We start from the raw sequence: 62,917 nt of genomic DNA, 5'->3' as shown, positions 1-62,917 counted from the left end.
TACTACAACTGGCTGGAGAATTCAAGTGTGGAGATGTAGCCATACGATACTACAACTGGCTGGAGAATTCCAATGTGGTGATGTAGCCAGACTCTACTACTACTGGCTGGAGAATTCCAGTGTGGAGATGTAGCCATACGATACTACAACTGGCTGGAGAATTCCAATGTGGTGATGTAGCCAGACTCTACTACTACTGGCTGGAGAATTCCAGTGTGGAGATGTAGCCATAAACTACTACTACTGGCTGGAGACTTCCAGTTTGGAGATGTAGCTATATACTACTACTAATGGCTGGAGACTTCCAGTGTGGAGATGAAGCCATACTCTACTACTACTGGCTGGAGGCTTCCAGTGTGGAGATGTAGACATGCGCTACTACAACTGGCTGGAAACTTCCAATGTGGAGATGTAGCCATACGCTACTACTACTGGCTGGAGGCTTCCAGTGTGGAGATGTAGCCATATCCTACTAATACTGGCTGGAGTCTTCCAATGGCTGGAGACATCCAATGTTGAGATGTAGCCATACGCTACTACTACTGTTTGGAGAAATACATTCCCAAAAATGCAGACTTCTTCGATGTTTGATCACCAATCGACGAATGCTGATTTTTTGAGGAATGGTTTTTTTACACTTGTTTTTTTATTTTTTATTTTGTCCTTTTTGCTTTGTCTAGCACTGTTTCATGCAATCTTTATTCATATTTTTGATGTAGTGTTTTGCCACGTGGGTTCAATTTGGCCCTCTTTTGAAGTCGAATTGGCCACTTAGATCTTTGGTTATCTGGCAGCCGTGAACGTCATTTGATATACCCCATGCAGTCGTTGAACACTCGGGATAAAATCGTATTCAAATATTTGGCCAGGAAACTCAGCCTTCAAATATCGATCGGGTTAAATGACCCTCGTCTTGGCAAAATTCCCTCAAACCTGGTATATCAAGTAAGACTTTGCTGAAGTCCCAGGGTTGAGTTTTGATCTTTTGTCAAGTTGAAGTTCATTTAAATCGATCGATATTTGAAGGACAAGTTATCTGTCCCAAATTTTAATTACGTGCTTTCCCAGAGTACGTCATTTAACTGGTAAATGCTTGACTGAAATATCAGAAATTGTAACGACGTGGTCTAGGGGTATGACACTAGCCTTCGTTTCGGAAGGTCCTGGGTTCGATTCCCGTTCTGCTGATGGTTGGATAATTGAGTTCTTAGAAAAGGGTCTTCAGTCACATTTCCTCACCGTACACAGGTCAAAAATGAGTACCTGACCATAAATGCTTAACTGACATATCAGAAATTTGAGCTGCCTACATGAATTTGTTTAAAGTCGTCGTTTCCAAAGAAAATGTCACCTTAAATAGCTTTAGAAATAAGTAGTTGCTCTCAGCATTGTCCAAAGTCCTGAATATATTATGTTCTAAGAAGTTAACTTTTCCTTCTCAACAAGATTTATTGAGTCAAAGAGACCTGCGCAGCTCTGTAGCAGGAGCCAAAAATCGTATTTCTACGAATTTATCGTAGAACTAGGCAGGTCTGAGAAAGGGTGGCGAAGTGAAGTGCTCTAGTGGCCTTCGGATCAGAAGGTCCTGGGTTCGAGTCCCCTTTCTGGTGATAGTCGCATAACTGAGTCCTTGGAAAAAGGCTCTTTACTCACATTTTCTTTCCGTACTCTGATCTAAAATGAGTACCTCTAGGTCAACAATGTTATCTCTGTCGGAAAATATCTTAATGACAAGCTAAGAAAAAAAACAAAAAAACACACACACAAAAAATACAAGAAACAAAAACAAAAACAAAAAACAAAACAAAGAAAACGTAACTACACATCATTTGAGGCATTACCAGTTTATTCTTCACCATTGGAAAAAAAAAAAACCAGCGTGTTGACATCATCATAGTGTGTTGTTATACTCCATGCAATTCAGGTTTATTTTGTGCGATAACAACAACAACAATATGACAAGCCATAATATATATTATTATACCTCAGTGTGCTCGTCGGGATGCACACACACACATGACACATTGTAGTTGTATATTGGGTGTTTACACATTTGTGATTCATTCTTCTACTTATTCTTATTCTGATCGTAATAATAATAATAATAATAATAATAATAATAATAATAATAATAATAATAATAATAATAATAATAATAATAATAATAATAATAATAATAATAATAATACAAATAATAATAATAATAATAATAATAATAATAATAATAATAATAATAATAATAATAATAATAATAATAATAATAATAATAATAATAATAATAATAATAATAATAATAATAATAATAATAATGATAATTTACTTAATTCATCAAAAAAGGGAATTCTTTTGTACAGATGTATAAATTGCGACAATGATACATACATAAACATAATATACGTAAATAAGTGTTGTAAAGTTTAACTAGGTAACAGGTATATTGTAAGCTGTAAGAATAAATACACAGTATAAATGTCAAGGGACGAACAGATTACATTATTGTACAGATATCGGTGTGTAGTGTATATCATGTCAACATATCAGAAAAAAATTGTAAAAAGCTAAGAATTAGATACAGTATAATAATATTTAAATTGACTTAGAAATATTATATGGCATCTATAGATTAATTAGGTAATTGTAAAATTGTAGTAAGCTATTTTGTGAATTGATGTTTAAAAATTGTGGGTATGGAGTCATTTTAAAGAAAACAGATTCAAAGTTAAAACAGACGTGGACCAAAATTTTAAAAAAAATTCCTTATTAAAAATACTGCAACTGTAAGGTAAAAAGGATCGGAGGTGTCTTTCATGTTTTGTTCGTATAGACAACAATCGGTCACTTCTGTTCGACTTAGTGATCTGATGATTTAGAGGATGTGTTTGATTATCTAAAATATTGCCAATTTTTTATAAGCAGCATTTTGTATATAAATCTTTAAAAGACATGGATCCTGTGGTAAGTTTGTTAGGTCTTCTAATAGTCCTGTCAAGGTTAGCTTTGCTGAGTTAAGACAATTTCCCCCAGGCAGTAATACAAAAAAAAAACTTTCTATTACAGATCTATAAAATAACTTACAAAGTTTTTTCATCAAATTTGAGTTGGGACAATTTTCGTAAAAAGTACATTCTTTGATTAATTTTCCTATTGATATAACTGGAATGTACGTCCCACCGTAATTTGTTGTCCATGGTGACTCCTAGATATTTGTATTCTACTGCTTGCTCTACTTTTTTCATTTTTAATAGTGATATGGTTTTTGGTATTCTTATCTTTTCTAAAGTCTATAAGTAATTCTTTGGTCTTACTAGCATTCAATTCAAGGTGGTTATTGTCGCACCAGGAAAAAAATGTGTTTATTTCTTCCTTATAAGTTAATTCGTCATTGTTAGTGAATAATCCTTGTAGAGTAGTATCGTCTTCAAATTTTTAAAGGGGTATGTTTAGATCTGCGCTTTTAAAGTCGTTTATATAAAGTATAAAAAGCATGGGAGAGATTGCACAGCCCTGCAGAGCATACGTATTTATATTTATGTTATTGGAGACATCTCCTCTTACTTGTATATATTGTATTCTAATTGTAAGGAAGCCTAGCACCCAGGAGATGATATAAGGATTAATAAAAAAAAGTAGAAAGTTTATAAGCAAGGAGGTGGGGCTGAATTGTATTAAAGGCGGACGAAAAATCATGAAATAGAATTCTGCAGTAGCTTTCAGGCGTGTCTAAATGTTTGTAGATATTATTTGTAAAAACAAGGATTGCATCTTTTACACTTCGTTTACTTTGGTAGGCAAATTGATAAGGGTTCAAAAGAGGTCTAACATGGTTATTAATTCGTAACAAAATACGTTTTTCAAAACATTTCATGACAATTGATGTGAGAGCGACAAGTCTCAGATCATTCATTGATTTCACTTTCTCGTTTTTGGGGGACAGGAATGAGTTCTGAAGTTTTTCAAATACTAGGAAGAGCACGAAAAAGACATATTAAAAATAGGAGTATAAATATAGCATAATTGTTCTGCACAGGTTTTCATAATGTTACCATTTATAATGGTCCAGTCGCCTTCCTTTTCTACTACCACTAACATTACTACTACCTCTACTACTCCTACTACAATTACTACTACTACTACTACAACAACTACTACTAATACTACTACTACTACTACTACTACTACTACTACTACTACTACTACTACTACTATTACTACTACCACTACTACTACTACTACTACTACTACTACTACTACTACTACTACTACTACTACTACTACTACTATACTACTACTACTACTACTACTACTACTACTACTACTACTACTACTACTACTACCACCACTAATGCTTATACTAATACCGGCAACCCATAATGTTTAGTATTTATTTCCAATTCCATTAGATTTATTTTCCGACAATAGTCTACACGTTTTTATATTTCCCTTTTTAAACTGCATTACACAGTTCCTCTCTGCCTCCGCTCTTTTCACTTGATTAATTGCGTACCTTTTAGAAATATCCATTGTTTTATTTTAATTGATGCTTCCTTACAAAACTATTTCCTGTCCATCAATGTGTTTGCTTATTCATATTAACATCGCCACTACAGCATTAATTATTCATCTGTGGTGTTTCAATCATCCTGTCTTGTTGATAAAGGGGAAACCCGAAACGTCCATGTTATCTGTTTCGGTATATTAAATTGAAGCTTACATTCAATTTCACATTATTATTTATGCCTGGGGTGGGAATAACAAATCTGAAAAGTCGAAGATCGGCAGATTTTTGAAACACTGCCAGAAGATGCTAAAGTTTCCCTCAATTTTATAATTTGATCATTTTTATATGAAATCATGTAATGAAAAAATAAACAAAGTTATTAGAGATGAATCTCATCCACTACACAAAGAGTTTCAATTCAGCAAAAGAGGTGGTCGTCTTCTGCATTGTATCACAAAGAAACAAAGACATTTTAATTCTTTCCTCCCAACGTCCGTGAGAAATGATGCATTGACACTGACTTAGACTTAGCTATAGTCCCATCTTTGAAAAGATATTTAATGTTCACAGTCATTAATAATATTAACATAAGCATGTAGATAGTAATTAAAATAATATGACATTAACTTAAGTGTCCTCTCTTAAATTTAAAGTTCAAGTTATTTTAAAATTTTAAAACCAACATATTTATTCATTTATTTATCTATGTATGAAATAATGATAATGTTATAGAAATGTGATTCAATAATTATAGTGATAAAACATTTTACTGATTAGAAATAATAATATAACTCCTACCCATTCTCTTAGCTACAATCTTTACAGGCTCGTACATTACAATGGTCTGGACCAGTTTTGAGCTGGGTTTCACCTTCACTAAGACTCTTCTTTGACATCTATTATAAGTCTTGATCTTGATAAATTGCCAAAAGCGTTGCTCTACTTTAGATTAATCTTCCCAAATACTTCAATACTTATACATTTACGGGTGTTGTGAACAAATTAACCCGAGACATAGAGGACGCCATTTTGAAATGGGTTATTTCCTCCAATCAATATTCACTTCACTAGACAAATAATGTGTCCGGGTTCTCTTGGTTTTGCTTGATCCAGAAACAAACACGTAATAACAAAAACAATAATAACTGCTAAGGTCATGGCAAGCCAAAGGAAGTCGAGAAAATTTTATGGACGGAATACAAAAAGCCATTTTTAGGAACGATGAAATCTGCATTATCATGAACCGTCCCTGTGAATCCATCTCCGATTATATCACTGACATTTCTTTTGAGTTTTTCCATCATACATACAGTAGACATATCGGATAGTCCATAGTCAATATAAAATGAAATCAGATGTCTCTGCTAGCAGGTCAACAAACGATCGTCGAGCGTGAGGATGAGGAAGAGGAGGTAGAGGAAGCTGAGGATGAATAGGAGGAGGAGGAGAAGGAGGAGGAGGAGGGGGATCGAGAGGAGAGAAACGAGGAGTAAGAGGATACCGAGGAGGATGAGGAGGGGGAAGGAGAGGAGAGGGGCTGGAAGGAAGATGAGTAGGAAGCGGAGAAGGAGTAGCAGAGAGAAAGGAGGAAGACTCGGAGGAGGAGAGAGGAGGGAGAGGAGAAGGAAGGTGACTAAAAAGAAGAGGAATAGGAGGGGAAGGTGGAGGCGAGTGGGGAGGAGGAAGAGAAGGAGGAGGCGGAGGACGGAAAGTGGGAGGATGACGACGGGAAGGAGGAAGAATAGGAGGAAGAGAAGGACGAGGAGGGAGAGGAGGAGGAAGAGGATGCCGTGGAGGAAGAGGAGGAGGAGAGGGACTGGAAGGAAGAAGAGTAGGAAGAGGAGAAGGAGTAGGAGAGAGAAAGGAGGAAGACTCGCAGGAGGAGAGAGGAGGGAGAGGAGAAGGAAGGTGACTAAGAAGAAGAGGAATAGGAGGGGAAGGTGGAGGCGAGTGGGGAGGAGGAAGAGAAGGAGGAGGCGGAGGGCGGAAAGGGGGAGGATGACGACGGGAAGGAGGAAGAATAGGAGGAAGAGAAGGACGAGGAGGGAGAGGAGGAGGAAGAGGATGCCGTGGAGGAATAGGAGGAGGAGAGGGACTGGAAGGAAGAAGAACAGGAGCAGGATGGAGAGAGAAGGAAGAGTCGGAGGAGGAGAGAGGAGGGAGAGGAGGAGGAGAAGGAGGAGGAGGAGGAGGAGGACGGAAAGCGAGAGGATGATGATGGGAAGGAGGAAGAATAGGAGGAGGAGGAAAATTCTTAGTTGTAGGAGACTTGAAATACCTGTTCTCTTCTTCCACGGACAACACCACAGAATTTGTCCCATTTGTGACACAGTTTGAGGTATTTTGAACGCTGCTTTCTAGGATATCATTGGTATTTGGAACATTGTTCTCGAATCCGATAGACATTGCTGATGTTTCTGTTGTTGTTGTTGTTGTTGTTGTTGTTGTTATTGCTTCTATTGGTATTGGTGGTCTTATTGCTGCTTTGGGGGTGACAACACTCCTGATGCTTTCGCTATCCCTCGAGCTTATTGTTGAAAATGATTCTTCTGAGTCCGATGAGGAATTTTGAGTACTGTTTTCCGGGTTTACGTACATTGCTGATGTTATTGGTGTTCTTATTCTTGGTTTGGGGATGACAACATTCCTGATGCTTTCGCTATCCGTCGAGCGTATTGTTGAAAATGATGATTCTGAGTCCGATGAAGGATTTTGAATGCTGATTTCCACGTTCTCGTATCTGGTATACATTGTTGATGTTATTGGTGTTCTTCTTCTTGGTTTGGGGATGACAAAACCCCTGATGTTTTCGCTATCCGTCGAGCGTATTGTTGAAAATGATGCTTCTGAGACCGACGAAGGATTTTGAATGCTGATTTCCACGTTCTCGTATCTGGTATACGTTGATGTTATTGGTGTTCTTCTTCTTGGTTTGGGGATGACAAAACCCCTGATGCTTTCGCTATCCGTCGAGCGCATTGTTGAAAATGATTCTTCTGAGACCGATGAGGGATTCTGAGTGCTGCTTTCCAGGTTCACGTACATTGCTGATGGTATTGGTGGCCTTATTCTTGGTTTGGGGATGACAACATTCCTGATGCTTTCGCTATCCGTCGAGCGCATTGTTGAAAATGATGCTTCTGAGACCGATGAGGGATTTTGAGTGCTGCTTTCCAGGTTCACGTACCAGATAGACATTGCTGATTTTTCTGTTGTTGTTGTTGTTGACAATATAAATTATATACAGGAAAAATCTGCAATATGTTGATAGAGTTAATATGAATTTTGACTTTTTTAAAGGAATTCACAACGCATCATTAGGTCATATTAACGCCACTAAAAAGGAAGAAAACTGGATAGCAAGAAAAAAAAATTATGCTAGTCCGCCACGACATCACAAGATACCGTCGCCCACGCATTCAACGAAGGAATATACATAATCCATCAAACAAGATGTCTGATGTCAACAGAAATAACTCATGTTGTCACAGTGAGCGAATTGAGGTTTGATAATCTTGCCCAAGGAAAAAAACTGAAAGTGTCTGAAGCGGGGCTCGAACCAAGTACCCTCCTAGTCACATGAACTCGGCCACTTCGCATCGTGAGAGTAGTACAAAAGTTCTAGATTTTAAATTGAGGTCACTCGAGAACTATGGGACAAAGGGAAATGGGTTCAATTAGAGAACATATGTAAATTCCATGAACACACCATCAATGTATTTTGTTTGAGATCACCTAAATGTCTCATCCAGACACCAGTACAGAATCCCACTAAAAGGAATTCACCCAAATGTTTACATAATATATCCAAAACCTAACAATTAGTACATAACAGATTAACAAGGGAAAATATAACCTCCCAAAATTAACTCTACACATTTGACTGTTCCCATCGTAGCCCAGGACTCAGAGGCTTAGACATCAAGCAAATTTGAAAGGAGTTAAATAGGGGATAGAAGACACAGCAAGTGACCTCCTGCCCACCAATGAATGGAGGTCAAAAGACCCCATTTAGAGTGAGTTCTTTGTCAAAGCAGTAGCCATCATTAATAAATAGATTTTTTAAGTAGCGCAATATCCACTAACTGTATTCAAAGCGCTTTACAAGGAGTTACTGACCAATAGCAACATGCGGCATAAAGAACAAGACATGACGCCTGTTAGGCGTTAATACATTTTTTCCCAAAGAGATAACGCTGTTAACGGCCAGGTTCTCATTTTTCACCTGAGTACGATGAAAGAGTGTGAGCAAAAGGAGTCTTTCCCAAAGACTCAACTGGGCAGAGCGAGGCTCTATCTCAGGTTCCAATCCAAAAGCGAGTGTCATACCACAAGACCAGGTAGCCACATTACAGACTACAAACTCAAGAATATTACTTGAGTAGGTTCATATCTGACCTGAGTGGAAAAGCATCTCTTATTGTTTCCTTCTTCGTAAGACAATGCGCTGATGTTGAATGAAAGTCGCCTTCTGACCAGAAGGTCCACTGTTCGAGTCCTGTACTTAGAGGCGCAAACTTTCAGTCTTTAAAAAAGCCTCTTTACTCACTGTGCTCAGGTGTAAATAGATTACATGGTCCCTGACCGAAAAAAAAAGAAATATAGTATCGCCTAACAGCCGTCATGTCTCGCTCTACATTATATTACGTCCTGCTGCTAGCTAAGAACCCATTGTAAAGCGTCTTGATTACAATTAGTGGATTTTTTTCTCTTTCTCAAGGCTTAAGTTAAATATAATAAAATATTATAGGATAAGAAATATATATAATACAATCTTTAAAACATAGAATGAAATATGAAAACTTACTTTGTGTTTTGTAGAAATAATAAATCTATCTTCTATTATTACTGTGGTATAAATAAATCGCTGATGATATTGATCCTGTTCTGGACGTCAAACTGAGCAATGTTTCTCCGAACATTCAATTTTGATACCAGGCCCGTGTCATCGTTCCAGTAAACAAAAAACATTGTTGATTACGTAGAATTATTGGCTCTCTACCAAGATACATCATGATCCTACTCAGATATGTCACGCTTCCACAGGTTCGATGCGTCGGTTCGTTGTTTACAAGATTGAGTTGGACCATCATGACCTTCGGCCTTCGGGTTGATAATGCGCGGGGGATGGGGTGGGGGGTGGGGGGGGGGGGGGCGTCATCCTAGGATTTGTCCATACATTTCGTAAATTCACAATCTGTTCGAAGCTGGACACTGACCAAAAATTACGACGAAATCCAAGACGACGATCACCAGATATAGATGATGTGTTTCCTTGAGCACCACTCACGACAATTCACTTGGTGACGGGCACAAACATAAATATAGCGTCAAAAGACGAAGTTGAGCTTTTTATTTTTTTAAATAAGTTGAGCTTTTCTATAGCGCAATATCGACAAAACTTGCTCAAAGCGCTTTACAACAAAAACAATAACGTATAGAACAAGACATGTCGCCTGTTAGGCGATATTACATTTTTTTCCGACAGAGACAAGGCTATTAACGATCAGTTTCTCATTTTATACCTGAGTACGGTGAAAGAATGTGAGTAAAGAGCCTTTTCACAAGACTCAACTATGCGCCGAGCAACGATGGAACCAGGACCTTCTGATCCGAAAGCGAGCGTCATTCCACACGACCACATACCCGCACGAAGTCTTAATGCTAGGATAAAGGCGGGAAGCGTCTGGAGTTGCCATTGGGTTTGAATAGCAGACAGTGCATATCTATGTCAGGCAGTGTCAAATCGATAAAGATCACATACCTCATTATTTTTATTATATTGTAAATGCAACACCCATTTCATCCTTTATATATTTGACACAATCCCAGCAATGTGTTGTATTGTATTATCATTTGAAAAGGTTATTTATGGATTGTGTGATTTTGAATAAATGGTGTTTCTCTTTCATCATTTCCTCTGATGTCTCTCAATACACATTTGTGAAATGTTATATTAACCTTAAAATGTAAATGTTTCTGCTGTGTTGTTTCATTCATCCTTTTTTGTTGATAAAGGGGAGACCCGAAAAATTCATTTGATCTGTTTTTGTAATTAAATTGAAGCTTACATTCAATTTCACATTATTATTTATTAACCTTAAAAATAATTTGCTTTAATTTTTAATAATAACATTTTAATGAATTTTATAATAATTGGAAATGATTGCGCTTATTACAGCTATATTAAAGTCGATAACTGGAAAGAGTTTGAACTCATAGTTGTTTTACAGTATCAAGATTATGAATTTAAATCGATCGATATTTAAAGGACAAGTTATCTGGCTCAATCTTAAAAAATGGTTTCAAGAGTACGGCAGTACAATGTGCTTCTAGGGAAGACAGCAAACGGTTCTTTAGCCAGTTTTTAAGCACCTCTGCATGAACCGCAGAATGGTAGTGTCTACCTTCCAGATGACACAGAGAAGGAAAATAATGACATGACATCCTTCTAAATATTCAGCATCTTCACCACCTTCGAGAATAACATTGATCCTATGTCCAGAACCCAGAAGTCTTTTTCTACTCGAATTATCAGACGTCTATTCATTAATCGGATGTATGTATACGCTCACCTAGCTGTATACATTTTAGAATGATATCCATATCAAAGTTGTCTACGATACTTTTCATAAAACGTCGTTCTTAAATATTTCATATCGCACCGTATATGTTTTGACCACGTCTAAATGCTCTGTGAAACGTTCATGCACATATAAAGAAGTTCTTCTTCTTCAAGTACCAAGTCTGTGTCAGACATCGGTGATCATGGTAGGCCATTCATCTCTCTTTGACAGTCTCTGTATCCAAAAGAGGTCTAATTCTATAATTTTATAGAGATGAAGATGACAAATCTGAGCAACTTAATAACATGAGCGCCCATACACAATCGTGAATCTAAAAATGCACATATTTCCTGATATTTCCACCATTTACAATCTTAATTGGACTTTCAGAAATGCTCAATTATTCTATTTCTGTTCTTTTCCGGGATTATGGCATTTATGAGTGTTGTATACAAGGTTTATAAGAAGGGCCCCATAACAGAACCCTGAGGTACCCTAACTGCAGAACACTTATATCTGAAAGAGAATCCTCAATGGCAACACACTATGTGCGGTCGGAGAGATAAGATTCAAACCAGTCCAAAACATTATTTTGAGTATTAAAATCGGGTTGAAGTCTGTTTAATAGCAATTTCCGATCAATGGTATCGAATGGGCACTTAAATCAAGCAGTATGAGCACTGTCGTCGTCTTATCAGCAACATAATTAACAAGATTATTGTGCATTTTGATCAAAGCAGACTCAGTGCAGTGTCCCTTGCGATAAGCAGACTGCACAATTGATCGAAAGTTGCTCTCATCATTAACAAAAAAAAAATCAATTCAGAGCATACAATTTATTCTATTATTTTAGATAACGTACTTATATTAGACACAGGCCTGAAATTGTTATTTGTCTAATGAAGGCTTTTCAACAAAGGTTGCACAACTGCTTTCTTAAGGCTTGCTGGAACTGTCGAGGTGTGAAGACTAGATTGAACAATGTCGAGAATCACGGTCGCCAGCTCTTCTACACAATCCTTTAGAAGCCATGTGGGGATAGGGTCAAGCCGGCATGTCTTCTTTGGCAGTAGTTTGATTACATCTTTGATATCTTGAAGTGTGGTGACAGACCATTTATCCAAAATGTGGTTCTTTTCTTTATCTGCTGCTTTTGGATTTTTCAGACTCAGCAGATTTATGCTGGTTGAGTTGTTTTCTGATGTTAGCACTCTCGTCGTCAAAATAAGTATTAAAATTTTCAGCGGGCTCATTTGCATTTCTGGTACTTTTGGTGTTTCTAATTCAGGGGAGGTAAGCCTGTTTATTATTTTGTAAATCTCCTTTTTATTGTTTTTATTGTTTTCTATTTCGTCCTTTAGACTGTTTGTCTTTGCTGCTTTAATTTGATTGTTCAATTTTTTTCTTGCATTAACGTATTGTTCTTTGCTAACATTCTCCTCTTTCAGATCTTTTCAGCTCTTTCCTTGTTTCATTTTACGTTTCTTCATTTTTCTCCACCTTCTTTCCAGTTTTCTTACGATCCGCTTCTGAACACGGACTGCCTCCGTATATCAGGACCCATTAATAGGTCTAATGGTTCTCGTTTTTAATTTATCGGGGGCGTGTTTGTCAAATATATTTGTCAGTCTTCAATTGTAAGTTTCAACTATTTCTGAAACACATTTGATTTTGGAAATCGCATGTACAAGCTTTATCTTAATATCTCGTTTAAATTTATGTAAATCAATGTTTTTGGTTTTCTTGTTCACAATTGTCTTTTTCAAATGGCGTGGCTTGGAGTTCTCAGTTTCAATTGTTATAAGCTGGTGATCGGATAGGCCACAGCCAGTCTTTTGGATCTGTGTTATTGAATTGGCACTTTTGTTATTGATGACAACGTCAAGAATATGCCCTTTTTGATGTGTCGATTCTTTAACATGTTGTCTAAGATTAAAAGATTTCAATAAGTTTTTAAAAATTTTGAGTATTGCTGTCTTCTGTGTTATCAATATGAAAATTTAAATCACCTAAAATTAAAAGCTTTCCTCTTTCCGTTATTTTGTCCAAAAGATAGTTCTCGAATTAATCAAGGAACTCACTGTATTTTTGTTCTTTGTATTTGGTGGGGCTATATAGATTCCAATCACGCGGTAGCTGAAATTAGCAATGGTGACCATGAGCTCAATATGTTCAAAGTTTTTGAATTCAATTTCATTGTGTACCATATGAACGTTGAGACCTTTTTTATTCATAGCAAGTACACCACCACCAGACTGGCCTGACGAGCGCGATTTTGGGCTTGGGCACAGTAACCCTCAGGCACAATTTCATTTACTATGTTTCCTTCTTCGTTATGAAGCAAGTTTCCGTTCAAATCAATAAATAAATTTATTTCTCAACAATCATATCATTAATTAGAATCGTTTTGTTTCTTGTACATTCTGTGTTGCAAATTGTAGACGTGAATGTTTTGACTTCATTGTATGGACAGGTGTGTTGAATTCAATGGGGACAGTTGTGAGTGTGGAGGGGGGTCGTAGTGGTTGGGAATGGGGAGGCGGTAGGTGGCCGATGATGTTTTTGACCACTGATTATTTTCGTTTAACTCCACGCCGCCCCCGCCCGTACAAGTGGTATGAATGGAACCGGTAACCGTATGATTAGTTGTCGAGGTATCAAAACAACAAATGGACGGATTAGAAAATGGCGATGAACAGTTCTTCTTGTTTAAAATAGTAGTCATAAATATAAGAATATTGTAAAAAGTCACTGATTAAAATCCACAAAAATATCACATAAGATGCACCGTCATTTTAAAAATATGAACATGTAAAAATTCTAATTGAATGTAAATTCCTTTCAATTAAAAATGTCAAAAGAAACAGAGCAAACGACACAGCAGCCTGTCAGGCGCAACACACATAGAAAATGAAAACTGTTCACAGCTTTTGAAATATCTAACATCACGATTGGTCATTTTGTTCAGCTTGATACATTGTTATGTTTAGAACTTTCATAAACAAAGCAGCGTGTTTACATTTGTCAATAAATATCCAATATCGTTTGGACGGAAACATGAATAAAGATAACTCCCGGTCACAATACGCTTCAACAGTCGTAACGTTCCTTCCCTCGTAATGACCCATCGTAACTTAGTAACTGGCTCTAAACTATCGGAACAATGGCGGACGCCCTTATGAAATATTTCTCCCACGAACACAAAAGCGTATCCAGAGTAAAAAAAACAAAAACATTATAAATCTGATCATGTTTTGACTTTTACACATTCTGATCACAAGACATATGAAAAGTTCTAGCCAGCATGATGAATAAAAAGTTCTGATTTTCTTTGTTTAGAACCACGATGGCCGCCGTTGCTGGGCGACGTGACATCAGACTATTGAATCCAATTGCAAGTATCGAATTAAGCATGGATTTTAAAGTAATGCTTGTTGCTGTAGGTTTACTTCTATGTCATTGTATTTCCTATTTATTATTAATTTCCTTCATTAGTTTCAGAAATTCAGTAGTTTATAGCAATCATCATCATCATGTAGTTCCATATCTGAAGCAGACGTCGGAGGTCATCTTCCGCCAAGCTGATCTATCTCTTGCCAATTCTATTAAAGCAGCACCACCTTTCTCAGCTTCATCTGTCCAAGTTCTTATCCCTTTCAAATAAGTTATTCTTTGTCTTCCTCTTATTCTTTTTCCCTTCATCTTTCCAGTCAAGGCGAGTACTTCCAAACCAGGGTGGCGGATAATGTGTCCTAAAAATTCCATTTGGCGTTTGATGATTTTTGTTATCAGTGGTCTTTTTCTGTTTGCCATTTCTAAAATTTCTTCATTTCTTTTCCTTTCCACCCATGACACCCTCATCATTCTTCTGTAAAACCACATTTCCGCTGCCTCCAGTCTTTTAAACATGGTCTTGTTTATGGTCCAGCTCTCACAACCATATAGCAGCACAGACAGTACATAGCTATCCAGGACTTTGATTTTTTTTTCATGTTAATATTCCTGTTTTTCATAATTGTATGCAGCTGGTTGAATGCATTCTTCGCCATACCTATTCTTTTCTTTATTTCACAATCTGATTTTCCATTGGAAGTTACATTGAAGCCTAAATATTTGAAACATTCAACTTGTTGTATTGTTTGTCCTCTGCTTGTTATTACACAGGCTGGTGGGTCATTATTTTTAGATACCGTCATACATTCTGTTTTAGATATATTCAGTTCCGGGTCCCATATTTTCACTACTCCTGACTACAACATCCAGTAATTCTTGTAGTTCATGTTCAGATTCTGCCAGTAGAACCGTATCATCTGCATACCACAGATTTGTTACATTCTGTCCTCCAATACACACCCCCTTCTAATGTTCGATATCTCTTAATATCATTTCACTATAGAGGTGGAATAAATCTGGAGACAAAACACACCCCTGCCTAACTCCACTTCTAATAGGTGTAAAAGTGCTTAGCTCGTTGTCAACACGCATTGCTGCTTCTTGTTCCCAGTACAAATTCCGTAATATTCTTAAATCTTTACCATCAATGTCCAAGGATGATAGAATTTTGAATGGTTTTTCATGTTGTACTTTATCAAAGGCTTTTGAATAGTCGATGAAACACATATACAGATTTTTATTTACTTTAATTTATCTTTCCATCAGCATTGATAATGTGAATATTCCATTTCTGGTACCCTTGTCCTCAACAAAACCAAATTGCATCTCCCCAATTTTAGGTCGTATTTTATTTCTTATTCTTAGTAAAATTATCTTCAAAAGAATTTTTATAGCAATACCCAATGTAAATTTCCAGAAGTGGATAAGATAAAGATTATCTTATCTTATCCTAACTAATCGTTGTAACAAGACCATCAATCAATCCTGACTTGAAATTTATCAATAACATCTGAGATTCTATGATGAAAGATGTACATTGTTTTGGTCTTTATCAATGTAGAAGATGATTTATAGATATAATAATGAAGTTGACGTCACTCAGGTCTTTGTTAATGTTCTTGTTTTTTTTGTGCTCTCCACGTTTGTGAGTAATTCTCACTAATTTTTATTAAACATACTATAAACGTTCAAGGTTACACATCGTTTTGTGCGGTGGTCGTCATATTTCCGGATGGCAATATTATGAATTTCTTAGCCAAAAGCAGAGCGACTATAGATAGTTCACGTTAAGCTAAGAAACTAACAACATTGCCATCCTGAAGTAGAACTGACCAACACACAAAACTGTGCAGCCATGGACGTTTTTGTCTAGTTTATACAGTTTACTGAGAATTATTCATAAACGCGGGTGGGAAAAAATAACTATAACAAAGAATTGAGTTACGTCAACTTCATTCTATCTAGAACCTGATTGATATAATTTAGTGAGAACTATACTCCTAAAATGACAGGTTAAAAACAATAAATCCAATTTCTCCAATTTCGTTCCATCCAAACAGAACAAAGATTACGTCACTCAGGTCTTTATTATTACATTTTGCCATCCATGTTTATGAATAAATGGCTTCAACATTCGTTATGTCACTTTACTCGAAGTGACCCATAGTAACTTAGGAACTGGTTTTAAACTATTTAATGAAATATTTCTCCGACGAGCATAAAAGTGTATCTGAGGAGAAAAACATTATAAATCTGATCATGTGTTGACTTTTACACATTCTGATCACAAGACATGTGAAAATTTTTTAACCAGCAGGAAGAATAAAAAGTACCGATTTCTTGGTTTTGAACTAATCTGCTGGTTGCTGGGCGACGTGACATCAGACAATTAAAACCTGTTACTACCACTAAACTGTATTAACCAGACTAAAAACTTTCAGGGCAAAACAAAGTTTAATGTGTTGGTACGTAATATTTCCGGATGGCAATGTTTTGAGTATCTTAGCCAGACTATCTATACCAAATGTAACCCATCGTCCCCAAACGGTGTAATGTCGGAATGAACTTGGACATGGAAATTGAATTTTCTTAAATAAATTTAATTTTTCTTTTTTGCTTTTGTGGGACACTGTTTCATGCACACTTTATTCATGACTTTATGCAATGTTTTGCCACGTGGGGTTCAATTTGGCCCCCTTTTGAATTCGAATTGGCCACTTGGATCATTGGCTATCTGGCAGCCGTGAACGTCATTGGACGTACCACAAGCAGTCGGTGACCGCAGCCATCGTGAACTTACAGCCTGGCACTGACCAAAAAATGACGTCAAAAGACAAGTCTTTGGCAACAAAAGAAAACAAATTGTGAGTTGTATTCAATAGTTCAACCAATGGAATCACTCGTTTCCTTGATCTCTACTAACGACAACTCACTAGACTGTGGACAAACCTAAAAAATGATGTCAAAAATAATTGAGCTTTTATTTAGAGCAATATCCACTAAATGTACTCAAAGCGCTTTACAAGAGGTTCCTGGCCAACAGCAACATTTAACACGTAAGACGGGGCATGACGCATGCTAGCCGATATTACATATTTTTTCGGACAAAGACAACGCTGTTAACGGCCTGGTATTAGTTTTACACCTGAGTACGGTGAGAGAATGTGAGTAAAGAGCCTTCTCCAAGGACTCAACTATACGCCTTGCGAGGATCGAACCCAGGACCTTCCGATCCTAAAGCGAGTGCCATACCCCTAGACGAAATAGCCGCACCAAAAAGATAAGTCCAAGCGGGTTCTAGTGTCAGGCTATATATTACGATGCCAAGGCGGTGACTCAGGATAAAATAGTATTCAAAAATTTAGCCATAAATCTCGTCATTCAAACATCGATTAGTTTAAATTCCCTCATCTTGGCAAAAATCCCTCAAACCTGGGATATCGAGTAGGACTTTTCTAAAGTCCCAGGTTTGAGTTTGAGAGCTTTTGTCAAGATGAAGTTCATTTAAATTGATCCATATTTGAAGGACGAGATCTCTGTCCCATATTTTAATACGTGTTTTTTTTCTCCAGAATTCGGTAGTTAACTAACTACTATATGGTAGACTGACATATCAGAAAGTTGTTTAGTGGCATGACATTCGCCTTCGGATCGAATGGTCCTGGGTTCGGGTCAAGTTCTGCTGATATTTGCAAATTTGATCCTTGGAAAAGGCTCTTCACTCATAAATTTCTCACCGTACTAAGGTTTAAAATATTTTAATAACAATCTCAAAAAACAAAACAAAACAAAGCCAAACAAATAAATAAAAAGTAATAACAGATCATTTCATCTTTGAGGCATTACAAGTTTATTCTTCACCATTCCAATAAAACGACGAGTTGACATCATCATAGTCTGTTGTTATACTCAATGCAATCCAAGTTTTTCTTGTGCGATAACAGCAATAAAAATAACACGCTATAATATATCATACATCAATGTGTTCGTCCGGATGTACACACACACACATTACACATTGTAATTGTAAATGGCGTGTTTCCACATCCGTGGCTTGCTAATTTTGGTGTCATAAAAACAGACTTCAGTAACAGCTAACACCATTATCGTCATCATTACCATTACACTTGAAAATATTATTGTAATAATAATAATAATAATAATAATAATAATAATAATAATAATAATAATAATAATAATAATAAAACACATGTATATTGCGCTCATTCTCGAGTAAAACACAAGCTCTGGGCACTTTACAATATAAATATCAATTTTAAGTGAAAAAAATAAAATAATAATAATAATAATTCATAGCCAAATCAAGGATTCATAGAGTCAATAAAAACAATACAGTAAAAATGTATCTTGAGATTCTTTTTAAAGGCAGGTAAAGACTGACACTCCCTCAGACCACGTGGTAGTTCATTCCAATCTTGGGGCCGAAACAAGCAAACGATCTATCACCAAATTTTGTTCTTGATCTTTTTTCCGAAATTTTCGTTTGGTCATTACATGATCTTAAAGTGTAATTTTCAAATTTACACATGACCACGTGATCTGTGAGATATGCCGGTGCTATACCAGTCAAACACTTATAAACAAGACACGCTGCTTTGTAATATGTGCGCTTTTCAATGGGCAACCAGTGGAGAGAGGCCAACAAAGGGGTTGCATGATCACATTTTTTTTTGCCAAAAACTAATCTTGCTGCACTGTTTCGCAGTGGTTGTAATTGTTTAATAGAAGCCTGAGGCAAGTTGACAAGCAGGGAGTTACAATAATCTAGTTTCGAAAAAATGAGGGAAACAACCAATCTTTTACATGTTATAATTGCAATATACTGACGGATCGAACTGATTTTCTTCAATTGAAAGTATAAAGATTTACAGAGAGCAGAAATGTGAGCTGACCTTCTCATTTCTGAATCAAAATAGACACCCAAATTTTTCACAGTCTTTGAAACTTTGATCTTTTCACCCCCAATCAACACCTCAAGACCATCATTCACCTTCAACTGCCCTCTATTTCCCACAATCATCACTTCTGTTTTTGACTCATTCTCTTTCAACTTGTTTGCATCCATCCACTATTTCACATCCGTCACACATTCTTCCACACGTTTCACAATAATAGTAATCAATATCATTTTCATCCTTTAAAATGGAGCCACCTCCCTGAAGGCGTCCTAGCATGTGTACTGTTGACTTGTTACGTATTCCATAGTCAGTTAGAAGCATCTCTTTGCAGATCAACGGTTTCCCCTGGTAGTTGAGGCGTTGCAGCTCAACCGGTATCCCTGCCTTCCTCCAGGCTGTTTGTTCAAGCTCTGCCATAGTGGATTCTGTCGTGAGGTTACACGTGATTGTGTTTCCTAGTGGAGTCATGACGAACACTTGGATGGGCGGAGGTTCACTGAAAATGTAGAAAAAGGTAAACATAAATCTTAAACGAGCATCTTTATAGCGCAGTGTGCACTGAAGAAGAAGAGAAGGAAGAAATGCAAGAAGAGGAGGAAAAAGAGAAAGAAGAAAAGTAAAAGGAGGAGGAGGAGGAAGAAGAAAAGGAGGCCTTAGAGAAGGAATAGGTGGTAAAAGGGAGGACGAAGAAGAGGACAAAGAAGAGGAAGATGAAGAGGAGAAGTAACAGGAAGAGACGGAAAAAACGTGGAAGTAGAGGTAGAGGAGGAAGAGGAAGATAAGAAGGAGTACGAGGAAATTTGAGGAGGAGGAGGAGGAGAAGAAGAAAGTAAATGAAGAGGAGGAGGAGGTGTATGATTAAGATGTGGAGGATGAAGAAAAGGAGGAAGAGGCAGAGGAAGAAGAGTAGAAGGTAGTGGATGAAGATTGATGTAAAGGAAGTGGAGGAGGAGAAGGAGAATGAGGAGGAGAAGGAGGAGGATGAACAAGAGGAGGAGAATAACTAGGAGGAAGAACATTATTAAGAGAAGGAATATAAGGATGACAAAGAGTAGGAGGAAGAGGAGGGTCATGAAACGGATAGAAACAGGAGAAGAGGACGAAGAAAAGGAGGAAGTTGAAGATAAGGAAAAGGAAGGGGATGAGAAAGAGGAAGAGGAGGAAAATCAAGAAGAGGAGGAGGATGAGGAGGATTAGCAGGAGGAACAGAAGGAAAAGGAAAACGGGGAGGATAAGAAGGATGAGGAAGAGAGGAAGGAGAAAGTCTAGGAAGACTCCATACACGCCCGGATATGATCCTGGTTCAGACCCCGATCAGGCAAACCGGGGTGAAAACGCAATGTGTGTGGCCAAATACCTGGCCGATAAACCTAGGTACGGTCGATCGCCCGCAAAGCCCGCTTTGCTTAATATTTTTCGAGGCGATCGCGATCGGGGGCGTGGCAGTATAAAAAATTGGACAATTTTTTTCGGATTTTCGCTGTTTTGACGTCAGATTCGTGATCAGCGTCGACTTTTCAATAGGTTTGATACCAAGAACTATGTTTTTACTCCAAAAATTGATGAAATTAGAAATAAATTTTAATTAATATTGAGGCTATGTGGCCGACAGAAAAGTGCCCCTCCCTGTTTTGTGATGGATCAAGTGGTATGACTCTCGCTTTCGGATCGGAAGGTTCACGTTTCGAGACCCGCTCTGAGTGGCGCAGAGTTGAGTCCTTGGAAAAGGCTCTTTACTCACATTCTCTCACCGTACTCAGGTGTAAAATGAGAACATGGCCGTTCGTTGTCTTTGTTGGGAAAAAATGTCACATCGCCTGACAGGCGTCATGTCTCGTCTTTCAAGTCTAATATTGCTGTTGCCTTGGGACCCCTTGTAAAGCGCTTTGAGCACATGGATATTGCGCCAAATAAATGCTGTGTTATTATTTTTTTCAAATAATATTTTTATAAATGTTGCGCCAGGAAGAGGTAGATGGCAAAAGTTTCGTTCTTGTTCATCGTAAAACTTATAAAGGATTTCATACAAAATAAAAAATAGTTTTCATAATTTTCAATGTAATGATATAATAATATGCCAGTTCTTTTTTTTTTTTTTTCCTCCTCACCCGTTGACGCGACATGACGGTCGACCTTGACACAGACATATGGGATTGGCAGATGCCAAAAAGCCTTGACTACGTGATGACAGGGGTGGGTACTGTAACCTTGAATTATAATCTACAAACAACGCCCCCCCCCCCCAAAAAAAAAAAAGAAAAAAAAAAAGAAAAGAGCTGTGTGCGTGTCTGTGGTGGTGGTGGTGGTGGGGGGGGGGGTGCGAATGCGAGTAGTCCCGAGGAGTACCCGTTTAACCTGCCACGGGAACACTGTCGATTTGTTTTATAAATAATAATAATAATAATAATAATAATAATAATAATAATAATAATAATAATAATAATAATAATAATAGTGATAATAATAATAATAATAATAATAATAATAATAATAATAATAATAATAATAATAATAATAATAATAATAATAATAATAATAATAATAATAATAATAATAATAATAATAATAATAATAATAATAATAATAATAATAATAATGACGATAAATAAAAAATCTTTATTGTCCACAAAATGGAAAAATTTCCGTGGTCGACGTTGCTTTTAAACTTAAATCGGATTGCAAATGTATTGATGTTATGCGTATTGGAAAAATACTCACGACATCTCCATCGGGGTATAACATATTAACACACAAAACTGCAAACGCGAACGTTCATTGTCTGATTGATATAACTTAGTGATAAGTTAATTATAAAATGCTGTCTAAAAGCAATAACAACGGGTTGACTAACGTCAAATTCATTCCTTCAATTGATGCTCTGTGTCAAATTAAAATACTCACAAAGTCCGCCAGCCAGAAATATCACTCCAGCCCAAAGATCTACATGGAACCTTGAACGTTATAGTCTGATATATTTTAATGAGAACTAATCATAAAAATGGGTGTCTAAAAACAATAACAATGAGATGAGTGACGTCAATTTGGTTCCTTCTATAAATATCCAAGAACTTTACTCACTCCATCCGCTCTCTCCTCCTTCAATACATATGAATCTATTCTCTCATCACTTATTTGTGCGGCTATGCATGTGATCTTGTGAAATGACACTCGCCTTTGGATCGGACGGTACTGGATTCGAGTCCCGCTCTGAGTGGCGCATAATTGAGTCCTTGGAAAAGGCTCTTTACTCGCATTCTCTCACCTTGTTCACTGTTAAAATGAGTACCTCGCTGTTTACAGCGTCGTCTCTGTCGGGAAACAATTGCAATATCGCTTAACAGTCATGTCTCGTCTAACATGTTTTTATGTTGGCCAAAGACCCTTATAAAGTGATGTGCGCTCATTTATTGTATATAGCTATATATATAGCGCGAATAAATTTTTCTCTCTTTCTCTTTCTCTCTCTCCCTCTCTCTCTCTCTCTCTCTCTCTCTCTCTCTCTCTCTCTCTCTCTATCTCTCTCTCGACATGTTAGATTATTATAGCTATTGCTACATATGATGCGAATATCTTGGACGGTTATTGATGCTATGAGTTTAGGTAAAATGCTCACAACATCCACCAGTCGGAAATAACTTACCGTCACACAAAACTACGAGTAACCTTGAACGTTAAAAGTCTGATTGATATAATTTAGTGAGAACTAATTACCAAAATGACTGCCTTAATACAATAACAAAGAGTGGAATGATGTCAATTTCGTTCCTTCAACGGTCTAATTGATATAATTTAGTGAGAAGTAATCACTATTGCAAGACGAAAGATAGAATAACAGACAGTAACTGGGATCGGTTCTGTCGGCCACATAGCCTCACTATTAATTAAAATTTATTTCTAATTTCACCAATTTTTGGAGTAAACACACAATTCTTAGTATCAAACCTATTGTAAATTTGACGCTGATCACGAATCCTACGTGAAAACAGCGAAAATCCGAAAAAAATTGTCCACTTTTTTATACTGCCACGTCCCCGATCGCCGATCGCCTCAAAAAAATATCTCCCCATGTGTGGGCAAAAATCATCTGCGATAAACGCGGGGATCGGGTCACAGCGATAGGTCATCCATACCGCTATCAGCTGATGTCGGCGTCTATGGGGGGCTTAAGAGGAGGAAGAGGACGGTCATGAAGAGGACATAGGAGAGGAGTAAGAGGAAGAAGTGTATGAAGGGAGGAGGAGACGGAGGTGAATGTAGAAGGGGAGATGGATGAAGAGGAGAAGGAGGAAAAGGAGGAGAAGAAGAAAGAAGAGAATGAAGAAGAGGAAAAGGAGGAAGAGAAGGAGGAGGAGGAGGAAGAGGAGGATGAGCAGGATAAGGAGGAGGAGGAGGAAGAGGAAAATATTGAAGAGGAGGAGGAGAATAAGAAAGAGGAGGAGGAAAAGGAGGAGGATGAGGAGGAGGAGGTGAAGGAAGGGGAGGTCTAGAAAGAAAAGGAAGAGGAGGAGGAGAGAATGAGACTGAGCAAGAGGAGGAAGAGAAAGAGGGGGAGGAGGAGAAAGTGGAAGTGGAGACTTTTAATACCTTATCTCATGTTCGACCTCATTCCTGATGCTCTCGCTATCCTCCGAGCTTACCTTGGAGATGATTCTTCGTTGGAGTCGGAGTCGGAGTCCGATGAGGGATTTTGAATACTGCTGTCTATGATATCATATGGAATGATGTTCTCGAGTAGGTCAGACATTTCTTCTTCCATTTGTTGTTGTTGTTGTTCTTGACAAAAATATATAGAGGACAAATTTGGTTATAGATAAGGTAAAGAAAAAAGCTAGTTCTTTGTTTTGTTTTATTTTAAAATGGTTTTCAGGAATCCACAACGCCCGGAAACATTTAGGTCATGTCATGTCATCAAGACCTGGCCACTTGGGACTGGAATAAACTCGTAGTTTTCAGGGGTAATAAACAAAGTAGATGTAAGTACCATTAAAATGAGCCATTTGTGTTTAAATACATTACATTAATGGCTTAATTTCCTATCAGCCCTTGAAACAGAATTTCCTGTTACAGAAGTTAATTAAAGATCTTTATATAATTGTCAATTCGGATCAAAACTTCGTATTTCTACGACATTTTCGTGGTACGCAGGTCTGTGTTAGCGTCACTAACAAGGAAGAAAGTTGGATAGCAAGAAAAAGAATTATGCCCTCCGACGTCTTAAGATATCGTCGCCTAGGGTTTCCAAGAAGGAATATAGATAATCCATCAAACTAGGTGTCTGATATCAACAGGAATCACCCATGTGAGCAAATTTGGGGTTAATAATCTTGCAAAAGAACAGAAAACGAAGGTGCCTTAACCGGGAAATGAACCCGGGACCTTCGGGGTTGTCACAGTAAGGATTATTTACATTTATTTTTATTAAAGTTTTATTTTAGTAAGAACTGAATTCATCTCACTCCAGTTATATTGCCGTAGGCTTAGAAAAATTTTACTTTCTAATTTTAGATCATCTTTCCTTTAATAGCCTTCCCTAGAATTAATTTCAAATTAGTGAATACTTTTCATTCTACATTCTGTCACGTCGCCACTTATTATAAAAGCTGATAGGTCTAACATTCTACACTCACTTCTCTCTACAATCTATGCCCGGACGGCCAGCCACTCCATTCCTCACATTATATATATATATTTTTTTTTTTTCTTTCGGGACTTTGTGGAATATTTATTTACTTTTGATTTCCACCCATCAAGACGCCGGAGCTTTTGCCTTTGCCAGTTCGATCACTGTCGAGATGATCAAGCCTGAGCCCGTTGGAGGAATAAATACAACCCTTCCTAACTGGAAATAGAATCCCACAGTCTATCCGCATTATATTAGATTGTCATAAGTTGCGTAATATCTTCATATTTCTACTGGTAACTGTAATCATCATTATTCATCAGAATCATCATTTAATTAAATTTCATCTTTCTTTTTATTCCATCTTAAACAAATCGTTATTTGTTCTTCATTCTAAAGTAACTAGTACATTCTGGGGGCCTTATTCTTCACATCTTTATTTTATGCATAGTCGGGTAGCTCTTAACACTCATTTGAGACCATGACATTTTGGAGGGGGCAAAGAATTGAATTTATTTAGATACATATATCTATTTCAATCAAACTTTAAAGATTTTACATTGTAAAACTCTTAATTTCCCCACTTGATCACATTATAATTGAACTCCCTATTTACAGGATTAACTTATTTTTTTTCTCACTTCTTCATTTAAATGGAATAGCAATTTATCCTTCATTCCTTCTTTTAAATTGAATAGCATTTTACTCATTCATTCCCTCATTTATTCATTCATTTATATAATCATTCATTCATCCGTTCATTCACCTACTTATAAATTATTCATTCACTAATTCACTAATTCATTTATTCATCTAGACTTTCTAGTTAGGAGGCAAGGTGGCCGCGTGGTTAAGGCATTGCATGCGACTAGGGTGATTCCTGTTGATCTCGGGCATCTTGTTTAATGGATTACGTATATTCCTTCATTGAATCTGTAGAGGATGGTTGTCGTGGAGGATGGGATTAATTTATTTTCTTGCTATCCAGTTTTCTTCCTTTTCAGTTGCGTTAAAATGACTTCATTGTGCGTTGTGAATTCCTAAAAAAAATCAAAATTCATATTAACTCTATCTTAATAGATTACCAGATGCAATGTCCATACGTTATACTGGAGATTGAATACAAATTCGACTCGTTATGATTGAGATGAATACAATGTTTATTCGTTGTAATGGAGATTGAATACAATGTTTATTCGTTGTAATGGAGATTGAATACAATGTCTATTCGTTGTAATGGAGATTGAATACAATGTCTATTCGTTCGTTATGATGGAAATTGAATACAATGTCTATTCGTTCGTTATGATGGAGATTGAATACAATGTCTATTCGTTATGATGGAGATTGAATACAATGTCTATTCGTTCGTTATGATGGAGATTGAATACAATGTCTATTCGTTCGTTATGATGGAGATTGAATACAATCTCTATTCGTTATAATGGAGATTGAATACAATGTCTATTCGTTGTAATGGAGATTGAATACAATGTCTATTCGTTCGTTATGATGGAGATTGAATACAATGTCTATTCGTTATAATGGAGATTGAATACAATGTCTATTCGTTGTAATGGAGATTGAATACAATGTCTATTCGTTCGTTATAATGGAGATTGAATACAATGTTTATTCGTTATAATGGAGATTGAATACAATGTCTATTCGTTCGTTATGATGGAGATTGAATACAATCTCTATTCGTTATAATGGAGATTGAATACAATGTATATTCGTTATAATGGAGATTGAATACAATATCTATTCGTTATAATGGAGATTGACTACAATGTCTATTCGTTATGGTGGAGATTGAATACAATGTCTATTATTTGTAATGGAGATTGAAAACAATTTCTATACGTTATGATGGAGATTGAATACAATATCTATTCGTTATAATGGAGATTGAATACAATTTCTATTCGTTGTAATGGAGATTGAATACAATGTCTATTCGTTATGATGGAGATTGAATACAATGTCTATTCGTTATGATGGAGATTGAATACAATGTCTATTCGTTATAATGGAGATTAAATACAATGTCTATTCGTTGTAATGGAGTTTGAATATAATGTCTATTCGTTCGTTATGATGGAGATTGAATACAATGTCTATTCGTTCGTTATGATGGAAATTGAATACAATGTCTATTCGTTATGATGGAGATTGAATACAATGTCTATTCGTTCGTTATGATGGAGATTGAATACAATGCCTATTCGTTCATTATGATGGAAATTGAATACAATGTCTATTCGTTATGATGGAGATTGAATACAATGTCTATTATTTGTAATGGAGATTGAATACAATTTCTATACGTCATGATGGAGATTGAATACAATGTCTATTCGTTATGATGGAGATTGAATACAATGTCTATTATTTGTAATGGAGATTGAATACAATTTCTATACGTCATGATGGAGATTGAATACAATGTCTATTCGTTATAATGGAGATTGAATACAATAACTATTTGTTCGTTATGATGGAGATTGAATACAATGTCTATTCGTTGTAATGGAGGTTGAATTCAATGTCTATTCGTTATGATGGAGATTGAATACAATGTCTATTCGTTCGTTATGATGGAGATTGAATACAATGTCTATTTGTTCGTTATGATGGAGATTGAATACAATGTATATTCGTTATGATGGAGATTGAATACACTGTCTATTCGTTATGATGGAGATTGAATACAATGTCTATTCGTTATGATGGAGATTGAATACAATGTCTATTCGTTGTAATGGAGATTGAATACAATTTTTATTCGTTATGATGGAGATTGAATACAATTTCTATAAGTTATAACGGAGATTGAATACGACTTCTTATACTGCAAAAAAAAAAAGTCTGACAGTTGTTATTTGTTATCATTTCAATTTTTTTGGGGGGTTCCGATCACTCATTTGGTAGAGCACTCGCTTCACACGCAAAGGGACTGAGATCTTTTCGGAGGCAGTCGAGATTTTTTTTTCCTGACCCTCCTGTCAATCCAGAAGTGATTGGTTACATGTGAGTATTAGAAAGTTCTTTGCGATAGACTAGCGTCTTATCCAAAGGATAACAAGCAATTGCTATTGTCCATTTGACGCTATAGAAACCGGGAAAACTCCGGCTCCATAGTCCCTAAATGCTTCGAAGGACTACTATCTTTACAATGTTACACTTTACTTTGAAGGTCTCGATTAATTCCTACGTTTTCTAGATGGAGGATCACATATTAATCTATACGATAATCAAAACATATAATGGAATATGAAAACTTACTTCATTTCTGTTTTTTTAGAAGTAAATCAATCTATCTTCCAACAACACTGTGGTAGAAATAATTCCTTGATAATAATATGAGGTGATTCTAGGCGTCTAACTAATTGATGCTGATCCTGGCATGGCATTCTATTTTCTACCAGGCTACCAGACCCCCGTTATCGTCACGTGATATGGATTACGGCTCACGATTGGATGGGGCCCTCTGGAAACAGCAAAATGCATATTCGGTACTCAGGTGTTTTAAAAATCGATATTTTGAAACTCCACACTACCACTCAACGCTAGTGTTGGGCGACATCACAAAATTTCGATATCGATTCGATACGATATTTCGTCATATAAAATATCGATTTTTATCGATGCATAGGATTTCTACATCGAGATATCGACAATCGATAAGCATTACGATAAACATGCTTATTTACCCGAACCCACTATTCACGTAACAGGTCGTTTCATCGCGACTATCCAGTGAGTGGGATGTGCCTCGCTAACGAACCAAATTCCTATTGAGGCTATGCGCTTAGATAATATACTGACAACATCCGCCAGCCGGATATGACGTGGTTTTTGTGTGTTAGTATGAGGACTTTGGCGAGCGAATGTTGTGAGTGTACCTAACGCATAGCATCAATTGTTGTCGATGATTTGCGTTTAAGTCAAATACTCATTAGTTCTACACACCTGAACACAATTTTTAAAAAATAATTGTATCCATTAATGCTAAGCGTTTAGCTTAAATACTTGCAACATCCGGAATTAGAATATAACTTAACAACACACAAAACTACCTTCAAGGTTTAGAGCAGGAACAACGTTTTCGTCACTCAGGTCTTTGTTATTGCTATCCATGATTATAAGTAATTCTCACTAAACTGTATTAAACACACTATAAACGTTCGAGGTTACACATAGATTTTTGAGTTGGTCCGTTAAAAACCGGATGTCAAGGTTGTGAGTTTCTTAGCCAAGTGCACATCATCTATAAACTTTTAAGGTTACACATAATTTATTGTCTTGGTACGTTATATCCGGCTGACATTTGTTGTGAGTGTTTAACTAAACGCATGGCATCAATTGACCGTAGCTATCGTAAATTGATAGCCTGACACCAGAACCGTAGCTATCGTAAATTTGTAGCCTGACACTAGAACCGAAGCTATCGTAAATTGATAGCCTGACACCAGAACCGTAGCTATCGTAAATTTATAGCCTGACACCAGAACCGAAGCTACCGTAAAATTATAGCCTGACACTAGAACTGTCGTCACCGTTACTTTTTATCCGTAGCCACAAAAGAAAACAAATTGTGAGTTGTATTCAATAGCTCAACCAATGGAATCAATTTATTTCTTGAGCACTACGAATGACAAGTTACTCGGCGCTGCACAAAATAACGTCAAATTTCAAGTTCTAGATTGTTTTTGTGCCGGGCTATGAAGTTGACGATGGCTACGATCAGTTCTGTTTACCTACATACTTAATGGTCCCGATAGCTCAGTTGATAGATCACCCAATACGATTCAATAGTCGAATGTCACGCCGCCTGGCAACGGCGGCCATCTTGGTCTCTAAACAAAGAAAATCAATACTTTTATTTTTCATACTGGCTAGAACTTTTCATATATCTTGTGATCAGAATGTGTAAAAGTCAAAACATGATCAAATGTATGTGTTTTTTTTTCCCTCTGGATACGCTTTATGCTCGCCGGATAAATATTTCATACCGGCGTCCGCCGTTATTCCGATAGTTTAGAGCCAGTGTTACTAAGTTACCATGCGTGATTAGGAAGGAAGTGACGTTACGACTGTTGAATCCTATTCACACTTCACACACAAATTAACCACGATCGATACCTAGTGAAGACTGGAAAAGTGCGGCTATGTGGTCTAGTGGTATGACACTCGCTTTCGGATCGGGAGGTCCTGGGCTCGAGCCTCGCTCGGCGTATAGTTGAGTCCATGGAAAAGGCTATTTATTCACATTCTCTCACCGTAATCATGTGTAAAATTAGTACCTGGCCGTTACCAGCGTTGTCTGTCGGAAAAAAAAATGTAATATCCCCTAACGTGTTACGTGTTGCTATTGGTCAGGGACCCTTTGTAAAGCGCTTTGAGCATATTTAGTGGAAATTGCGCTATATAAAAGCTTAGTTTTACAGTTCCAATGAGATAGATGACACTTTCTTTACATCGCACTTCTGTTCTGTTTTGTACAGAGGACCAGACAAGTCACAATAATATGTATTATTTGATAACAGGTCAACGGTCAAAGGGATATAATCGTGTAAATTGTTACGGAGAAGAATTTACCACCCGATTCTGTCCCTTGATCACTCGCTGAGTAATGAAAGAAATAGTGTATAATACCAGAGTTCGCAGAAGGGAAACAATAGTGTTAATTGTTTGGAGAAGAGCTTATTTACTTGCTTCTCTCCCTTTGATCACTGATGGAGTAATGAAGGAATATTTTTAAAAAAAGAAAAGAAAAGAAAAGAAAAATAAATGTAAGCTTTTATAAAACACAACATGCCCCAACAGTGCTCAAAGCGCTTTACAAGAAGTCCGTAGCCAACAACAACACTTAACATGAAACACGAGACTTGACAACTTTTAGGCGATATTACATTTAATTTTCGGACAGACACAACGCTGTTAGCGGCGAGGAACTCATTCTACCCCTGAGTACCGTGAGAGAAATTGAGAAAAGAATCGTATCCATTGATTCAGCAGCTATGCGCTGCTCAGGACACGAACCCAGGACCCTTCGATCCAAAGGCGAGTTTCATACCATTAAACAACATATCCCCTAAATATATTTTTATGCAGAGTCCTTCTACTTACCATGTTCAATACGCTAAGCAATAATGTACCCCCCCCCCCCTTGCAAGCCAAATACAACCATATTATTTCCATTTCATACAGTTTCAGTTATCCGTTTAACGTCCTGTTTGTAATAACATTATTACAATATTCCTCACTGCCTATACAAAGACCGAAGATGACGTCACTCGGGTCTTTGTTATTGTATTTTGTCATTCACGTTTATGAGTCATTCTCACTTAACTGTATTATACAGACTATAAAAGATCATGGTTACACATGCACAGAGTTTTGGGTGTTGGCCCATTATACTTCCGGATGGCAATGTTGCAAGCTTTTATGCCAAGCGCATACTATCTAGAGAACTTATAAAATGTATGCCACGCAGCTCTTTGTTATTGTTTTTCGACAGCCATATTATTGAATACTCCTCACTAAATTATATCAATCAGATTATAAACGTTCAAGATTACACATCCTTTTTTTTTTTGGGGGGGGGGGGGGGGGGGAGGGGGGGTAACGTGTTGGTACTGTATATCCGGCTGGTGGAAGTTGTAAGTATTTTACATAAGCGCATAGCCTCAATAGCGATAGGTACAATATTCACATCTGGGTCAAGTGGGGTAATAATGTGTGTATATAAAATGCCTTACCCAAGGATACAACGTTGGAAGTACAATTTGTAATAATATCAAAGAGGCTTACATTATGATTATGACCGACATCTCAGAACGGTATAGGGAATGAGGTTAACGGAAGAGTAGCGTCCCTTGATTGGAAGTCACGAGCGGAAAAGTTATTAGAGAGAGAACGTCATGTTGCGAGGACGAGAGGAACGCATGCGCAAAACCATTTATGTAAGGTGACGTCCAATGAAGGGACGCTATTCTTCCGCTAATCTCATTCCCTATAAGGGCGGAATAAAACATGCGCCTATAATGTGGTCTAGTGGTATGACACTCGCTTTTGGATCGGAAGGTCCTGAGTTCGAACCTCACTCGGGGCATCGCATTGTTGAGTCCTTGCAAAAGGATCTTTACTCACATTCGCTCACCCCTGCCCAGGTGTAAAATGAGTACGTTTCGTGTTCAAAACCCTTCTTCAGCCTGTAAGATGACAGTTTTAGTGTCAAGCTATGCACGGTAACGAAGGCTACGGCCAGTCATTCTCGGCTTCTTGTTCTTCTTTTCTTCTTTTTAGTATCCCAGAGCCATAAGACTCATGATGCCAGAGCTTTTCCCGGTTTCTGTAGATAGAACGAAGTTGACGTCACTCGGGTTTTTGCTATTGTTTTTTTGCCATCCACGTTTATGAGTTATTATCACTTAACTTTATTATCCAGACTATAAACGTTCATGGTTACACAGAGTTTTGTGTGTTGGTCCGTTATACTTCTGATAGCAGACTAACAAACAAAACGATGTGTAACCATGAACTTTTATAGTCTGGCTAATATAGTTTAATCAGAATTAAACTCATAAACGCGGATGGTAAAAACCAATAACAGAGACCCGAGTGACGTTATCTTTGTTCTATCTATAGCGTGAATTTAAAGCATTAATTTAATTTATCCAATCACAAATTAGTCATTTTAATGGTAGTTAAGATGTCTACATATTCAATTACTGGCACACCTGCCAACTCGGAATGGGGAAAACTCGTACTTTTCAGGGGTAATAACAACACAGTAGACATCATAACTAGCTACCCATAACTCTCTCCTTACCAGCCAACTTCAGGATTTTTACACCCAACTAACACAAAATTAGATTTTTTTCATCACTCTGTCATAATAGCAGTAAAGTTCTTGCCATACATTATTTCTTTAGCAAAACATGCTCTACAACACATTGTTCATTTTCTTTAAATGTTATGATGTACAAAAGACATTTGAATACGAAATGTGTTGGTTTTGTCGTAACGAATGTGACGATTTTCCTATAGTTGGTAAGGAGAGAGGGTTAGAAATGACCGATTTGTGTTTAAATACATTAAATTAAAGCTGTAAAATCCTTTACATACTAGATCTGGTAACAAAACATCCATTTCATAAAGTTTATTGAATTAATAATCATTTTATAAATATCAACTAGGACCAAAAAATTCGTATTCTACGAAATTTCCGTAATAGTGAGCAGGTCTAATTGCTTGCTATCATTAGGATAGGACAGAAAAAAAAGTCTCTACGCACCTATGATATATCATGATCCCTTTGTGTGTTAAGCGAGTGCGCTATCAACTAAGCTACCGTGACCTCCTTGTTCACTGGGTTACCTTTAAGGCCAAAAACAAAAACTAATATTAAAAAAAGCAAAAAAAAAAAAATAAAAAAAATAAAAAAACAGCAAAAAAAAAACCCATAAAAACAAACAAAAGACAGAACAAAACAAAAAATAGACAAACAAAAGCATAAGCAGGAACCAAAATAGCGAAATGCAAAAATGCATGAATTTATATTTCATTATCAAACACGGGAAATGTTTTAATTACAAGAATATCAACAATTTTGTTTATATATGAAATCCACACTGTCAAATTATGTAAATGGCAAATTCGTCATTCTTCGTCTTGGACCGCATGTCTATTTTTAGAAACGTCTGGGGGAAGGGGGGGGGGGGGGGAGATGATAGTCAAGTTGACATGTCGCGTGTGTCAGACAGACACGCCTTCTCGTGCTGCTATGTGTTCTTGCTGTATGACACCCGCTTTCGGATCGGAAGTTCATGGGTTCCAACCTCGCTTGGCGCATAGTCGAGTCCTTGGAAAAAGCCTCTTTACTCACATTTTTTCACCGTACTGAGGTGTAAAGTGATTACCTGATCGTTAACAGCTTTATCTTTCTCGGAAAAAAAATTAATATCGCCTAACAGGCATCATGTCTCAGTCTAATTTATGTTATGTGTTGTTATTTGTCAGGGACTCTCTTCTCTGTAAAGCGTTTTGAGCACGTCTAGTGGATATTGCGCTATATAAAAGATATTTTTCTTTTGGTTTTATTCATTTTTATTATTTTGAAACGTTTTGTGGGCACCCGGAATGGCAGATTTAGCAAACAAAGATATTAACATGAGTACATTTTTTACTATCATTTTATAACACAAAGCCAGAAGCCCCATGGAGCCGAAGTTGAGCCCGGTTTCTATAACACGAAACGGACAATAGCAATTGCTTGCTACCCTTTTGACAGGACGCTAGTCTATCGCAAGAGTACTTACCGCCATATCTAACACATCCAGCTACCCAGTCACTTCTAAGTGGACAGGGGGACAGACAAAAAATATCTTGACTGCACACAGGATCGATCTAGGTCCCTTCGATTGCCAAGCAAGTGCTCTATCTACTGAGCTATCGGGACCCCTCCCCCCCCCCCCCTTGCCATCTTATAATATAAGTCCCGGGTTATTCAATCAGCATACAGTGCTTTCATCCTTGAAAATCCGCTCCACTGTCCAGTAACGAGACTTACAAGAGGTGGCTATGAAACAGTTCTTAGGGCGGAGGAAGACTTGTGAAGCTGTTTTGACGAACTGGATTTGAAGGTGTAGCCATGCGCTACTACTACTACTACTACTACTACTACTACTACTACTACTATTACTACTACTACTAGTACTACTACTACTACTACTACTACTACTACTACTACTACTACTACTACTACTACTACTACTACTACTATTACTACTACTACTAGTACTACTACTACTACTACTACTACTACTACTACTACTACTACTAACTACTACTACACTACTACTACTACTACTACTACTACTACTACTACTACTACTACTACTACTATTACTACTACTAGTACTACTACTACTACTACTACTACTACTACTACTACTACTACTACTACTAGTACTACTACTACTACTACTACTACTATTACTACTACTACTACTACTACTATTACTACTACTACTAGTACTACTACTACTACTACTACTACTACTACTACTACTACTACTACTACTACTACTAATAGTACTACTACTACTACTAGTACTACTAACTACTACTCTACTACTACTACATCTACTACTACTAACTACTACTACTACTACTACTATACTACTACTACTACTACTACTACTACTACTACTACTACTACTACTACTATATACTACTAACTACTACTACTATACTACTACTACTACTACTACATACTACTACTACTACTACTACTAGTACTACTACTACTACTACTTCTACTACTACTACTACTACTAATACTACTACACTACTACTACTACTAGTACTACTACTACTACTACTACTATACTACTACTACTACTACTACTATACTATACTACTACTACTACTACTACTACTATACTACTACTACTACTACTACTACTATTACTACTACTTACTATACTTACTACTACTACTACTACTACTATACTACTACTACTACTACTACTATCTAAACTACTACTACTACACTACTACTACTACTACTACTACTACTACTACTACTACTACTACTACTACTACTACTACTACTACTACTACTACTACTACTACTACTACTACTACTACTACTACTATACTACTACTACTAGTACTACTACTACTACTACTACTACACTACTACTACTATACTACTACTACTACTACTACTACTATACTACTACTACTACTAACTACTACTACTACTACTACTACATACTACTACTACTACTACTACTACTACTACTACTACTACTACTACTACTACTATACTAACTACACTATACTACTACTTACTACTACTACTACACTACTACATACTACTACTACTACTACTACTACTATACTACTACTACTACTACTACTAACTACTACTACTACTACTACTACTACTACTACTACTACTACTACTACTACTACTATACTACTACACTACTACTACTACTACTATACTACTACTACTACTACTACACTACTACTACTACTACTACTACTACTACTACTACTACTACTACTACTACTACTACATACTACTACTATACTAACTACTACTACTACTACTACTACTATACTACTACTACTACTACTACTACTACTACTACTACTACTACTACTACTACTACTACTACTACTAACTACTATACTACTACTACTACATACTACTACTACTACTACTACTACTACTACTACTACTACTAAATTACTACTACTACTACTACTACCTACTACTACTACTACTACTACTACTACTACTACTATACTACTACTACTACTACACTACATACTACTACTACTACTACTACTACTACTACTACTACTTACTACTACTACTACTATACTACTACTACTACTACTACTACTACTACTACTACTACTACTACTACTACTACTACTACTACTACTACTACTACTACTACTACTACTACTACTACTACTACTACTACTACTACTACTACTACTACTACTACTATACTACTACTACTACTACTACTACTACTACTACTACTATACTACTACTACTACTACTACTACTACTACTACTACACTACTACTACTACTACTACTATACTACTACTACTACTACTACTACTACTACTACTACTACTACTACTACTACTACTACTTACTAACTACTACTACTACTATACTACTACTACTAACTACTACTACTACTACTACTATACTACTACTACATACTACTACTACTACTACTATACTAACTACTACCTACTACTTACAACTACTACTACTACTACTACTACTACTACTACTACTACTACACTACTACTACTAATACTACTACTACTACTACTACTACAACTACTACTATCTACTACTACTACTACTACTACTAACTACCTTACTACTACTACTACTACTACTACTACTACTACTACACTACTACTACTACTACTACTATACTACTACTACTACTACTACTACTACTACTACTACTACACTATACTACTACTATACTACTACTACTACTACTACTACTACTACTAACTATACTACTACTACTACTACTAACTACTACTATACTATACTATACTACATACTACTACTACTACTACTACTACTACTACTACTACATACTACTACTACTACTACTATACTATACTACTATACTACTACATACTAACTACTACTACTACTACTACATACTACTACTACTACTACTACTACTACTACTACTACTACTACTACTACTACTACTACTATACTACTATACTACAAACTACTACTACTATACTACTATACTACTACTATACTACTACTACTACTACTACTACTACTACTACTACTACTACTACTACTACTATACTACTACTAACTACTACTACTACTATACTACTACTACTACTACTACTACTACTATACTACTACTACTACTACTACTACTACTACTAACTACTACTACTACTACTACTAACTACTACTACTAAACTACTACTACTCTACTACTACTACTTACTACTACTACTACTACTACTACTACTACTACTACTACTACAACTACTACTACTACTACTACTACTACTACTACTACTACTACTACTACACTACTACTACTACTACTACTACTACTACTACTACTACAAACTACTACTGCTACTATACTACTACTACTACTACTACTACTACTACTACTACACTTACTACTACTACTACTACTACTACTACTACTACTACTACTACTACTACTACTACTTACTACTACCCTACTAACTCTACTCTACTCTACTACTACTACTACTAACATTACTACTCTATCTACTACTATACTATACTACTACTACTACTACTACTACTACTACTACTACTACTACTACTACTACTACTACTACTACTACTACTACTACTACTACTATTATTATTATTACTACTACTTCTACCACTATTATTCCTCATCCTCCTCCTCCTCCTCCTCATCCTCCTCCTCCTCCTCCTACCACTACTACTACTACTACTACTACTACTACCACTACTAGCACCACGACTACTGCTACATATGGGAGATATGTCCTTTTCATACAGTACCAAGTGCCAGTTAGGCGCCCTTTTTGTAACAACACTATTACGAGTACAACTTCCGTCACATATTTACAGGTCCGATAACCGAATCCCAAATAAATATAAGTTTGATTGTAATGGAAATTTTATGATAACTTTGGTTTCAGTCAACGGGCGCTTATTTGCATTATTGATTCATTGTTGTACTGCAAATCTCATAAAATGACGCAAATATTGTCCATTACAAGAATATTAAAATAGGCCCATATATGTCTCCGAAGTCCGACCTTTGTAATATTTACACGTCGGTTTGAGTGTATATCCATTACAACAATGAGACCGTAATAATTTGGGTTGTCAGACCTGCAAATATGTACGTGTCAGTCATCGCCTATAGCCAGCTACACATTCACACTAAAGTTCGCTATTAGCTTTCATAAAGGTCAATATCCACTTAACGTGCTCAAAGCGCTTTACAAGGGGTTCCTGGCCAACAGCAACACTTAACATGAAGGACGCGACGTGACGCTTGTTAGGCAATATTACAATTCTTTTCGGACAGACACAACGCTGTTAACGGCCAGGTATTCATTTAACACCTGAGTATGGTGAGAGAATGTGAGTAAAGAGCCTTTTCCAAGGTCTTAACTATGCGCCGAGCGAGGCTCGAACCCAGGACCTTCTCATCCGAAAGTGGGTGTCATACCACTAGACCACATAGCTGCACCACTATGGTTAAGATTCAAATAGTTATTTGGTCAAAAATTTTTAATAAATATTTTTGGCATTGTCTATCCTAATACTATAGATAGTATGTGCTTGACTAATAAACTCACAACATTGCCATCCGCAATATTAAAGGACCAACACACAAAAGTTTGTGTAACCGTAAACGTTTATAGTCTGATTAATACGTTTTAGTAAGAATTACTCATAAACGCGGATTGCAAAAAAAAAAAAAAACAAAAAAAAAAAACCAGTAACAAAGACCCGAGTGACGTCAACTTCATTCTATCTATAGAGTCAGGTGTACATATTTGCAGTTCTGGTAACTGGACGAAATTGTGGGCTTGTTTTAACACTGGTGTAATGGATACGATTTTGCCTCTGTTTGAGAGTATTTCCATTACAACAAAATGATGAGCCTCTCACAATTAATCAAAAGAAGGAAATTTTGCCTTTTCGGTAATATAGGGAATGAGATTAGCGGAAGAGTAGCATCCCTTGATTGGAAGTCGCGAGCGGAAAAGTTATTAGAGAGAGAACGTCATGTTGGTTGTGCGGCATGAGACACTTCACCGAAAGCGAGGACGAGAGAGACGCATGCGCAAAACCATTTTGACGTTCTCTCTGTAAGGTGACACCCAATCAAGAGACGCTACTCTTCCGCTAATCTCATTCCCTATATGCCGAAACCGATACAACCTTATGAAAGATGCGATACAAGGGAAAATGGAGGTCAAATGAAGAAGGGGAAGACGTAGGCCTAGTTATAATATAAAAGATATCCTAGAATGGACAGATATTAACCCTCTGCTAGAGGTGCCTAAATGAGCCAGTAAAATCGAGAGAGAAAAAAATAAAGTGAGTAGATATGACTCATATATAAGGGAACAACACAAAACAAACAACGTGTCGGCCCTTCGAAACGTTGTTTGTTTTGTGTTGTTCCCTTATATATGAGTCATATCTACTCACTTTATTTTTTTTCCCTCCTTTTTAACCCTCTCCTTACCAACTACAGAAAAATCGTCACATTCGTTACGATACAACCAACATTTTTCTTATTCAAATTTCTCTTGTACATCATAAAATTTAAAGAAAATAAACAGTGTGTTGTAGAGCATGTTTTCTAAAGAAATTATGTATGGCAAGAACTTTACTGCTATTATGTCAGAGTGATAAAAACATATTTTCGTGTTAATTGGGTGTGAAGTTTTGGAGAAAATCCTGAAAATGGCTGGTAAGGAGAGAGTTAATGGATGAGAGGTATATAATACGTCATCAGACAGGAAGCGTGGGCAAACATTTGTAATCTCAGATTGCGGGCAGCCATCGTCTTGTGCGGATATGATCTCTAGTGGCATGACACTCGCTTTCGGATCGGAAGGTCCTGGGTTCGAGAATCGCTCGGCGCATAATTGAGCTCTTGGGAAAAGGCTCTTTACTCGCATTCTCTCATCGTACTCAGGTGTTAAATGAGAACCTGGCCGATAACAGTGAAAAAAATTGTAATATCGCCTAACAGGCGTCACGTCCCGTTCTACATGTTTATTGTTCCTGTTGGCCAGGGACTCCTTGTAAAGCGATTTGAGCACGTTTAGTGGATATTGCGCTATATAAATGCTTAATTTAAATTTAATTTACTGAGGACGACGCTCGATAGTAATGAACTATGAATGAATTTGCATCGGTTTGAGAGTATTTCAATTACAAACACGATGAGCCTACATGGTTCTGGTGTTATCAGACCTGAAAATAAGTACACGTAGCTTTAGAACACCCCAATCAAATCCCCTCCTTCCCCCCCCCCCCCCCCCCCCCCCACACCCAGCCACCACTCGCTGCCCTTATTCAAATGAAAATGAAAGGTCAACGACAAAGGGAAGTAACTCCTGCGTCTACCCCGTTCCGACCGATTGACATTTGGACGGAGTTGTCTTTCCTGGTGGCAAGTGCGTGTTAAAAGACAACAGACCCGACTCCAATGTTTGACCAGTTAACTGCCAAACTATGGACAAAAAAAAATAATGCGTATTTACAAATTTGGCCAGAAAACTCGTCCTTCAAATATCGATCGATTTAAATGACCATCGCCTTAGCAAAAATACTCTTAAATCCGAGACTTCGCAAAAGCTTCATGAAATCCCAGGTTTGAGAGTTTTCGCCAATTTGAGAGTCGTTTAAATCGATCGATATTTGAATGACGAGTTTTCTGGCCAAATTTTTTAATGCCCAATTTTTTTTTAGAGTAAGCAACGGCTAAAGGGTTAACATTCGTAAACTTTTCCCCCCCAGAAAAAGATTTTAATTGTCTCCAAAGTCAATAACGATAGAGGACACGTCATCCACGAATCTGTTCATCTTAACCTGACGTATACACATTTTCAGGTCTGATAGCCGAACGCAATACGCTTCAACTGTCGTAACGTCACTTCCCTGGTAATGACACATGTTCACTAAGCAACTGGCTCTAAACTATCGGAACAATGGCCGACGCCCTTATGAAATATTTCTCCGACGAGCATAAAAGAGTATCCAGAGGAAAAACAAACAAATATTATAGATCTGATCATGTTTTGACTTTTACACATTCTGATCACAAGACATATTTAAAGTTCTAGCCAGCATGAAGAATATAAAAGTAACGATTTTCTTTGTTTAGAACCACGATGACCGCCGTTGCTGGGCGACGTGACATCAGACTATTGAATCAAATTGACGGACTGATTTATTTGTTCATAATTATGAAACCTTATTTCATTGTTCTCTCCTCCCAGAATTCTTTAAGATCTAGTCATCCTCTCCGATTAACTGTTCCCCCCAAAAAGGCCCCAAAAAGTATTCTGATATGTCTTTTTCTCATGCTGTCCCTTCTATTTGGAACTGTGTGCAGATGGAAACTTGGAAACAGTGATACCTGCCAGAAATGTCAGGCAGCCCCAGAGACCAGCGATCACATCGTCCTCCACTGTCCAGTTACTAAACTTGAAGGTGGCTACGAAACTGTCCTCAGGGCGGAGGAAGACTTTAGAAGCTGGGTTGACGAAATGAATTTGGAGGTGTAGCCATACGCTACTACTACTATTTGAAACTATCTTCCAAATTCCTTTAGAAAATGCAATACAGAGGGCTACTTTTAAAGACAAATATTAAGACTTGTTTTGTTAGGAAATATTTGATAGATTAAAACGCAGTTTCCGTTTATGGATTATTTTTCATGATATGATCGTCTTAAGCATGGTTTGTGTATGGCCTGTTATTGTAGATTTTATATTTGTATTGAAAAGGCGGCTAGAGCTGCTTGTAGATGGAATAGGTGTGGTATAAATGATTTACATTATTATTGTTATTATTATTGTTATTATTATTATTATTATTATTATTATTATTATTATTATTATTATTATTATTATTATTATTATGATTATTATTATTATTATTATTATTATTATTATTACTATTATTATCATTATCATCATTATTATTATTATTATTATTATTATTATTATTATTATTATTATTATTATCATTATTATTATTATTTTTATTATTATTATTATTTTTATTATTATTATTATTATCATTATTATTATTATTATTATTATTATTATTATTATTATTATTATTATCATCATTCTTCTTCTTCTTCTTCTTCTTCTTCTTCTTCTTCTTATTATTATTATTATTATTATTATTATTATTATTATTATTATTATTATTATTATTATTATTATTATTATTATTATTATCAATATTGTAAAGGACCACATTCTGCGTAGGTTTAAGAGTAGCATATATCTAATACAATAGGGCCTTAAGAATACGGGTTGTCGTAGCTGCAGATAAAAAGTACACGTTGGTTTGTGGTTCGGTATTTCCATTACAACAATGAGCCCACAACAAGTTGGCCTGTTAGACCTGTAAATATGAACATTATACCTTCGAGCCACGGGTCAGGATAGCTCAGTGGGTAGAGCACACTTAAAATGACCGATCGATTCCCGTTGAAGTCAGGATTATATTTCTTAACAGACCACCCACCCCCCCCCCCCCCCACCCCCCTTTCATATCCAACCAACAGTGATAAGAAGGTTTGATCTATTAGAGCTGGCGGAAAGTATTTTTTCCATAGATTAGTGTTTTATCCAAAGGGTAGCAAGTTTTTTTCTTTTTTTTTTCTCCTTTTGCTATTGACCTTTTCACGTTGTATGCGGCTGTGTGGTCTAGTGGTATGACACTCGTTTTCGGATCGGAAGGTCCTGGGTTCGAGACTCGCTCGGCGCATAGTTGAGTCCTTGGAAGAGGGTCTTTGCTCATATTCACTCACCGTACTCAGGTAGTGTAAAATGAGTACCTGGCCGTTAACAGCGTTTTAATTTTCGGGAAGAAATAATTGTAATATCGCCTAACAGGCGTCATGTCTCGTTCTATATGTTAAGCGTTGCTGTTGGACAGGGAAGGGACCCTTTGTTTAGCGCTTTGAGCACATTTAGTGGATTTTGCGCTAAATAAATGCGCTATATAAACCCAGAAAAACTCCAGCTCCAAGGAACTCATCATCATCGATCGTGGCTTGTGCTCTTGAAAACGTTGCCGGTCAGCTGTCTCCACGAATCACGATCCTCTGCGATGCGCATGAAATCTGTGTTGCTTTTAAAATCACTTTTGGCCATTCTTAGGTAATTTAGATAAGTCATTCTTTGTCTCCCTCTATCTAGCTCTCTTTCTTTCGATCATCCCAGATGTTACCAACTTTTCTATTCCGTCTCTTCTCCACACATGTCCCAGAAAGCGTAACTGCCTCTTTCTCCAAGGACTTAGAGCCTACAGAAGGACTGCCTAACGCATACAACAGCCACAGTTTGTTTTCCTCTTTGGCCAGGATTTTAACAATTTATTTTCTATATCGTCAACTAATTTTTAAAGAGATGAAACTGTAAGAAAGTATATAGATAGAATGAAGTTGACGTCACTCAGGTCCTCCTGCTCCTATTACTCTTCCTACTCTTCCTCCTCCTCCTACTGCTCTTCCTCCTCCTTCTCCTCCTCGTTTCTACACAACATTCTATGCGCTCTGATCGGCTCTTTAGTTGAATCCTTGGCTCTTTACTCTTTTTTTCTCACTGTACTCATGTGTAAAATGAGTACCTGGCCCGGAAAAAAAGTAATATTTTTTTTACATATTTCGTGTTGCTGTTGCTTAGGGAACCCTTGCAAATCGATTTGAGCATGTTTTGTGGTTAGTTCTCTGTATAAAAACTCAAGTTTTTCCACCCTTCTCGTACTATTTATTGATGCGTTTATGTACAGTTCTATCTTTACCATTGTCTGATATTAATGTGTGTGTGTTCGTGCGTGTGTGCGTCCGATACGTTTATAAATGTGTTTGTGCGTTTGTTTGTGTATGTGTTTGTATATTTTTGGAGTAAGTGTCTGCGTGTGTTTGTGTGTGGAACGGATAGACGAGGGAGACAAAACGAGAAGTAAAAATGATCAAATGAGTGAGTGAATGAGAAAGAAAGAAAGATAGATAGATAGATAGATAGATAGATAGATAGATAGATAGATAGATAGATAGATAGATAGATAGATAGATAGATAGATAGATAGATAGATAGATAGATAGATAGATAGAGGGAGAGAGAAAGGGAGAGAGAGGAAGAGAGAGAGAGAAAGAAAGAGAAAGAGAGAGAGAGAGAGAGAGAGAGAGAGAGAGAGAGAGAGAGAGAGAGACAGAGACAGAGAAAGAGAAAGAGAGAGGGGTGACTAGCCTTTGTATCTTAACAGGGTGGGCATGATGATGAAATTTGGGGCAGAAAGATAAGTAAGATGGGGGTGGGGGGGGCAGAAGGAGGGGGTAGGTGGGGTGGATGGATGGGAAGAGCAAAGAACGACAAGAGATGATGCTCAGGTAAAAAATAAATACCCCCCCCCCCCTCCCACCACCCCCCAAGAAAACCATGGTTTAAATATAACAATCCGTGCCATTAAAAAAAACCCCAGATCTTTTGTTTTAATTTGTGTAACCAGGAGGACATGCAAATTTTACGTGGTGGGGGCCCAGTGGGCTAGGGGGGCAGGGGGCCAGGGGGCAGGGCAGGGGGAGGGGAGCAGGGGGCCAGGGGTGCCAAGCACGTATAAGAGGAAGTCAGAGCTATTTCTACACCTCACTCATTATTTCTGACTGACGTCGCCACATCTCTCCTTCCACAACGAACCTTGGGAACAGCTGCCATTGTATTGCTGCCTGCTTTTAATTCTACTGGAAATTTTCATTTCTGTATTTTTTTGGTGCTTTTAGTTAAAAGAAAGCTTCCTATCTAACTTTTTTTTATTTTCACAAGTGTTTAAAAATTTCAATACAATGAGGTTTAAATTTGTGTGTGCGATTTTTGCAACTGTGCTTGTTGTGGGTGCAGTTCTCGCAGAGGATGGGAAAGATGAAGGCTACCAGGTGAACCCGAAATTTCAAGCTTATTCTAAAGTTACATCTCCGGAGGAACCCAAGGTTCCAGAGGTACCAGAATACAAGCAACCGGAAGTTCCAAAGTATGAAAAACCTGATTTTCCGAAGTTTGAATATCCTGAATTCCCGGAGTACAAAAAACCTGAAGTACCGAAATACGAGAAACCTCAAGTTCCAGTTTACGAAAAACCCGAATTTCCAAAATATGAGAAACATGAAGCTCCAGTTTACACAAAACCCGAATTTCCAAAATATGAGAAACCTGAAGTTCCAGTTTACACAAAACCCGAATTTCCAAAATATGAGAAACCTGAAATTCCAGTTTACACAAAACCCGAATTTCCAAAATATGAGAAACCTGAAATTCCAGTTTACACAAAACCCGAATTTCCAAAATATGAGAAACCCGAAGCTCCAGTTTACACAAAACCCGAATTTCCAAAATATGAGAGACCTCAAATTCCAGTTTACGAAAAACCCGAATATCCAAAATATGAGAAACCCGAAGCACCTGCTTACCACGTACCAACCTACCCATCATACCCTGCGTACCCACGATACGTCCAGCCTCATCCCGCCCCATATCATTATGGCGGACATCCCGATTTCACTGCTCCACAACCCGACATGATGGAACAACAGCCAGAAGGGGAGACAAAAATGGAAGGTAACAAGATGGAAATGAAGATGGATGACGATGAGATGGAGAATAAGGAAGGTGATTCGATGATGGAAAAGAAGATGGATGACGATAAGATGGAGAAAAAGGAGGGAGATTCGATGATGAAAACGACGATGGATGACGATAAGATGGAGAAAAAGAAGGGAGATTCGATGATGAAAACGACGATGGATGACGATAAGATGGAGAAAAAGAAGGGAGATTCGATGATGAAAACGACGATGGATGACGATAAGATGGAGAGAAAGGATGGAGATTCGGATGAAAAATGGAAGAGAAGAAGAAGAGATGAACGGCGATCCGACAACAAAGAAGGAAGAAAATACGGCGTGCCAGTCTTCAATTTCAATGAGTATCAAATCCAAATCCCGAGGTGAGATAAGAACTAATGTATTTATATTTATAATAATAGTAATAATATTATTAATAATTATAATATTAATAATAATAATAATAATATTAATAATAATAATAATAATAATAATAATAATAATAAATAATAATAATAATAATAATGATAATAATAATAATAATATAATAATAATAATAATAATAATAATAATAATAATAATAATAATAATAATAATAATAATAATAATAATAATAATAATAATAATAATAATAAATAATAATAAAATAAATAATAATAATAATAATAATAATAATAATAATAATAATAATAATAATAATAATAATAATAATAATAATAATAATAATAATAATAATAATAATAATAATAATAAAAATAAAAATAATAATAATAATAATAATAATAAAATAATAATAATAATAATAATAATAATATAATAATAAAAATAATAATCTTACAACAGACGTGGCAAAGAAAAGAGATGGATTAAAGTATTGACATTAAAAATACACAAAAAACAGCCTTAAATAACCTATAAATACCACAATATATATATATATATATATATATATATATATATATATATATATATATATATATATATTGAATCGTGTTTGATACAAATATGTGTGTGTGTGTGTGTGTGTGTGTGTGTGTGTGTGTAAACTAGAGCATTTATTTAGCGCAATATACACTAAGCGTTCTCGAGGCGAGATGCCTGATAGGTGATATTACAATTTTTCCCCAGACAATTATAACGTTATACTGCTGTAAACGACCAACTTTTCATTTTACACGTGAGTACGGTGAGAGAATGTGAGTAAAAAGTAAAGATCCTTTTCCAAGGACTCAATAACCAGTACGTACGGAAAAATCAACGTGTATATTTTGTAGGGTCTGGTGACCCAAATTATTAAGGGCTCATTGGTGTAATGGAAATGTTGTCATACCAACGAACATTTTGGCCATATGAACCATGTTAAATCAAGCCTTTAGTAGTGTTTGGTTGTCAGACCTGTAAATAACTACACGTAGGTCGAAACGTTTCCAATAAATAAATAAATAAATAGATAAATTATAAATTATAAACGATTCAATAGATAGATGAATAAACAAATAAATGAATAAATGAATAGATAGATAAATAAAATAATTAATAAAAAAAATAGTAAATTGATGAATAGATAGATAAATAAATGAATATATAGATAAATATCTGATTGACTAAATGGGATGAATAGATAAATAAATAAATATATGAATACACGAATGAGTAAATGGATGAATAAATAGATATATAAATAAATAAATGAATAAATGAATGAGTAAATGGATGAATAGATAGATATATAAATAAATAAATGAATAAATGAATGAGTAAATGGATGAATAGATAGCCAAAAAACAAAAAAGAATCAATAAATGAATGAATAAAACAAATAGTCTTATCTCCCATTTGGAAATTGGTGCTACCAACTTGGCGACTCATAACTTAATGAGATTTTATTTATGGGATTTATGGGACAGCGTGGCTCAGCGGTACGGTCTTTGCTTCGTCCTCGAAAGGTACCGAGTTCGACTACCCGCCGCGTTGTGTGGCCTTGAACAAGTCACCTAGCCTTAGTTCTCTTTGCGGCGCTGCACTGCGGCTGACGCCTGGGTTATTCCAGTCTTCCCTTGGAATAGACCCTTAAGAAAATTTTCCCCTTAGGGATGAATAAAGGGAATTTATTTTATCTATTTATAAAAGGACAGATCACTATGCCCACGTATATTTTATAAATAATCATTGGAATCAACAAGGTATGAAATTGCCATGGATTTAAATTAAAAATATTTGGAAAATTACTCTTTTATATTAATCTTTAAAAAATATTTTCATAACATGTGATCCCTCGTCTCAAAAAGGTATTAAGTTGGGATGATTAAGATACTGAAAATGGAATTTGCAGCCTGAAATAACTTGTTTAAGTTGAGTTTGTTTGCTTTGAGGAGAAGGAATATCATATTCTACTGTGCTAAATACCAACGTTTCATATTTTTGACCAGTTTGACTATAATTTGACTTTTTAGCATCTGGTCCATCCCGACATAATACCGTTTTGAGACGATGGGTCACATATTTAGAATTGGATTCAATAGTCTGATGCCACGTCCGCGCAGCAACCAGAAGCTTGGCTCTAAACAAAGAAAATCAGCACTTTTAACTGTTCAGGCTGGCTAGAACTTTTTCACATGCCATGTGATCAGAATGTATAAAAGTCAAAACATAATCAGATTTATAATGTTTTCCTCCTCTGGATACACTTTTATGCTCGTCGGAGAAGTATTTCATAAGGGCGTCCGTCATTGGTCCGATAGTTTAGAACCAGTTACTAAGTTACTATGCGTCATTACAAGGGCAATGACGTTACGACTGTTGAAGCCTATTGCCAGTAATTCTGTGCTTTTTTGGCAAAATAATTAACATTGGTTTGTTCAGAACAAAAATAGATAAATGTGAAATTAAAGGAAATTAAATAAAATTCCCCCTTTTCACCCCAGTGGGGAAATTTGTTTCTAAGGTCTATTCCAAGGACATACTGGAAAAACTCAGGCCTCAGCCGTAGTACAGAGCCGCAAATTGAACTAGGGTGAGATATCTTGCTCGAGGCTATACAGCGCTGCGACGGTGATCGAACTCAGTACCTTACGGGTACGAAGAAAAGACCGAACCGCTGAGCCACGCTGCACCCCCAGCCCAACCCCACCCCGCAAGAAATAAAAATTTAAAAATATATCTAATAGAAAATAATGAACGGACGTGATCCAAATATCCCAAAAACAAACTTTCAAATGTAGGTTATTCACACATTTGAATTCTTTTAGTGTTCTTTGCTCCAACCAGTCAAATAAATTTGGCTGAAACTTGAAAAACCGTTTCTCACTTGACCCCAAAATTCTATTCTTTTGTAATCATAAAAAAAACGTGTATTTAGAATTCTGGCCAGAAAGTCGGTCTGCAAATATCGATCGAATAAAATGACCCTCATCTTGGCAACAACAAAAAAAAAAAACTCTCAAATCTAGACTTATGATGTTTTACTTCGAAGTCCCAGGTTTGATAGTGTTTGACAAGACGAGGGTCATTTTAATCGACCGATATTTGAAGGACGAGTTTTTTGGCCAAAATTTTAAATACCCATTTTTATTTTTTTCAATGTCCTATAGGATTGTTGTCATTTCGGCCTTTTATCTCCAATGTCAACATCGTTAAAAGTTTGGACAATATGTCAAGTGATGCCGAAAAGGCCAACAAAGAACTGTGGAGGGGGGAGGGGTTGGGAGAGGGGGGGGGGGTGGGGGGGAACGAAGTGGGATGGGGGGGGGGGGAGAGGTGGGACGAAGTGGGATGGGGGGGGGGGGAGGAGGGGAGAGGGGGGACGAGGGGGGGGGGGGGGGGGGCGACGAAGTGGGGGAGGGGGGGGGACGGATTTCCAATGTTTTCGTCACACTGACTGTTTGATGTGATCCGTTAAATGTTACAGGCATTGGTGTGTGTGTGTGTGTGTGTGTGTGTGTGTGTGTGTTTATTTGTGTGTGTGTGTGTGTTTGTGATTGTGTGTGTGTTTGTGATTGTGTGTGGGAGTTGGGAGGGAGGAGGGCGTCCTATAGCTCAGTTGGTAGAGTCCTCGCTTCACAAGCAAAGAACCGGAATTTCACTGTTTTAGTCAAACGGACTGCTTGATGTGATTTCGTTAATTGTTACAGGAATTTTGGTGCATGGGTTTGTGGTCTTATGTGTTTGTGTGTGTGTGTGTGTGTTTGTGTGTGTGTTTGTGATTGTATGTGTGGGGGGAGGGGGGATCGGGAGGCGTGAGGGCATCCGATAGCCCAGTTGGTAGAGCCTTCGCTTCACACGCAATGAAAGCATGATCAATCCAGGGTGAATTCGAGATATTTTTTTCTGACACCTTCACCCCCCCCCCCCCCCACCAGTCCATCTAACAGTAATTGGGTTGCTGGATCTGTTAGATCTGGCTGAAAATACATTGCGATAGACTAGCGTCTTATAAAAAGGGTAGTAATCAATTGTCATTATCCATTAAACGCTATAAAAACGGGGATAAACAATGATCTTATGGCATTGAATGTACTACTGTCTTTCTTCTATGTAGTCTTGTGGCTTGGCAGTCGCATTCGGATTTGTAAGTCCAAGGTTCGAACCCCGCTTTGGGCGACGCAAAGCTGAGTTATTGGGAAAGGCTCTATACCGACGTGCACTTATTTGCAGGTCTGATAACCCAAATAACCATGAGCTCATTGTTGTATTGGAAATTAAAAAAAAAAATGACGAAAAATAATGTCCATTGCAAAAAATGTTAAACTAGGCCCCATAATGGCGTTCGGATGTCAGACCTGTATTACTGCATACTTCGCTCTATACCCATATTATCTTTGGCGTACGTTTGTATTAACGGGTTCACGATAGCTCAGACAGTAGAGCACTCTCTTTGTAACTTGAGCTTCTATATAGCGCAATATCCACTAAAAGTGCTCAAAGCGCTTTACAAAGGGTCCCTGACAACGCAACATGTAACATGTAGAACCCGACATGACGCCTGTTAGGCAATTTTAATTTTTTTTTCCGACAGAGACAACGCTGCTAACGGCCATTTTAAACATGAGTACGGTGAGAGCATGTGAGTAAAAAGCCTTGGAAGGACTTAACTGTGCGCCGAGCTAGGCTCGAACTCCAAGACCTTCCAATCCGAAAGCAAGTGTCATACCACTAGACCACATAGCCGTGTTAGCAATAGGACCAAAATCAATCTCGATTGAAGTCGAGATATTTTCTAAAAGGCGTCATGTCCTGTCCTAAATATTAAATGTTGTGTTGGTCAGGGACCCCTTGTAAAGCGCTTTGAGCACATTTAGTAGAGATATTGCGCTATATAAAAGATAAATGTTTTAAAAATATATTTTTTAATCATTTTATTTTGGCAATTATTCACAAATTTGCATATTTTTTGGTTGGATTCCACAGCACTACAACTTCAACGGTTTCAAATTCAACTTCACGGGCTACGAACCCAAGCCTGAAGACAAGAACGAGACAGAAGCTCTGGAGTCGCACAATATTCCCGTTACTCGATACTACCAGCCGTACTATGATCATTACCGTCCCAACGGACACGCCGTGCCCAGTACCAAGTACGAGTACAAACCTCACGGTGAAGTCGATTACAAAACCAATCGTATTCAAGAGTACCCAAGTCAATCATATTATTACCCACACTATCAATATGAGCAGAAACCCGAGTATTCACGATACACGAAACGTGAAAATCCAGATGATAAGAAAACCGATTACTATTACCAGCCAAAACCCGATTACGGGCATCATCAACCGAGTACCGGGTACCCAGATCACAAAGTCGAGTCTTACCCAGCTTACCAACCAAACAGACATGGACAATACGAGAACCACAACGTTGTAGAAAAGGAGGGCAGTTATTACAGACTCGATACCTGCGAGTACAGATTCATTCTGGATATGGGTAAGAATGGATTATATTATATTATATATATATATATATATATATATATATATATATATATATATATATATATATGATTATGATTATTATTACTATTATTATTTGATATAGCGCCAGTATCCACAAATAGTGCTCAGAGGTGCTTTACAACAGTTTTTTTTTGGTATCACACAAGTTCATTCATTCGACTTCAATATCACTACAACAGTCACACACATATAATGTTCGAAGTTCATATAGAATCAAAGACAGCAAAATGAAAAGGATTGGGTTTTTTGATGCAGATTGAAGACTGGTAGACTTTCACATTGTCGGGTTTTGGGTGGTAAAGAATTCCATATGATTGGAGCCGAAAATACAAAACCACGCTCAGCAAACTTTCTTCTTGGGATGTTTTTCTCCATTAGCGAAGAACTGCTGGATCGCAGAGATCGAGTTGTTTTATATTCCCCGACAAGGCATTCAAGGTGTTCATGTGATGTATGGTGAAGGCAATTATAAGCAGACGATGATGGTGATTGATAATGATGATGATGATGATGATGATGACGACGACGACGACGATGATGATGATGATGATGATGATGATGATGATGATGATGATGATGATGATGATGATGATGCAGTTATTTTTATAAATTAAGTAATACTCAATGACATTTTTCTACAATACGCATCCTCCCCCCCCCCCACCATCAACTTCCACCACATACAGTCCAGTGCCACCAGGTCGAGCACCACACCGAGAACGTCAAAGCACACTCCTCTGGTCATGGCAAATACTATGAAAGCGAAGGTCCCTACGGCTATAACAGTTACAGGCCCTCTGGTCATTATGGCGGACACCCTTATGGCGGCCCTTATGACAGCAGGTAGGTAGTATGGTCGTCGTTGTCATCATCATCATCATCATCATCATCATCATCATCATCATCATCATCATCATCATCATCATCATCATCATCAACATCATCATCTTTATCATCCTCATCATCATCATCAACATCATCATCTTTATCATCCTCATCATCATCATCCTCATCATCATCATCATCATCATCATCGTCATCATCATCATCATCATCATCATCATCAACATCATCACCTTTATCATCCTCATCATCATCATCATCATCATCATCATCATCTTCATCATCATCGGTCCCTTTAAGTGTGAAGCGAGTGCTCTACCAACTGAGCTATCTGACACAATTGCCTGTTCCCTAACTGCTTACTGATTGGTCACATAACCTCTAGTTGCTATGTCTCGACAGAAAACATTAACATGTTGGAAAAGACATGATGCCTGGTAGGCGATAATACAATTTTTTTTTCTGAAAAAGAAAACGCCGTTAACTATCAGGTACTCATTTTAGACTTGAGTTAGGTGAGAGAATGTGAATAAAAAGCCTTTTCCAAGGACTCAACTTTGCGTTCATTTGAGTGAGACTTGTATCCTGGACTTTTCGATCCGAAGGCGAGTGTCTTACCACAAGACCACATGAACACACAACTCACTCAATCCCGGAGATTTTTGCTACTTTGCAAAATTGGAAAAAATGTATTAATTTTGAGCATTTACATAGATAGTTTTATTCAACTATCATTAACATGTAAAAACTAAAATCATTGGCTTTGATACTACGCCTATAATTTGTCTCATTAAAATTTAATGAATGGGCATGGGGTAAAAGTAACCCGGGTAAACTAAGGATATAGTCGGTGTTAGGAAAATCGTCACATTCGTAACGATGCAACCTGACAGTTTTCTCATTCTGATTTCTCCTGTACATCACACATTGTAAAGAAATGCTTTGATTACAGCTATAAATACTAAACACTGTGTTGTAGACATCATTTTGCTGAACAACATTCTCTATAGAATGCACTTGTTAGTTTATTGTTTGATTAGGAAAAGTCTATTTCGTATCGGGTGGGTGTGAATTTTCGGGGGAATTTCTAAAAAAATGGCTGGTAGGGAGATAGTTAAGGAATGTTTATGAGATTTATTGGTTGACAAGAAATAAACAGTCAAGGGGACGGAACTCAGTAAATAGCAGGGGAATATTCTAATCGGTTAATGCTTAGTACCTCTCAAATAAATGCGACTGTGTGGTCTAGTGGTATGACACTCGCTTTCGATCGGAAAGTCTTGGGGTCGAGCTCCCCTCGGCGCATAGTTGAGTTCTAGAAGAAGGCTCTTTACTACCCACATTTTCTCACATTCTCTACCTGGACGTTAACAGCACTGTCTCTGTCCTAAAAAAATTAATATCGTCTAACATGCGTCATTTCTCGTCCTAAAAATGTTAAATGTTGCTGTCGGCCAGTAGTACATATTGTTCAGTAGATATTGCGCAATATAAAACCTAAATTTGAATATCAATTTGTCACTATCTTGTTATTAATTCAAGTTAGATGCAATAGAAGGGAGGTTATTCATACATGACTGCGATAGATTTCTATAATCAATGAGTTACTTCCCTTACACCGAAAAAGCAAGATAACTTAACATTGGCAAAAGAATGGCATACACTTTTCCATAAAGGCGAATTTAAGCTGTGTGTAACGACACGACACAAACCATAATGTTTATATTCTTTTTGTATTTTTATTATGTAAACTTTTCAAAGGACAAAAGTTTTATTTTTAGAATAAACGGCTAAAATGAAAATTAGTTCTTTTAGACGCTGAGGTTTTCGTTCAAAATTACATTGAGGATGGAAAGAAACAATTATTATTATCATCATAATCATCATAATCATAATCATCATCATCATCATCATCATCATCATCATCATCATCATCATCATCATCATCATCATCCCCACAATAGCCGCTAGTGATCTACCAAGCTTCCATTTCAAATACTGATATATTTCCAACCCCCCCCCCCTCCCCACACACACAATCCCACCCCCACCCCACCACCCAATACAAACTTCCACAACCCCCTCCCTCACACACACTCACCCTCCCCCCCCCCAACACACACACACACACACACACACACTCCTCTCAAACTCCCCCCCCCCACACACACACACTCCCAACACCCGCACACACACACACACATTCACACTCACACTTCCCCAACCACCCCTCCACCCATCCCCCCACCCAATCCCAGATACCTTGATTTCTCTCGTCTCTACGGCAACCCCGCCTACTACCTTGACCACTGGAGCGGCCACGGCCACGGCCAAGGCCACAGCTACAAGGCTGACCCTTATGACGACAGTTTGTTTTCATACAGTCCATCCGTCGGTCACCCATTCTACGCCCCTGGTCTACACAACACACCGTTCGCTAAATATTACGCTGGATTTAGAGCAGGTTTGTTTCTTGTTACCGACTATGATTAGTCACAATATTGTATTGAATAAATAAATATGGCTGCGCAGTCTCTATGGACGCTTGCCGTGAATGTGTGCGTCACTTCGAGTTTGTCAGTCTATTTCTATTATCCAGTTAGTAATCTGCTTCCATAAATCTCTGTCTAATGCAAGTGTGTTCTTAGCTTTAGAATGTCATCATGTGTGTTAAGGTGTTGAGGCGGTTGGATGTTTCCATGTGTTGTTGAAATAAGTTCTTCGGTTTGTTGATTCTAAATATATTTGATATTTTTTGAGATCTTGATTCAATGTTGTTGGAAGTGAAGTTAGTGTTGGCCCTCTGTATTTGTCTTCTTGTTTGAAATAATCATTCATCGAGGTTTGTGCTGGAATGGTTTCATCTCATCTAATACGGTATTAGGAATATATAAATAATATTGTAAATGAATAAGTAAGTTAATAAGAAACAAACAAATAAATGAATATGTTAGGAAATAAATATAAAAATACACAAATATATAAATAAATAAAAGAATAAATACGTTTAAAAAGTCATAAATAAATATATAAATGAATAAATATATAAAAAGATAAATAAACAAATAAATATATGATAAAAAATCAAGTAAATGAATAAATAAATGAATAAATGAATGAGAAAAGTATACAATTGAGTAGAAAAATAGATATATCTATAAAGTGGATAATAAAGCTAATTCCTTACATTACAACGAAATCAACAATCCCATTCTTCATCCTTTTAGCTTTTAATTCACATTAAGAAGTTGTATTCAACCTGGCATATAACCGTTTTTAGACGGTGGGTCACAACTGAATAGACAAATAATAAATAAGCAGCACTTTTATAAATAAATACAGAGATAAATACATTGCTAAATAAGTAAAATAAAATGAAAAAGAGAATCATTAGAGAGGTGGGGTGTTTTTTATAATTGTACACAGAAATCATTTTATGTGAAATAACCATTATCAAACATTTATAAATACACAAATAAATATATATATAGACAATTTAATATATAGAAAAAAAAATAGTAAATAGATAAGTAAATAAATGGACGAATATTTAAAATGAGAGGGTTATTTTATGATTGCCATAACGAATATCTAAAATGAGAGGGTTATTTTATGATTGCCATAACGAATATCTAAAATGAGAGGGTTATTTTATGATTGCCATAACGAATATCTAAAATGAGAGGGTTATTTTATGATTGCCATAACGAATATCTAAAATGAGAGAGTTATTTTATGATTGCCATAACGAATATCTCTTTTCAATCCCAGGTAACTTTGAACAGGGCCACGAGGCAGGAACTCGTCAGTATCACAAACACGGCTATTATAAATCTGCCCTCCAAGATTTCCACAATCTCAAACTCAAGAACGTGGTCAGACTGGACGCCGAGACGGACAGCTCTGTCAAGGTAGGCTGAAATGTGACCCATCGGCTCAAAACGGTATTATTTGTGCGGCTATGTGGTCTAGTGGTATGACACTCGCTTTCGGATCGCAAGGTCCTGGGTTCGAGCCTCGCTCGGCGCATAGTTGAGTCCATGGATAAGGCTCTTTACTCACATTCTCTCACCGTACTCAGGTGTAAAATGAGTATCTGGCCGTTAACAGCGTTGTCGCTGTCCAAAAATGTGTATTATCGCCTGACAGGCGTCATGTCTCTTCCTACATGATATGTGTTGCTGTTGGCCAGGGACCCCTTGTAAAGCGCTTTGAGCACGCTTAGTGGATATTGCGCTATATAAAAGCTCGAGTTTATTATGTCGGAACGAACCAGATGCTTAAAAGCCGAATTTAATGTTAAAACTGGTCAAAATATATAAATTGTTGACATTTGCACCCTAAAATATGGAATCCATTCTCCTCAATAAAACATAAAAACTCAAAAACACGTTTGATATATCTGGCAATAAATTCAATTTTTAACATCTTTACCAACCTGACTTAATACCGTTTTAAGGCGAAGGGTCACGAGTAAATATCTGAAAAAGTCTGTGTGAAAAAGTGCCAGAATACAAAGCAATGTAAATGTTGCTGCTCGAAGCTCAAAGAAATAGATAATAATGTGAAATTGAATGAAGGCTTCAATTCAATTACAAAAACATATCAAACGAACGTATCGGGTTTCCCCTTTATCAACAAAACAGGATGAATGAAACACCTCAGATGAATGAGATGATGTGGTAGTGGCGTAGTTAAGATGAATACTCTGATTGATTCAAGCTTAGAAACAGTTGAATCATCAATTTGTATCTCTCGTTATTAATAAAATTTATGCAATAGAAGGGAGGTTATTCATACAGGACTGCTTAGATTTCTTTAATTATTGAGTTGCATCCCTTATATGAGAAGGTTAGTCGAGTTAAAACTATTAATAGATGATGGTGTGTTATAAGTTAAAATCTGCTAAGCCTCTATAACATTGTTTCCCTTTCTCGTCTCCAGACCTCCAGCAAAGTGAGAGTCTCCGATGAAGTGGGGTATGAGGGAGTCACCCCTTCGTTCAACTACAAGGTTCGCATTCTACCCAACCATTGCTCCGTTCCTGGCTACGATGGCAGACACACGTGCATCGTATTTAGTGGTGAGTACAGAGAATAATATTATGTAACTGACCGCGCCGCCGTGCACTTATTTGCAGGTCTGATAACCCAATTCCTTATATAAGGGCCCATTGTTGTGATGGAAATATTTTTTTAAAAGACGCAAAATAATATTGTCCATTACAACAATGTTAAACCTGGTAAGCCCATAAGTGCGTTCGGGTGTCAGCCCTGCATATATGTATACGGAGATCTGACCCCGAAAAGTAGATTTTGAATAAAATTAATAGAAATAGGAAATTTGAGATATTTGTAATGTAAGCAATTGTATTTATTCTATACCGTAACGATGAGAAATAATAATGATAAAAATTAATAATAATAATAATAATAATAATAAAATAATATAATAATAATAATAATAATAATAATAATAATAATAAAAGTAAAGAGAAAGAGAAGAAGAAGAAAAGAAAGAAGAAGAAGAAGAAGAAGAAGAAGAAGAAAGAAAGAAGAAGAAGAAGAAGAAGAAGAAGAAGAAGAGAAGAAGAAGAAGAAGAAGAAGAAGAAGAAGAAGAAGAAGAAGAAGAAGAAGAAGAAGAAGAAGAAGAAGAAGAAGAAGAAGAAGAAGAAGAAGAAGAGAAGAAGAAGAAGAAGAAGAGAAGAAGAAGAAGAAGAAGAAGAAGAAGAAGAAGAAGAAGAAGAAGAAGAAGAAGAAGAAGAAGAAGAGAAGAAAGAAGAAGAAGAAGAAGAAGAAGAAGAAGAAGAAGAAGAAAAGAAGAAGAAGAAGAAGAAGAGAAGAAGAAGAAGAAGAAGAAGAAGAAGAAGAAGAAGAAGAAGAAGAAGAAGAAGAAGAAGAAGAAGAAGAAGAAGAAGAAGAAGAAGAAGAAGAAGAAGAAGAAGAAGAAGAAGAAGAAGAAGAAGAAGAAGAAGAAGAAGAAGAAGAAGAAGAAGAAGAAGAAGAAGAAGAAGCATTGTTTCTGTCGGGGAGAATATTGTAATGTCGCCTAAAAGGCGTCATGTCTTGCTCTAAATGTTACTTATTGCTGTTGGTCAGGGACTCTTTGTAAAGTGATTTAAGCACGTTTAATGAATATTGCTTTATATTAAACATTGTTCAATATTTTTGTTAATATGATTTTTGAATTTGGCAAAAACGGTCCTTTTAAATTTCTGGTCATTTAACCATTAAAAAAAAACACTCGTTGACGATTATGGGGCAGAGTGGCTCAGCTGTTCGGTCTTTGCTTCGTACCCGAAAGGTACCGAGTTCAAACACTCGCAGCTGCTCTGTGTGGCCTTGAGCAAGTCACCTCGCCCTAGCTCAAATTGCGACGCTGCATTGCGGGTGACGCCTGGGTTATTCCAGTCTTCAATTGGAATATACCCTAATGACAAATCTTCCCAATGGAAGATTTACGGGAATTATATTTTCTTAGTTATCTATTTTACATAATTTGTTTCTTAACTCTCCTCATCCCAACAGGTGCCACCCACCCTTACAAAATGGTGCACAGGCAATTCGTATACTTGACGAATACCAGAGAAATCCAGGGCAAGTATCGATACCGATACGAGGACGGGCAACAAGTACAATATTAATCATTATACCGGTGACTACCATAGAATGGCAAAGAAGATAGAATCTGTTTGTTTGTTTTTGTATAATTTAATTATAGAATTGCTGTTGTAAGAGGGTACCCGAGTGAATATCAAATTAAGAAACTAGGGAGCTGACACTGTTGTGTAAGATAAAGATCTGAACAAGTGTGTATGAAAGGTGTCAGACAAAGCAAGAAATAAAAAATACAGGGAAAAAAAAAACCATCCCGAAAAATCAGTTTACCTTGACTGGGGATCGAACCTCAGACCTTCTGATTACCGGTCAGACGTGCTACCATTACACAACAGAGGCTCCCGATAGTTGGGACAATATTTATACCTAAAATCTTCACAAATGTAGCACGTCTGACCGGTAATCAGAAGGTCTCAGGTTCGATCCCCAGTCGAGGTCGACTGATTTTATGGGATGGTTTTTTTCTATTATTTTTCTTTCTTGCTTTGTCTGGCACCTTTCATACACACTTATTCAATTCTTTATCGAACCCGAGTGAATATTGTGGATATATACAGAGGATTTACGTTGAGGAATAAATGTTATAGTATTTCATGTGTTCAAATATTCTTTATTTCACGTTTATAAACTATACGGTTGTTAGATATTTATCTCTTTTCTCTCTCTCTCTCTCTCTCTCTCTCTCTCTCTCTCTCTCTTCTCATCTCACCAACCCCCCCCCCTCTCTCCCTCTCTCTCTCTCTCTCTCTTCTCATCTCACCAACCCCCCCCTCTCTCTCTCTCTCTCGCTCTCTCTCTCTCTCTCTCACTTTCTTTCCACCCCATCTTCCTCTCTATATATTTATATCCCTCTTCATCTCTCTCTCTCTCTCTATCTCTCTCTCTCTCTCTCTCTTTCTTTCTTTCTCTCTCACTCCCGCTCTCTCACTCCCTCTCCCTCCCTCTCTATCTCTCTCTTCCTCTCACGCCTCTCCCACTCTCTCTCTCTCTCTCTCTCTCTCTCTCTCTTTCTCTCTCTCTATCTATCTCTATTTCCCTGTCCATTTCCATTCATTCCCCCATGTGTACAGACAAACACTAACACTGCCGTACTCTTGAAAAACCCATATTTGAAAATTTGACCAGAAAACTCGTCCTTCAAATATCGATCGATTTAAATGACCCTCATCTTGGCAAAAACTCTCAAACCTGGGACTTCGCGAAGTCCAAGGTTTGAGAGTTTTTGCCAAGATGAGGGTCATTTAAATCGATCGATATTTGAAGGACGAGTTTTCTGGTCAAATTTTCAAATATGGGCTTTTTTCCCATAGTATGGCGGCGTACACACAAAACCCATCGTCACATAGAAAACCAAACAGCTCAGTCTATTCATCTTATCACATTCGCCTATTTCCAATCAGCCTATTCGGTGAACGTCTACAGATTCGCAGATACCAAAACTCACAGCATTATGGGCTTATGTTTGTAATAAAAATGCATTCAAACCAACGTGTACCTGTTGTCAGATCTCATAACCCACGTCAGTATGGGTTATACGTGTTTGTAATGAATACATACAGTCAAACCAACGTGCATTTATTTGCAGGTCTTATAGCCTACATTGTTATGGGGTAATACATTTTTTGTAATGAATATTTACAGTCAAACCAACGTGTACTTATAGTCAGATCTCATAACCCACATCGTTATGGGCTTATACATGTTTGCAATGACTATATACAGTCAAACCAACGTGCATATATTTGCAGATCTCATTACCTACGTTGCTTTGGGGTAATACATATTTTGTAATGAATATATACAGTTAAACCAACGTATATTTTGTTTGCAAGTCTCCTTCCCCCAGAAATTGTTATGGGCTTATTGTTTGTTGTAATTTAAATACCCTCAAACCAACAAACAGATTGTCCATTACAACAATGTTAAATGAGGGTCCCTAGAACTCAGCTAGTAGAGCACTCACTTCACACGCAAGGGGGCTTGGTTCGATCCCGAGTGAAATTGAGATTCTTCTATGACACTCCACCACTTGCCTTGTCCATTCAGCAGTGATTGGGTTGCTATGTTTGTTAGATATGGCGGAAAGTACTATGTGATAGACTCGCGTTCTATCCAAAGGATATCAAACAATCGCTACTGTCCTTTCAACGTTATAAAAACCGGAATAAGCTCCGTCTTTATGGCCTTACGGTTTTGAACAAAAATACACCAATGCTAAACCTAGCCCATAATTAATCCATTCGGTAATCAGACCTTCAAATATGTGCACGTTGCATTAAGTCCTGATCATTATACTTTCTTTTTTTTTTTCTCTCCCTTAATTCAAAATCACCCCGGTTCTATTTCCTATTTATTGAGAATTTATCGTTTTCTTGTCTTGATAAAAATTACATATTCTATGATGTGACAATAAATTCCATACTGAATGAAAGCGCCATTGAAAAGCAATAAACAAATATAGAAATATTACATGAATTATCTATTTATTACTTGGGAGTATTTATTATCCGAGACTAAACGACAGAGACAAGAAAATCTGAGAGTGGCAAAACATATTACATGAATTAGTTTCTCATTACTTGGAGAATTATTATCCAAGACTAAACGACAGAGACAAGAAACTCCTGGAGTGGCAAAATAGTTGTAATAGAACAAGTGATGCGTATATTTAGAGATAGTTCGAAGTTGACGTCACTCTGGTATTTGTTATTCTTTTTTGGTTTTTTGTTGTTGTTTTTTTTTATTTGACATCCGCGTTTATGAGTAATTCTCACTAAACTGTATCGTAGCCATAGTTATGTTAAACGCTGATACTGAAATCCAAAAGGACTGGCAGTTTGACGTCATTATTTGGTTTTTGCACCGCCTAGTGAGTTGTCGTTAGTAGTGCTCATGGAAACAAGTCATTTCATTGGTTGAACTATTGAATACAACTCACGATTTGTTTTCTTTTGTGGCAAAAGACTGGCATTTTGACGTCATTTTTTGGTCAGGTTCAGGCCATAACTTTACGAAGGCCATGACTGTATAAACCTGACTATAAACGATCATGGTTACACAACGTTTTGTATGATGGTCCGGATGGCAATGTTGTGAGCTCCTTAGCCAAGCGCATACTATCTATATCTATAGATAGTTCGAAAATGACGTCACTTAGGTCTTTGTTATTGTTTTTGTCATCCGTGTTTATGAGTACTTCTCACTAAACTGTATGAACCAGACTATAAATGTTCATGGTTACACATAGTTTTGTGTGTTGGTCCGTTATACATCTGGATGGCAATGTTGTGAGCTTCTTAGCCAAGCGAATATTATCTATACCTTTCTCAAAGTCTCTCGTCTCTGTAGTCCAGTCTCGGCTATAGATAGAATGCGTTTGGCCAAGAAGCTCATAACATTGCCATCCGGAAGTATAACGGACCAACACACAAACTCTGTGTAACCATGAACTTTTATAGTCTGGTTAATACAGTTTAGTGAGAACAACTCACAAACGCGGATGGCAAAAACAATAACAAAGGCCTGAGTGACGTCATCTGCATACTATCTATAAACGTTTAAGGT

General features: G+C 37.0%; 3 protein-coding genes across 3 annotated transcripts; 1 reads left to right on the top strand and 2 right to left on the bottom strand.

The window, feature by feature from the left end:
- Positions 1–2,319: 2,319 nt before the first annotated feature.
- Positions 2,320–9,439, bottom strand: LOC144980211 (uncharacterized). The gene is made up of 2 exons (XM_078927789.1): positions 9,306–9,439; positions 2,320–7,752 (listed from the first exon to the last, which is right to left on the bottom strand). Exon 2 carries the CDS (start codon positions 7,694–7,696, stop codon positions 5,834–5,836), a length of 1,863 nt encoding a protein of 620 aa, XP_078783915.1. The 5' UTR covers positions 7,697–7,752; positions 9,306–9,439; the 3' UTR covers positions 2,320–5,833.
- An 8,853-nt stretch (positions 9,440–18,292) lies between these two features.
- Positions 18,293–28,413, bottom strand: LOC144979378 (ubiquitin-ribosomal protein eL40 fusion protein-like). The gene is made up of 3 exons (XM_078926028.1): positions 28,285–28,413; positions 24,014–24,149; positions 18,293–19,872 (listed from the first exon to the last, which is right to left on the bottom strand). Exons 2-3 carry the CDS (start codon positions 24,130–24,132, stop codon positions 19,515–19,517), a joined length of 477 nt encoding a protein of 158 aa, XP_078782154.1. The 5' UTR covers positions 24,133–24,149; positions 28,285–28,413; the 3' UTR covers positions 18,293–19,514.
- A 16,554-nt stretch (positions 28,414–44,967) lies between these two features.
- Positions 44,968–59,947, top strand: LOC144980209 (uncharacterized). The gene is made up of 7 exons (XM_078927788.1): positions 44,968–46,326; positions 51,350–51,863; positions 52,579–52,735; positions 54,994–55,199; positions 56,507–56,646; positions 57,680–57,818; positions 59,264–59,947. The coding sequence occupies exons 2-7, from the start codon at positions 51,860–51,862 to the stop codon at positions 59,377–59,379; spliced, it is 762 nt and encodes a 253-aa protein (XP_078783914.1). The 5' UTR covers positions 44,968–46,326; positions 51,350–51,859; the 3' UTR covers positions 59,380–59,947.
- The last annotated feature ends 2,970 nt before the right edge of the window (positions 59,948–62,917 follow it).

Source organism: Berghia stephanieae, chromosome 9 (genome assembly GCF_034508935.2).
Source record: "Berghia stephanieae isolate SIO BIC M18660-M18661 chromosome 9, UCSD_Bste_1.3, whole genome shotgun sequence".
In the NCBI taxonomy this organism is placed as follows: domain Eukaryota; kingdom Metazoa; phylum Mollusca; class Gastropoda; order Nudibranchia; family Aeolidiidae; genus Berghia; species Berghia stephanieae.
Note: the sequence above shows the minus strand (reverse complement) of the source record. Positions and strands in the feature narration are given on the sequence as shown.

Bases quoted from the DNA above. Each gene is read 5' to 3' on its own strand.
- LOC144980209 (XM_078927788.1), top strand. The intron at 56,647-57,679 runs GTAGGCTGAAAT...TCTCGTCTCCAG, and splicing joins AGACGGACAGCTCTGTCAAG to ACCTCCAGCAAAGTGAGAGT. The intron at 57,819-59,263 runs GTGAGTACAGAG...TCATCCCAACAG, and splicing joins CACGTGCATCGTATTTAGTG to GTGCCACCCACCCTTACAAA.
- LOC144980211 (XM_078927789.1), bottom strand. From the start codon at position 7,696: ATGTCTATCTGGTACGTGAACCTGGAAAGCAGCACTCAAAATCCCTCA.
- LOC144979378 (XM_078926028.1), bottom strand. From the start codon at position 24,132: ATGGAAGAAGAAATGTCTGACCTACTCGAGAACATCATTCCATATGAT. The intron at 19,873-24,013 runs GTAAGCTCGGAG...CTACATTTTCAG, and splicing joins AACGAAGAATCATCTCCAAG to TGAACCTCCGCCCATCCAAG.